The sequence below is a fragment of the Chelmon rostratus genome, chromosome 24, assembly GCF_017976325.1.
Source record: "Chelmon rostratus isolate fCheRos1 chromosome 24, fCheRos1.pri, whole genome shotgun sequence".
Taxonomy (NCBI): domain Eukaryota; kingdom Metazoa; phylum Chordata; class Actinopteri; order Chaetodontiformes; family Chaetodontidae; genus Chelmon; species Chelmon rostratus.
Genome location: NC_055681.1, coordinates 3,582,665 through 3,643,380, shown reverse-complemented (window position 1 = coordinate 3,643,380; position 60,716 = coordinate 3,582,665). Strand labels below are relative to the sequence as shown.

Here is a 60,716-nt window from a genome sequence, read left to right as displayed (position 1 = left end):
GAGAGGTCCAGAGAGTGCTGGGCTGTGTGGGCAAGGGAGGCACTGGAACAAAAAGAGAAGAGACAAACAATTAATCAAAAAGGTTCAGCAAGCTATCAAAACGTACTATACCACAGGAGACTGAGACCAACTGATACCACGGTACGCGGAAGTATACTCTGGCGTCGAGGAGTCACTCCGCAGAGGTTAAATAGGCGTCCTAATCTCCTGAAGTGAACTCAGGTGTGCCCAAACACTCCTCGACGCATCGGGGGGGAAGGGAGCCTCAGGAAAACAAAACGTAAAGTTACAGCCCACAAAACAGAACACAGGAAATGGACCTTCAAAATAACAGCACAGACAATACCAACCGCCACAGTACCCCCCCCTCAACGAACGCCTCCAGGCGTTCTACCCGGCTTGTCCGGGTGAGCGGCATAAAAGTCCCGAAGGAGAGAGTCATCCAGAATGAGTCCCCTGGAGACCCAGGAACGCTCCTCTGGACCGTAACCCTCCCAATCCACCAAGAACTGGAAACCACGGCCGCGTGGACGGACATCCAAGATCCGTGACACCGTGTAGGCGGGATGACCATCAATGAGGCGGGGGGGAGGTGGGGCGGTGGCCGGCGGGCTGAGCTCGCTGGAATGCACCGGCTTCAACAGGGAAACATGGAAGGTGGGGTGGACCTTCATAGAGTCTGGTAGCTTGAGCCTGACGGCAGACGGATTAATGATCTTCAACACCTCGAAAGGACCGACAAAACGGGGAGAGAGCTTACGTGACTCGACATCCAACGGAAGATCCCGTGACGACAACCACACCTGCTGACCCGGTCGGTACTCGGGGGCGGAGACGCGGCGAGCGTCGGCCAGCCGTCGGTTCCTCTCCGTGGAGCGGGTGAGAGCAGCTCTGGCAGACTGCCATACCTCCTTAATCCTCCGGAGGTGCTCCTTCACAGAAGGGACGGATACCGCAGTCTCCTGCTCGGGAAACAAGGGAGGTTGATAACCCAAACAGCACTGAAACGGTGACATACCTGTGGCCGAACAGGAGAGGGAGTTGTGGGCATATTCTATCCAAGGCAGGTGTGTACTCCAAGAGACGGGATGATGAGCAGCCACGCAGCGAAGAGCGGACTCCAGATGTTGGTTAGCTCGCTCTGTCTGGCCGTTACTCTGGGGATGGTAACCAGAGGACAGACTTGCCGTGGCCCCCACCGCCTTACAGAACTCCTGCCACACCTGGGAAGCGAACTGTGGACCCCGGTCCGAGACCACGTCGAGGGGAATCCCGTGAAGCTTGAACACATGAGTCACGAGTAGACTAGCAGTCTCGAGGGCAGAAGGCAGTTTAGGCAGGGGAACATAATGCACAGACTTGGAAAAGCGATCAATAATAGTTAAGATGACAGTGTTACCTTCAGATGGAGGAAGACCAGTAACAAAGTCCACGGCGATGTGAGACCATGGGCGGCTTGGGACGGGCAAGGGGTGCAGTAACCCCGCAGGGGGATGATGAGAAGCTTTTCCCCTGGCACAGACAGAGCAAGCGGCAATAAATGCACGGGTGTCGCGGTACATCCTCGGCCACCAGAAGCTCTGACGGAGGAACTGGAGGGTGCGGTGGAAACCAGGGTGACAGGTAAGTCTAGAGGAGTGAGCCCACTGGAGAACTTGCGACCGGACCGAATCCGGGACAAACTTGCGATCGGGGGGACCGGAACCAGGGTCCGGTTGTTGCTTCTGCGCCTGGAGCACGAGGGATTCGATCTCCCATGTAGCCATACCCACGATGCAAGCCGGCGGGAGGATGACATCCTGATGTTCCGAGTCCAGGGGAGGGGCATAGAGACGGGACAGGGCGTCGGGCTTAGTGTTACGGGAGCCGGGGCGATAGGAGAGGGTGAAATTGAACCGGCTCAAAAACAGAGCCCATCTGGCTTGGCGGGGATTAAGCCTCTTCGCGGTGCGTAAGTAGGCGAGGTTTTTATGATCAGTCCAGATCAAAAAGGGAACCGTAGCGCCCTCCAACCAGTGCCTCCATTCTTGAAGCGCCCAAACCACAGCCAGCAACTCTCTATTCCCGACGTCGTAATTCCGCTCGGCCTGGGATAAGCGGCGAGAAAAGAAAGCACAGGGATGCAGTTTATGAGTCTGAGGGTCTCTCTGGGAGAGGATGGCACCAGCACCGGAGTCGGAAGCGTCCACCTCGACCACGAACTGACGAGTGGGATCGGGGTGTTTGAGCACCGGGGCAGAGGTAAACAGTGCTTTAAGCTGGGCGAAAGCCTGTTGGGAATCGGGAGACCACTGGAAGGGGATTTTCACAGAAGTAAGTCTAGTGAGGGGAAGAGCTACCTTACTGTAGTCACGGATAAATCTGCGGTAGAAGTTAGCGAAGCCGAGAAACCTCTGCAACTCCTTCCGGGTGGTGGGAACGGGCCAATCCGTGACAGCTTGGATCTTGGCAGGATCGGGTCTTAGCTGACCCTTGGCGATGATATAGCCGAGGAAACCCACTGAGTCAGAGTGAAACTCGCACTTCTCCGCTTTAACAAACAATTTATTCTCAAGAAGTCTCTGAAGCACTAGTCTTACATGCTGTCTATGTTCCTCTAGATCTCGAGAGAAAATCAATATGTCATCTAAATAAACGAAAACAAACCGGTTTAACATGTCTCTGAGGACATCGTTAATGAGAGCCTGGAAGACAGCGGGGGCGTTGGTGAGACCAAAAGGCATGACTAAATATTCGAAATGACCTAACGGTGTGTTGAAAGCTGTCTTCCACTCATCACCCTCCTTTATCCGGACGAGGTGATAAGCGTTACGCAGATCAAGCTTGGAGAAGATGGTGGCGGAGCAGAGTGGTTCGAAGGAGGGGTCGATGAGAGGGAGAGCGTACCTGTTCTTAACGGTGATGTCGTTAAGTCCACGGAAGTCGATGCAGGGGCGAAGGGAGGCGTCCTTCTTCTTAACAAAAAAGAAGCCAGCCCCTAACGGAGAGGATGAGGGGCGGATGAGTCCAGAGGCTAGAGAATCCTGGATGTATGTCTCCATGGCTTCCCTCTCGGGGCGTGACAGGTTATACAGCCGACTAGAAGGGAGAGGAGCACCAGGGAGGAGGTCTATGGAGCAATCGTAGGGGCGATGAGGAGGCAGGGACAGGGCTAACTCTTTACTGAACACAGGGGCTAGGTCATGGTACTCGGGAGGCACGGAGGTAAGGACAGGGGGCGTGGGAGGTGGTGGAGAAACACGGGAAGAAAAGGGGTTGGCCGAACGAAGACAGTGGGCATGACAGAATGGGCTCCAGGTGGAGATACTAGCTGTAGTCCAGTCTATCTGGGGGTTATGTTTAAGCAACCAGGGGAGGCCCAACACCAGGGGAATCTGAGGGGAAGGAATGACGAAGAATTGGATGTCTTCTCTATGATTCCCAGAGATTATGAGCGTGACCGGGACCGTACGTTGAGTGACCTGAGCTATACGTCGGCCGTCTAAGGCGGTTACATTTCTGGGCACCGGGAGGGATTCAAGGGGGAGCTTAAGCTGGGTGGCTAGTTCGGTGTGGATGAAGCTCTCGTCTGCCCCTGAGTCAATCAGAACCCTCATGGGAAGCGACTCACGACCCCAAAGCAGACAGGAGGGCACGGTAATACGGGAGGGAGAGCTGGGATTAGGGGATGTCTGACTCACCAGTGCGCTCTCCGTCACGGGTGAGCCTGCCCTTTTGGCGTCTGAGGGCAGTTAGCGAGAAAATGACCTCCCTGGCCACAGTAGATACAGAGCCGCTGGCTGAAACGTCGCTGCCGCTCGCTGGGGTGGAGACGGGTCCGACCCAACTGCATGGGCTCCGAAGGGTGAGAGGAGGACGTGGAGGGAGCAGCGGAGTGGCCGGAGGATCCGCCACTGGCTGAAGGGGGAGCGAGGGAAGCTGGCTCGTGAACATGAGAGAGGCGAGTCTGGGCTTTCTCTCTCTGTCTTTCTCTCAAGCGGTTATCTATGCGTATGGCGAGGGAGATTAATGACTCTAAGGAATCGGGTTCATCTCTGGAAGCTAATTCGTCCTTTAACTCACTAGAAAGACTCCGTAAGAAAACACCTCGTAGCTCTAACTCCCCCCACCCGCTCTCTGAAGCTGCGATACGGAAGTCAATAGAGTAATCTGCCACTGATCTCGCTCCCTGCGCCAAGGAGAATAGGCGTTTAGCAGTTTCCTGCCCCTGTCGTGAATGATCAAAAATACGACTAAGTTCCCTCGAGAAACTGTCGAAAGACGAGAGAATGGGGGAGTGCTGTTCCCATAACGCTGTAGCCCACTGCGCTGCCCTGCCCCGTAACAAATTAACTGTATAAGCAATCTTAGCTCTATCAGAAGGATAACTAAGGGGTTGTTGATCAAATACTAGTGAACAGCGCAAGATAAACCCCCCAGCATTACCAACTTCACCTGAAAAGGGTTCGGGGGCCGGCACATACGGCTCACGCTGAGAGACAGACAGAGAGGTAGATTGGGCTGCAGCGGTTGCCGGTGGGGGTGGCGCTGGTGTGGGACTTGGGGAGGAAGGAGAGCCACGGGTGTCCGTGCGGCTGAGGTAAGCGGTGAGGTCACGGACTTGGACGCTGAGACCTTGTACTGCCTCCATTACTCCCCGCAGCATGTCCTCGTGCTGGCCGAGACGTAGTCCTTGATGGGCGAGCGCCGCTCGAAAGGGGTCCGAATCCGCTGGGTCCATGTTTGGCCAGAGTATTCTGTGACGGCGGGTGCAGAGAGAGACCCAGGAGCGGAAACGGAGAAGGTTAACAAAAGTTTATTTTGCAACAACAGGCAATAACTGAAACAATCGCTGGCAGCGTGAGGTCCAAACAAAACACGAACTCAGAGAGGTCCAGAGAGTGCTGGGCTGTGTGGGCAAGGGAGGCACTGGAACAAAAAGAGAAGAGACAAACAATTAATCAAAAAGGTTCAGCAAGCTATCAAAACGTACTATACCACAGGAGACTGAGACCAACTGATACCACGGTACGCGGAAGTATACTCTGGCGTCGAGGAGTCACTCCGCAGAGGTTAAATAGGCGTCCTAATCTCCTGAAGTGAACTCAGGTGTGCCCAAACACTCCTCGACGCATCGGGGGGGAAGGGAGCCTCAGGAAAACAAAACGTAAAGTTACAGCCCACAAAACAGAACACAGGAAATGGACCTTCAAAATAACAGCACAGACAATACCAACCGCCACATCTACTTTAAAGTCAGATGTTGAATAAAATAAAAAAATAAGTGAAAATTTAATGAAGTTCCTCTTCAATCATTTTCCTTAGGTTGTTGTTTTTTTCTGGCCACATGAGCCAACCCGACGTTCATGTTAGTCCTCTTATTTACAATTATTAACAGTTATTATTACTGTTTTTTCTTCAAACCTGCTTCTAAGTGACCAATTGCAATTATCTGATACTTGAAAACCTTGTCAACATGGTAAACAAATTAGCTTAGCATCAACATAGTCTTAACATTGTGATAATGTTAGCATGCTGACACTAACGTGTGCACATAGCCACTCGCGTAGCTCCAGACACTTTGTCCTGTTCAATAAATTAAATACATTGTGTGTCCCTCTGAGACTATTTTCTATTTTCTATATTACATATTTGTACATGTGGGGGGAACCCGGAGAACACACGACCTCCACACAGAAAGGCACCAACCAGATGTGGATTATTGAGTGAGGTGACGCTGCTAACCAGTGCACCACCACGCCCGCCTTGTTTCTTCATGTTGTGTTCCTGTCCCGTTGTTCAAAGGAACCTCTCCTCTCTGATGTGAAGTCTCCTCCTTCTTCCACTTCTTTTGTTTCCTTCAACCCAAAAAGTGCCGTGTTCGTTTCCAGATAGAAGTCTTCCTCGTTGTCTCTGAGAGCTCCTCATCAGGGGCTTCAGCCTCCTCTGTGGATTCGAGGGACGGTGTGTTGGTGCTGGTGGATGGCTTCTCCTCCGCGATTTCAGCAGCTTGAGCCTCTTTCAGGGGTGCGGTGGTGGCTTCTTGCTGGGGAGGTCGACCCTCTTCTCTCTCAGCCTCAAGCTCAATGAACAGCTCAAGGTTGAGAGAGTTTTCAGCTCCTCCAGTTCTCTCCTGACCAGTCTCTCCTTCTCCAAGACGTTTTGCTGCCAGCCGTTCATCTCCTCCGCCGTCTTTTGACGAACGGCGTGCTGCTCAGCCCTCAAGGTGTCGATCACACACTGGCATTCTGACACCGTGTCAGTGTGAGACTTGATCTCCTTCTCAAGCTCACGCTGAAGGATGTCAGCCCGCTGTCTGGCGGTGATGAGATCAGTTTGATAGCTTTGGCTGATCTCCTGGTGTTGAATCTTGGTCCTTTCCAGTTCGTCTTGGAGAAGCTTGTTCTTCTCCTTCTTCTCCTGCAGTTCAGCTGTGGACCTCTGCTGGCTGAGAGTATACACCACCTGCATCTCCTCACGGTGTTTCTGGAGGAGATTCTTCTGCTCAATCTCCTTCTCAAGCTCAGACTGAAGGCTGTCAGCCTGCTGTCTGACACTGAAGTCAGTGTACAAACTGAGGCTGACCTCTTGATGTGAAGGCCTGACTGTCCAGTTCTTCTTGGAGAGCCAGTATCTCTCACCTGTGTGGTGATCTTTGCAGCGTCCAGAGTTTCTGGATTGGTTGGATGTGCAGTGCGAGTGCTCTCTGGTCCTCAGATAGAGACGTCTGTGATGTTTCCTGAGGTCAAACGGTCGTCTGCTGATGGTGAGAGACACTTCCAAAGCCACAGATTTATACATTCATGGTCACTTTATAACTCATGTGTTTTGTTTGAGTTTTCCAGGTTTGTTTGAGGAATCTGAGCCTGATGACAATGATTCCAGTAAGTGAACCTTCAGGTGGTCTCAAGTCAGTGTTTCTAATGTTGAGACGTCCATATCAGGTTTTAATGCGGATTCTGGGTCTGTGGCAGTAATTTTCCTCTCTTCTCACAGGTGTCACTTGGATCATTGTGTGTGTGTTCGTGGTCTTCAGTGTCTGTTGTGTTGCAGTCATCATCTCAGTCCTGCTTCTACAACAACAAAAGAAAAGGTCATTTTTACCTTTAACTCAACATCTGTCCTGTTTTAATAGTTGCAGCTCACAGTTAATATTCTAATGATTGATTGAGATATTTTTGACAGACCATAAATCAATAATTGATAAATGTTTGTTCAGCACTGACTTGTCTTGTCACACAGGGACTCTGAGGACGTCATGTCTACTGGGACAACAGAAAAAGTGGACTCGTCAACAGCATCATCTGGGACAGCAAAGCATCAGCTGTTTTAAGTTCTCACTCTGCCTACAGCAACTATTTTGGTCAAAGAGTCGTTGGTCAATTTTGGACTAAGGATGCAATTGAGGGCAGATGAAGTATGTATGTTGCTGTGGTAAATGTTGGAGCCAGATTGAACAAAATGAGAGTTTTCTGGAGAAAAGCCTGAAAATACTAAAACTTTTATGTGTAACCTTTATTTTTTATGTCAGGGAAACACTTTATGAGCTCCATGTGGAATGTAGCTGCCTTTGATATGTATTTGTATTTTGTACATGCATTTTAATAAAATGTCAGTTTTCAGATCTCCATTTCTGGAGGTGAAATCAGGAAAATGTTTTGTGTATTTTCTTTAAAGCCTCACAATGTACTTGAAGGTTTTAGAGCCAGATATCAGCCTGAGACCAGGCACTGTGGTGATTTATTCACTTCCGACAGAGAGCTTCAAACCTGCGGATTGCCTGTGATAATAACTGAATGTATTCGCAGCCTTGCAGTGAACGTGCGCTGCAGATTTATAGCTGTAGTTGCAGCACATGGCCACTGGAGGTCTCTGTTTATCCAGATTTACGGATGAGCTGTTGCGATCGAGGGAAAGCAGCTGAAGTCAAACACAGGTTGGCTGTAGCTTCATGTCGGAACCACCTTCCAAAGTGTTTGTGTTTTCTCTGGTCGACCATCAATATCAGTAATAATGGTACTAGTTGTAGAGAGAATCTGTAAATCCAGGAATATCAATCCATGTAGTAATATTCTAACACGTCAGTGTGTGTCACCTGTCAGGTATAAATATTAAGTTTTATTAATGTATTATAATTTTCCTTTTGTTGAAAGATTTATTTCACCAAAATTATATTTTCTCATGTGAAAAAGCCTCACTCAGTGTCTTAAGAGGCTGGATAACGATCACTTAAATGTAAAGTCAATCCTGATTGGAGTCCCTGAGGGGACAACAGGCGTCACGCGCTGCCTAGATCGCGTTTTCAACAACTAATGAACAGTTGCTGATTAATTAACAGCTTTTTGTTGTCACATGAAAACTACAGTCATATTTATTTATTGGGACTGGTCGCGACACTGTTGGTGAACATCTTGATATGACATGATGAACTCACCCGGAAGTGTACATGACGTGCATTGAGGCGCTCACTTTTGAATTGTGGCAGGTGAATGTGCAGCGAAGATGACATCTCGTGAGTTTATACATTTAATCTGTGCATTTGGACTCTTTCATGAAGGTGAGACACAGATGATACATTAACTGTATATTCACCTGTGTAATTTATTTGTCTTGAACTGAAAGCACAGCTGTGTGACTGAAACAAATAAGATTCCGTCGCTGACTTCTTTCAGCTGTCACATGTCAGGACACTGAGGAAGAAAACCAGACGTTTTGCCTTCACGTTTACCAGATTTTTCATTCTTGAAAAGAATAAATCATGCATAAGCAGTTCACTTGAAAGATGATCAGATTGTATATGCAGTGGCATGCAAAGGATTTCATAATCTCTGTTACTGCGAACAACAAAGTGAGTAGAAGACTGAGGGTCTCTGCAAAACCTTCAGCTTCATTTGCAACCGTTGACTGTTGCAACTCGGTTTCATTATACAGCAATGGGAAACGAAGCAAATATCCCTCATTCTCTCTATGCCAAACATGGTAAATGGCGCCACCTGGTGGAAATACTAAAAAACAAGTTATAATTTTGAATTTCTGATGACTCTTGTATGAAGGTCATATTTGTGCAGGTGTGGCTGCACAGTAGAACAGAGCAGCACCTTCAGAGTCTGCTGAGTCTTCATGAAGGTCTTTTGCAGTCAAACACGGGTTTGGTTGTCTTTCTAACGACCCTCCGAGCAGTTCTCTCTGAAATGTTTCTTGGTCTTCCAGACCTAAGCTTGACCTCCGCTGTTCCTGTTAGCTGACATTTCTTAATTACATGATGAAGTGAGGAAACAGCTGCATGAAAAGGCTTTGATATGTTCTTAAAGCATTCTCCTGCTTTTTGGGCATCAAAGAGCTCAAATCTCTTGCAGAGCTCAAACCTTTGCATGGTGCTCTTTTTCTTTTTTCACTCTAAAATTTTACCAAACAACAATAAAACACTGATGTTGTTTAGAATCTTGATGAGGATGTGTCATCTTTAACTTTATGCCCTTTGGATGTCAGTCCATCTTCAAGTCACTTAAATTCATTTTTGACCAGGGTAGCCTTAAGTTTTTCAAAGTGATATTTCCACTGTGCTTCTATCTGGCCAGCAGCACACACACACACACACACATACACACAGTCAGCTGAAGGTTAACCTCTGAAACTATCTTTTCCTGCAGGTCTGACAGCTCTGATCCAGACACAGCGGACTGTGATGGCAGCTGAAGGAAAAGAAGCTCAGTTCAGCTGTCGGCTGACTCAATCTAAAGATGTTCTTCAGGTCACATGGCAGAAACTTTTACCTGATGGGGTAAAGATTCTTTGCACTTTCAACAAGTACTTTGGTCAGCGAGTGAATCCTGACTTTAGAGATAAAGTGGACTTTAAAGCTGCTGGACTGCAGAACAGCTCCATAGTGATCAGGAAGGTGACGGAGCTGGATGAAGGCTGCTATCACTGCTTGTTCAACACCTACCGTGAAGGTGCCCTCACAGGTACAACCTGCCTCCACCTCTATGGTAAGAACCTGAGCGCAGGATGAGAGACTTTTCCAGAATACTTTGAAATATTCCAGCTGATCACTTGAACCTGTTTGACATGATTCATCTGCAGCTTCATGCAAAACATGTTCACTTGTCCACTTGGTGTAATCAGTGTTAAATATGTTAAATGTTGCATGTTGTGTTTATTCTTCATTTTATGGCTCAAAATGCATCAAAATGACCAACATTTGCTCACTATGGGCCACATGTAAATGTCATTACAGTTCAAGTTCATATAGAATAAAGTATAATTTAATTCATGTGATATTTTCAATCTTTCTTCCTGGCAGAGCTGCATGAACCCATTCTACATGTGAGACAGTCAAACTCTAGTGAAGAGGCACTTGTGTCCTGCTCGGCCACAGGTCGACCTGCTCCCACTGTGACATTAAGAGTCCTGCAGAAAGACCGCCACCTCTCAGGCTACAGCTCCGTCAGCGTCACCAACAGCAACGGTACAGTCACTGTCACCACTACAGCTGTGCTGTCGGCCTCAAATGACAGCAGCACACAGGTTGGATGTGCAGTGCGAGTGCTCTCTGGTCCTCAGATAGAGACGTCTGTGATGTTTCCTGAGGTCAAACGGTCGTCTGCTGATGGTGAGAGACACTTCCAAAGCCACAGATTTATACATTCATGGTCACTTTATAACTCATGTCTTTTGTTTGTGTTTTCCAGGTTTGTTTGAGGAATCTGAGCCTGATGACGATGATTCCAGTAAGTGAACCTTCAGGTGGTCTCAAGTCAGTGTTTCCAATGTTGAGTCGTCCATATCAGGTTTTAATGAGGATTCTGGGTCCATGGCAGTAATTTTCCTCTCTTCTCACAGGTGTCACTTGGATCATTGTGTGTGTGTTCGTGGTCTTCAGTGTCTGTTGTGTTGCAGTCATCATCTCAGTCCTGCTTCTACAACAACAAAAGAAAAGGTCATTTTTACCTTTAACTCAACATCTGTCCTGTTGTAATAGCGGCGGCTCGCAGTTAATTTTCTAATGATTGATTGAGATATTTTTGACAGACCATGAATCAATAATTGATGAATATTTGCTCTGCACTCAATCCTTCAGTGTGTCGCGCAGGGACTCTGAGGACATCAGGACACCACAAAAACTGATGGAACACACTCATGAGTGAGAAGCTTTATTCACTTTCACTGGCACATGTTTTTGTCTTGTTAATTTGGACTAATGAAAGTTTTCATCTGCAGGACCAAAGCCCCTTTAATGCAGCAAGAGAGCGAGCAGGTGAGGCTGCGGGTGTCTACTGGGTCAAAACAAAGCAAGAACTCCCCAGAAGTATCATCTGGGACAGCAAAGTGTCAGCTGTTTTAACCAGTGCCAGCTGTTTGTGCCAGAGGATCACCCACAGGCCTGCAGTGACAGGGTGAGGACAGATATGGTGACATTTGTGAAGGGAGTGACACCGGCAGACTGTATAAGATCCATCTTTCAGTCACGCACAGAGAACATGTCTGTCCCAGGAAAATCCAAAAGATTCTCTTTTTTCTTTTTTAGTTAAAATATTGAAAATTTTCCTGCTGCTCTTTCTTTTTTTTTAACTAAACCAAATAGCGACAAATTTACAAGAGACTGTCTGAGTTCAAAGATTTACCAAAGCAATGTACATAAAATATTGATTCCAGATAAAAAAAAACCCTAAACTTTTGTCTGTTGTTATCTTTGATGTTATCTTTTGATTTCTATGCATTTGCAAAGAAGGAGCGCCTCTCAGACCTATTGTCAGCAGCATCAACTCTGTGACATACAACATTGCTCAGTTTGTGGCCAACATCTTAGCACCACTGGTTGGCAAAACGCCACACCACATCCAGAACTCGATGGACTTTGCAAACAAGGTCCGGGACTTGAAACTAGACCCATCCGAAACAATGGTTTCCTTCGATGTCACATCTTTGTTCACATGCATTCCAACTCAGGATGCTGTGGAAACAGTGAGACAGCAGTTGTTACAAGACAACACTTTGTAACAACTGCAGAACTACCCTTATCCCAGAACAAATATGCCAGTTACTGGAACTCTGCCTAAAAAAACACCTATTTTCAATTTAGGGGAAGGTTTTACTGGCAAAAACATGGATGTGCGATGGGCTCACCAGTATCCCCCATTGTGGCTAATCTTTACATGGAGAACATGGAAAGAACGGCTCTGAACTCTTTCAAGGGAACAACACCAAGTCATTGGTACAGATATGTGGATGACACTTGGGTAAAACTCCAAAGCCAAGAAGTGCAAGCCTTCACCGAGCACATTAACTCAGTGGACAAGAACATCAAATTCACTCGAGAGGATGTCAAGGACATGAGTTTGCCTTTTTTGGACTGTGATGTCCACATTGGAGAGAACAGGCCCCTCCATATTGGGGTTTACAGAAAACCTACTCACACAGACCAGTACCTCCTTTTTGACTCACATCACCCACTGGAACACAAACTAGGTGTTATCAGAACTCTACAACACAGAGCTGATAATGTTCCAACCAGCCAACAGGCAAGGGACAAGGAACACAAACACCTGAGGGGGGCCCTCAAAACATGTGGTTATCCCAGCTGGGCCTTTGTCAAAAGTTCAGCTGCTTCCAGAAAGAACAGGGTGACAGAGGAAGAAAAGAAGGACAGACGACATAACATCGTCATTCCATATGTGTCTGGTGTATCAGAGAAGCTCAGGCTTATTTTCAACAAACACAACATCCCGGTACATTTCAAACCTGGGAACACTCTCAGACAAAGGCTGGTACACCCCAAAGACCGGACACCTCACACTCAGAAGAACAATCTGGTGTATGCAGTCCAGTGCAGTGAGGAATGCACAGACTTGTATATTGGGGAAACCAAACAGCCACTGAGCAGACGCATGGCACAACACAGAAGGGCTAACTCTTCAGGGCTGGACTCAGCTGTTTACCTGCATCTCAAGGAGGAAGCACACTCCTTTGAGGATAAAAATGTGCATATTCTGGACAGAGAAGACAGATGGTTTGAAAGAGGAGTAAGGGAAGCCATCTATGTCAAGGTTGAAAAACCATCTCTGAACAGAGGGGGAGGTCTAAGACACCACCTGTCTCCCACATACAATGCTGTCCTTTCATCTCTCCCTAAGAGATTCAAAGATTTAGCCTCTGAAAACAAACAACAAAGCCATTCACACATAGCTCCAGGAGCCTCCCAATAACAACAATGGGACACTAACGAGGCTAACGTCTGTCGTTGACACCAAAGGGTTGCACCCCACCCTGCCTTAATGGGGGGATCGTTTGCCTCACAATAGAGTGATACCATTCTTGTTTTTTGTGGGTTGGTCTCACTCAGGGGATAAATACTTGAACCTAACACCATTGCATTGGACTAGAGCTGTCCTATCTAGTCTGGTTGCGTACGAACTGATGAAGCCTGCTCGGATGAGAAGCGAAACGTCTTCTAAGACAAACTGACGAGGTCCAGTTGCGAACGATTGAATGCCCTAAAGCTTACAATGACCTGGATGAATGAGAATATTCACAGGCACTATGCATTTGTATTTTGTACATGTTTTGATAAAATGTCAGTTTTCAACATCACCAAACTGTTCTGATGATATTTTTGCAGTAAAGTCAGGAACAAGTTCTTTTGCTTCTTTTCTTTAAGCCCTCACAGTGTCTCTGGAGGTTTTAGAAACAGATCTCACTGTGGTGATTTTCTGACTTCTTATCAAGCTCAACAAACCTTCCTTTGCTGCAGACTTAGAGCTGCAGGTGCACAGCTTGGCCACTGGGGGTCCTGCTTCCCTCAGAGTCGCAGAGGAAGCGTGGAGGCTCTTCCTCAGAGGTGTGGGGTTGAAATGCGGCAGCAGGAGCTCAACACAGTTCACTCGTCGTTAAATCAGTCAGCTATGGATTGCTGTGCTCCAGTTTCATGTTACCCGTAGCACAGGGAGCATCTCTTTGCTGCGGACTATCATCTGTCAGCAGGTGAGTTGGAGGTGTTTTTATCGGACAAACGGTTTTTAGTTGCTGAGAGTATACACCACCTGCATCTCCTCACGGTGTTTCTGGAGGAGATTCTTCTGCTCGATCTCCTTGTCAAGCTCAGACTGAAGGCTGTCAGCCTGCTGTCTGACACTGAAGTCAGTGTACAAACTGAGGCTGACCTCTTGATGTGAAGGCCTGACTGTCCAGTTCTTCTTGGAGAGCCAGTATCTCTCACCTGTGTGGTGATCTTTGCAGCGTCCAGAGTTTCTGGATTGGTTGGATGTGCAGTGCGAGTGCTCTCTGGTCCTCAGATAGAGACGTCTGTGATGTTTCCTGAGGTCAAACGGTCGTCTGCTGATGGTGAGAGACACTTCCAAAGCCACAGATTTATACATTCATGGTCACTTTATAACTCATGTGTTTTGTTTGAGTTTTCCAGGTTTGTTTGAGGTATCTGAGCCTGATGACGATGATTCCAGTAAGTGAACCTTCAGGTGGTCTCAAGTCAGTGTTTCTAATGTTGAGTCGTCCATATCAGGTTTTAATGCAGATTCTGGGTCCATGGCAGTAATTTTCCTCTCTTCTCACAGGTGTCACTTGGATCATTGTGTGTGTGTTCGTGGTCTTCAGTGTCTGTTGTGTTGCAGTCATCATCTCAGTCCTGCTTCTACAACAACAAAAGAAAAGGTCATTTTTACCTTTAACTCAACATCTGTCCTGTTTTAATAGTTGCAGCTCACAGTTAATATTCTAATGATTGATTGAGATATTTTTGACAGACCATAAATCAATAATTGATAAATGTTTGTTCAGCACTGACTTGTCTTGTCACACAGGGACTCTGAGGACGTCATGTCTACTGGGACAACAGAAAAAGTGGACTCGTCAACAGCATCATCTGGGACAGCAAAGCATCAGCTGTTTTAAGTTCTCACTCTGCCTACAGCAACTATTTTGGTCAAAGAGTCGTTGGTCAATTTTGGACTAAGGATGCAATTGAGGGCAGATGAAGTATGTATGTTGCTGTGGTAAATGTTGGAGCCAGATTGAACAAAATGAGAGTTTTCTGGAGAAAAGCCTGAAAATACTAAAACTTTTATGTGTAACCTTTATTTTTTATGTCAGGGAAACACTTTATGAGCTCCATGTGGAATGTACCTGCCTTTGATATGTATTTGTATTTTGTACATGCATTTTAATAAAATGTCAGTTTTCAGATCTCCATTTCTGGAGGTGAAATCAGGAAAATGTTTTGTGTATTTTCTTTAAAGCCTCACAATGTAATTGAAGGTTTTAGAGCCAGATATCAGCCTGAGACCAGGCACTGTGGTGATTTATTCACTTCCGACAGAGAGCTTCAAACCTGCGGATTGCCTGTGATAATAACTGAATGTATTCGCAGCCTTGCAGTGAACGTGCGCTGCAGATTTATAGCTGTGATTGCAGCACATGGCCACTGGAGGTCTCTGTTTATCCAGATTTACGGATGAGCTGTTGCGATCGAGGGAAAGCAGCTGAAGTCAAACACAGGTTGGCTGTAGCTTCATGTCGGAACCACCTTCCCAAGTGTTTGTGTTTTCTCTGGTCGACCATCAATATCAGTAATAATGGTACTAGTTGTAGAGAGAATCTGTAAATCCAGGAATATCAATCCATGTAGTAATATTCTAACACGTCAGTGTGTGTCACCTGTCAGGTATAAATATTAAGTTTTATTAATGTATTATAATTTTCCTTTTGTTGAAAGATTTATTTCACCAAAATTATATTTTCTCATGTGAAAAAGCCTCACTCAGTGTCTTAAAGGGATAGTTCGGCATTTTACACATTAATCTGTATGGCATCAACATCTACAGTCTCGTGCTCTCACACTGACTTCGCCCCCAAAGTGTCCTCTGAGCCGAGATCTGGCCACTTGTGGTCAGTGCGAAAGTAGTTCCGGTAGGTTTCCTGGGGCCAGAGAAGGCACACGTTTTTCCTCTCAAAACAGCACTCATTCGAATCAGTGATTTATTTGCATAACAAAAGACGTCAACCACAAAACGTCACACCTCGTAATCGTTTGGGTCTAACTTTATCCCAATTGCGATCAATGCGCGCAGGCGCCACTATACGTGACAGGTAGCTAAGCCAGGTGTTTCATTCACAGTTTAGCGTTTGGAAAGCTAGTTACACCATGTCTGACTACAGCAGCGACGAAGAATATGATTTCAGCACACAACCAGAAGGATATCTGTATGAACCCGAATATACGGATGCAGAACTCTATCAGATGGAGGTAGAACGGGCAGAGAGAGAGAGAGAGATGGCGAGCAGAGATGTGGAACGTGAAATCGGGGCCGCAGCTGCGAGACCTCGAGTGACTGATACAAGGTGGTGTACGTGCAACAAGTGCAGTTATGCAGTTATGCAGACCGAGGTTGAGTGCTACTGTTGCCATGAATGGGACCTCGTAATGCCTCGCATGCAGGACCTTTCCATTGACGAGGAGGCTGGCGCATCAGCAGCTGTCTGCATCGCCAATAACAACGACTTGCCTGCAATCCTGAATGCTGGTGTCCTCGAGACTTTTTTCCACATCCCGAAAATAAACTGGAAAAAGCGCCCCAAACCTGCTGGACCCGATGGCCAGTTGTCTGCAGAGTGAGTTTTTGTCTACATGCTGTTATTTTGATGCTATTGCCTTATACCCTACAGTAGGCCTACAAGTGCTCAATTGTAGCCTACACCGAGTTGTATGTATGTAAGTAGAAGTACTCTTACAAATGTTATTACAACACCAGCAGCTTGGTATTGTAGTTGTAACAACGTGATAGTATGGGTGTTGTCAATAAAATAGTAAGATAACTTCTACTTTTTACAAAGCTGCTTGCTTCTATGGCGTTATATTGTATTAGTCTGAGCCATGCAGTAGGCTAGTGCGACCTACAGTCATCACATCCAACATTGAATGAATCTAATTATAGTTTTATACATACCATGTCATGGGTGGCACTTATGAATATAAATACATAATGTAGTGCATCCCTAAAGTAATTTATGTTCATTTCATCATCATACTTGAAGCAAAATTTACTTCTGAGCATCACTGTGTCTCAATATCAGCCTACTCATGAATGCCCTTCAATCATAAAGCAAGGCCTACCTTATGCATATTATGTCAAGAGAGCTCTAAGGGTTATGTCGCCGTGGCCCAAAGTGTACTCATAAAGGACATTTTCTCTGAGATGTATAAAAACACATAAGGATACCTATTTCACAGTAGCCTGAAATGCTGGTGCATAAATAAAGATACCTTCCTGACAAACTGCTGTGTTGTCAATTAAACAAAATGTGTTTATATACAACCATAATAACTATGCAGTTTACTCAATGTTGACACACTTCATATATCTAATGTGCATAAACTTATTTTCTGTTTGCATTTCAGACAGTACAGGCTGGTCGCCTATCGCATCATAATGGAATGGGCTCTGAAAGGACAGACGCTTGGTCCTGGCAACAGAAGAGTTCTTCCCTCCTGCGTGGTGGCGCTAATAAGAAGAACATATCCATCACCAAGTGGACAATATGCTGGTTTCAAAGAGTCAAATGATGCACTGCAATTGTTTTAGAATTTTAAAAATCAAAAGCTTTACTGTGAATTTCTTTTTGACGTGCAATTTCCTAAAAATACAAAACAAATGTAAAGACACAAATGTAAATAAACAATGTAAATAAACACACTTCTATGACAATATATGTATATACAGTCTCAGTCATCTTTCTCAGTGGCAGGTGTCTCATGAAAGCGTGATTTGTGTGCTGAAACCAATTCAGCCTTGTTTGGCTTTGGTGTTGGGGCAATGTTGGCTGGTATGATGACTGGAGGATGTATGTGGAAAGCTGGGTCTCCGAGCTTCACATTGGTGTCAAGCCGTTGTTGGATGACCTTCTCCACCAAATCTTTCGGGAACTCCTGTGTTGTTGGCTCATACAGTCTTCTTGCAACCCACTGATTTGACTGCCGTGAATGGAAGACATATCTCTCTTGTCCTAGGAAAAAGGAAATGGGGGGGGGGGACACACAAGATAGGATGGTGTATGATCATTATATATGAAACTCAATATGGTAATGTGTGTCCTGTGATGCTGTGCGAATTCTCATTTATGAGCTTACAAATAGGTATCTCTAAAATAGAAAGGCAAACTAAGATGTAATTCATTTGTATAACATTTTTTACATTTCCTGGGGAAAAAAAACAGTTATATAGAGTTTTCAAAATGGTCTTGGTCTACTTTTTACTCAGATAAGTAATCAAGAAACATTATCTGTTAGCAGGCAATGTCTAGCAGCTAGACTACAGTCTGATTTCAGAAAGTGCCTGCTTCGAGTTCTCATGTCATTTTTTTGGACGGATTTCCAAATTACACGGGCAGGGTGCATCATTTGTCCCAATGTCAGAAATTCTTCTAGTAGCCTACCAAATTTTAAAATGTGACAATCTGAAAATAAAATCTGTGGAATTTTTAGCTCAAACATATGCTGGGTGCTGCCGTTATTTCTCCAGTCTAGAATCTGACAAGGGTAGCTTTATCTTCATTATGCTAGCCAACGCCGTCATGGACTTCTCGTACACGCATAGAAACCATGCACATTCCACGTAGTAATTAGTTTCTGACCATTGTAATAACAGTGTAGCCAACATATTATGTATGTGAAACATCATTGGTGACATGACACCGATAGATGAATATGTTTCACTCACTGAGATAGAATATATCTCAGTGCTTGCACTCGCATAGCCCGCGGTGCATCACCAGAAGACTATACACGGATGCTATAGAAAATATGTGGTACAATTTTGTTTACCTGGGGTGCAGGTACAGCAGTGCTCTTCAAAATACGTCTCTTTGTCTGTCCTTCTGGAAGTCGTCCTCGCTGAAGTGGTCACTGCACACGCGAAGCTTTCTCATCTTCGGTAGTTGGGTGAGCTCCACGTTCAAGCCCAGAGAAAAGTAGCCAAAGTCTCCTCAAAGCTACATTCGTCGAAGGGAATCGGTGGAATGTTTGAGGAGACCCACTCTCATCTTTGTTGGTACAGCCTGGATATGCACAAGTGCGCACCATGTCTCTATCTCGTTTTTCCAAATAAAGAATAGCCGGTGGACTTCTTCTCTCTCTCCTTCTCCTAGCTCTAAAACTAGCTCGTTTGCGTTGCGTCGTCTGCACTCTGTAAACACCATCGTACACTGACGAGAGATCAGTTGGCTCGCACACAACGGTTAGCACTGACAGCGCGCATTGATCGCAATTGGGATAAAGTTAGACCCAAACGATTACGAGGTGTGACGTTTTGTGGTTGACGTCTTTTGTTATGCAAATAAATCACTGATTCGAATGAGTGCTGTTTTGAGAGGAAAAACGTGTGCCTTCTCTGGCCCCAGGAAACCTACCGGAACTACTTTCGCACTGACCACAAGTGGCCAGATCTCGGCTCAGAGGACACTTTGGGGGCGAAGTCAGTGTGAGAGCACGAGACTGTAGATGTTGATGCCATACAGATTAATGTGTAAAATGCCGAACTATCCCTTTAAGAGGCTGGATAACGATCACTTAAATGTAAAGTCAATCCTGATTGGTCGGGATATACCATTACTGTGGCGGAGGGGACAACAGGCGTCACGCGCTGCCTCGATCGCGTTTTCAACAACTAATGAACAGTTGCTGATTAATTAACAGCTTTTTGTTGTCACATGAAAACTACAGTCATATTTATTTATTGGGACTGGTCGCGACACTGTTGGTGAACATCTTGATATGACATGATGAACTCACCCGGAAGTGTACATGACGTGCATTGAGGCGCTCACTTTTGAATTGTGGCAGGTGAATGTGCAGCGAAGATGACATCTCGTGAGTTTATACATTTAATTTGTGCTTTTGGACTCTTTCATGAAGGTGAGACACAGATGATACATTAACTGTATATTCACCTGTGTAATTTATTTGTCTTGAACTGAAAGCACAGCTGTGTGACTGAAACAAATAAGATTCCGTCGCTGACTTCTTTCAGCTGTCACATGTCAGGACACTGAGGAAGAAAACCAGACGTTTTGCCTTCACGTTTATCAGATTTTTCATTCTTGAACTAGAAAAGAATAAATCATGCATAAGCAGTTCACTTGAAAGATGATCAGATTGTATATGCAGTGGCATGCAAAGGATTTCATAATCTCTGTTACTGCGAACAACAAAGTGAGTAGAAGACTGAGGGTCTCTGCAAAACCTTCAGCTTCATTTGCAAACGTTGGCTTTGTCGGTTTCATTAGAGAGCAACAGGAAACGCAGCAAGTTTCCCTCATTCTCTCTATGCCAAACATGGTAAATGGCGCCACCTGGTGGAAAATGCTAAAAAAACAAGTTATAATTTTGATTTGAATTTCTGATGACTCTTGTATGAAGGTCATATTTGTGTAGGTGTGGCTGCACAGTAGAACAGAGCAGCACCTTCAGAGTCTGCTGAGTCTTCATGAAGGCCTTTTGCAGTCAAACACGGGACAAGCTTTGAGGAGTCACATTATTTCCAGCTTTGAAATTTGTATCACCTGTCCTTTACAAACAATGACTGAACAAGCTGGCTGAAGCAAACTAAGGTCTGACATCTTGGTAACAAAAGTTATCTGAGAGCTCAAATCTATTGCAGAGCTCAAACCTTTGCATGGTGCTCTTTTTCTTTTTTCACTCTAAAATTTTACCAAACAAAAATAAAACACTAATGTTGTTTAAAATGCTGATGAGGATGTGTCATCTTTAACTTTATGCCTTTTTGGACGTCAGTCCATCTTCAAGTCGCTTAACTGTACAAAGTAACAGAAAATTTGACCAGGGGTGCTTAAAGTTTTTCATGCAGCTATAAAAGCACACACACACACACACACAGAGTCAGCTGAAGGTTAACCTCTGAAACTGTCTTTTCCTGCAGGTCTGACAGCTCTGATCCAGACACAGCGGACTGTGATGGCAGCTGAAGGAAAAGAAGCTCAGTTCAGCTGTCAGCTGACTCAATCTAAAGATGTTCTTCAGGTCACATGGCAGAAACGTTTACCAAGCGGGGAGAAGAATCTTTGTACTTTCAACAAGTACTTTGGTCAGCGAGTGAATCCTGACTTTAGAGATAAAGTGGAGTTTGAAGCTGCTGGACTGCAGAACAGCTCCATCGTGATCAGGAAGGTGACAGAGCTGGATGAAGGCTGCTATCACTGCTTGTTCAACACCTACCCTGAAGGTGCCCTCAAAGGTACAACCTGCCTCCACCTCTATGGTAAGAACCTGAGCGCAGGATGAGAGACTTTTCCAGAATACTTTGAAATATTCCAGCTGATCACTAACTTGATTCATCTGCAGCTTCATGCAAAACATGTTCACTTGTCCACTTGGTGTGATCAGAGTTAAATATGTTAAATTGCATGTTGTGTTTATTCTTCATTTTATGGCTCAGAATCAGAAACGGCTTTGTTGACCATGTTTGTGTGCACATACAAGGAATTTGACTCTGGTTTGCACTCAATGTACTTGCAGAGGAAAAAGGAGGACAAAAAAGACACAAAAAAACAAAAGAGAGACTGAACAATAAGTCAAGTAGTGCAGAAATGTAAATCAAACAATATATACAAAGAATGATGCAGCAATAAATAATATATACAGTGTGTATATATAATATACACATAGAATATACAATGTGCATGTATTAATGTTGACAGTGGATGATGAAAGAACATGTTAAAAACTGCATTAATGGATGATAACAGCCAGTCAGTGGATGCTTGGTGTCCGAGGAACTGTTCATCGGGGTGACGGCTTGTGGGAAGACACTGTTTTTGTGTCTGTTTGTTTTGGCGTTCTGTGATCTGTAGCGCCTCCCAGAGGGCAGAAGTTGGAGCAGCTTGTGTCCAGGATGTGAGGAGCCTACACTGATGCTTCCTGCGCATTTCCTCCGTCTGGAGGTGTTTTGGTCCGGATTATTCCTGTGTCGAACTGAATCAGCAGCTGACACAGGGAGTGCCTTCTTGGGGATTGAGGCTGTGTTTGAAGACCACTTTAGACAGGTCTACTGAGAGCACACATCCCCCGGGAGCTCCAGTGCTGATGGTCCGGGTGCTGGATGCGATTTTGCCCAGCTTCCTGCCTGTCAGGAAGTTTGTTATCCACTGACAGGTGGAGAGCTGGGTGAGTTTTGAGTGGAGGATTTCTGGAATGATGGTGCTGAATGGCAAGCTGAAGTCCACATCCAGGATCCTTGCATGTGTCCATGCTGCAGGATGTAGCTCAGTCCCATGTTGACTGCGTCATCCACCAACCTGTTTGCCCAGTAGGCAAATTGCAGGGGGTTCAGGCACCGAGGCCGCCATCTGCGGCGCCATTTTGGATGTGTCAAATGCATCAAAGTGACTCACTATGGGCCACATGTAAATGTAATTGCAGTTCAAGTTAATATAGAATAAAATATCATTTAGTTAATGTGATATTTTCAATCTTTCTTCCTGGCAGAGCTGCATGAACCCATTCTACATGTGAGACAGTCAAACTCTAGTGAAGAGGCACTTGTGTCCTGCTCGGCCACAGGTCGACCTGCTCCCACAGTGATATTAAGAGTCCTGCAGAAAGACCTCCACCTCTCAGGCTACAGCTCCGTCAGCGTCACCAACAGCAACGGCACAGTCACTGTCACCGCTGCAGCTGTGCTGTCGGCCTCAAATGACAGCAGCACACAGGTTGGATGTGCAGTGCGAGTGCTCTCTGGTCCTCAGATAGAGACGTCTGTGACGTTGCCTGAGGTCAAACGGTCGTCTGCTGATGGTGAGAGACACTTCCAAAGCCACAGATTTATACATTCATGGTCACTTTATAACTCATGTGTTTTGTTTGTGTTTTCCAGGTTTGTTTGAGGAATCTGAGCCTGATGACGATTCCAGTAAGTGAACCTTCAGGTGGTCTCAAGTCAGTGTTTCCAATGTTGAGTCGTCCATATCAGGTTTTAATGAGGATTCTGGGTCCATGGCAATAATTTTCCTCTCTTCTCACAGGTGTCACTTGGATCATTGTGTGTGTGTTCGTGGTCTTCAGTGTCTGTTGTGTTGCAGTCATCATCTCAGTCCTGCTTCTACAACAACAAAAGAAAAGGTCATTTTTACCTTTAACTCAACATCTGTCCTGTTGTAATAGCGGCGGCTCGCAGTTAATTTTCTAATGATTGATTGAGATATTTTTGACAGACCATAAATCAATAATTGATGAATATTTGCTCCACACTTGTTCAATCCTTCAGTGTGTCGCGCAGGGACTCTGAGGACATCAGGACACCACAAAAACTGATGGAACACACTCATGAGTGAGACGCTTTATTCACTTTCACTGGCACATGTTTTTGTCTTGTTAATTTGGACTAATGAAAGTTTTCATCTGCAGGACCAAAACCCCTTTAATGCAGCAAGAGAGCGAGCAGGTGAGGCTGCGGGTGTCTACTGGGTCAAAACAAAGCAAGAACTCCCCAAAAGTATCATCTGGGACAGCAAAGCGTCAGCTGTTTTAACCAGTGCCAGCTGTTTGTGCCAGAGGATCACCCACAGGCCTGCAGTGACAGGGTGAGGACAGATATGGTGACATTTGTGAAGGGAGTGAAACCGGCAGACTGTATAAGATCCATCTTTCAGTCCCACACATGTCTGTCCCAGGAAGATCAAAAAGATTCTCTTTTTTTCTTTTTTAATTAAAATATTGAAAGTTTTCCTGCTGCTCTTTCTTTTTTTAACTAAACCAAATAGCGACAAACACGAATTTACAAGAGACTGTCTGAGTTCTAAGATTTACCAAAGCAATGTACATAAAATATTGATTCCAGATGTGTTCTGCTGATGTTTTTAATATTGTTCAACACTCCTTTAACCAGAGCCAGATTTGGGCAAATGAGGGTTTTGTAAAGGAAAAACTAAACTTTTGTCTGTTGTTATCTTTGATGTTATCTTTTGATTTCTATGCATTTGTATTTTGTACATGTTTTGATAAAATGTCAGTTTTCAACATCACCAAACTGTTCTGATGATATTTTTGCAGTAAAGTCAGGAAAATGTTCTTTTGCTTCTTTTCTTTAAGCCCTCACAGTATCTCTGGAGGTTTTAGAAACAGATCTCACTGTGGTGATTTATTGACTTATCAAGCACACCAAACCTTCCTTTGCTGCAGACTTATAGCTGCAGGTGCACAGCTTGGCCACTGGGGGTCCTGCTTCCCTCAGAGTCGCAGAGGAAGCGTGGAGGCTGTTCCTCAGAGGTGTGGGGTTGAAATGCGGCAGCAGGAGCTCAACACAGTTCACTCGTCGTTAAATCAGTCAGCTATGGATTGCTGTGCTCCAGTTTCATGTTACCCGTAGCACAGGGAGCATCTCTTTGCTGCGGACTATCATCTGTCAGCAGGTGAGTTGGAGGTGTTTTTATCGGACAAACGGTTTTTAGTTGCAGCATAATTAGTTAGTTAACTTGAAAGTTTTGTAGTTTGAAACTAAATCTAGGAGGAACCCGCCTGAACTTAAACTTTTTATGGTGAAACTTATTTGTGGATGTTTTACAGCTATAATTTCTGTGAGTATTTTGTTGCCTCATAAAAAAAAATTAAAATACCTGCATTGTTGACCAAAGGTAGAAAGTAAGCTTAAATCTACTTACATCTTAATGAACCTAATTTAGACCCTTATTAGAAATATTTCTAAAGTCATTTGATATTTTTCTTAGTCTTCAATTTTTCAGGATTTATTTAGAGGTGACATTGTTCCTTTTCTTTCTTGCCTTTTAGCAATATTTAGGATTTTCATGTCTTGCAAGAGACAGATTTACATCTGCAGAATTGGCTTCCCTCAAAAAGCTTTTTTCCTCCTGCTGTAAAATAACATACATGTGGGATTTTCTTTTTTTTCAGCAGTCTGCCCAAGAGATCTCACATAACATCTGTCTTCTGGGACTGAACCAGCTGTGGTGTTCAGAGCACGTCTGGATCTAAGAGCTGATTTTTAGGATTTTGGTTGCCGGCCTGCTTTTAGTCTATCACTATTAAGTGAAGAAATGCAAATCTGGGAAGTTGCATTATTCTAAATCAGCGGGAGTTTTGCATTAAAAGCTGATTGGTTTGTCGGGCCACTGTAACAGCCTGCTGTTTTTGGAGTGGAAGAGCGATTTGCCCAACAGGAGCCGGCTGCATGTTTGAAGCCAGATGGTTGGCACTGTAAAAGAGCAAATAACGGCCATAAAGCTCTGAGGTCTGGACCTGGTCTGTCTTGTGGTTTAGGTGGGTTTCTCTGTTCCAGCAAGTCCACTTCACTTGACTTGTGGAGTCTGATCAAAGGCCTGGTCCCTGCTGTTTCCACCTTTTTGTCCAGGATATGGAGTAGACTCACGCTGGCATCTTCCCGAGCTTTGACACAGTGTGATGTTTATAGCCAAGCGGCCGCTGAGCTCGGCTGCTGTGTGCACTCTTACTGCCATCACCTTGATGACTAACGGCTCATCATCAGCATCATCATCTGACCACTGTAATTACCTTCAGGTTGCATTCCAGGTATAGATTTTGAAATCTTGAGGTTGGTGCAGTGTCGATGACAAAGTGTCTGCTTGTTTTGCTGCCTGATTATTATGGGCTTACCAGGGCAGGGTGTATGCTGTGTCTTAAAACCTCCATTAGACCTCAGGTGATGTTTCTTGAGTCAGCAGCTGTTGTTGTTGAAGCTTAAACATTGTGTTACCAAGGCAACGACAAGCATCAGATGCACAAGCGTCCCAAAGCGATGGCTGCAAAGAAGCCTCGTCTGTCACATTTTTTGTGTTTTTCCTTCACGACTCAGCGAGGGGTCTGATCTCTGGTGATGCTGAGACGATGCTGTCATTGCTAATGTCATCCTCTGGCTTCATGTTTCCCGTGACAGCAGACAGCGTGCCAGTGAGATGCGGCTACAGCTGTGCTGACCGACAGCAGCTCAACGAGTCACAACACTGGACGGCTGACGGGTTCGTCTGCATCACGGCCTCTTCACTCACACTTGCTTCTTTGCTAATTGAACCTCTTCTTTTTAAGTTGATGTAGCCACAAGCCAGTTGAAGGTTTCGGTTGTGGTTAGAGCTGTTTCAGCTCGCTGTGTGTGCTGTGTTTGCAGCTGCAGCCTGGATGTGATACTGGGTCAGAGTGTGAGCTGGTAACCCCGCCTGACTGTGCGATGTGTGGACCTGCCCTGCCCCTGTGCCTGCTGCTCTGGATAGTCGGGGCGGCCGTTTCCAGGACGCAAGGTTTGTTTGCTCTGCATCCAGTTGGCTCTTTTTCATTGGTAACGAACTGCATTTACTCAAAGGTGCAGTTTGTATTATTGGATGTAGGGGGGTCTATTATGTCATATTCATAAATTTATTTCCATCAGTGTATACTCACCTGAAAAGACGTGGGTGCTCTTCCACAGAGTCCGCCATGTTGCACCGCCATGTTTCTACAGTGGCCCAGAGGGGAGAAACCAAACACAGACACAAAAGAGGGAATTTTGCATTTCTTTTTTTACTGTTTTTAGCTGTGAGGGTGAGGCGAGGGGAGTTCAGGGATGCCACTAAATCCAGACCACTGGACCTTTAAGAGCAGAACTTAACAATACTTGCCTATTTCCATTTTCTGCTGCTTTATACTTGTACTCCACTATGTTTAAGAAAGACATATTGCTTTTGCTATGCTACGTTTAACCGACAGGGATTTGATTTTGTCCAAAAAACAACACAATACAATGCACTGTTAAAGATTAAAGCAGTGGCTTCTTAGCTTTTTGGCTTGTGACCAATTCCTAAAAAGCAGCATCTATTTGTCATGTTTCAGATGTGTGTACAAGAAGTTGTGAGCAGTTCCACAAAAGAGAGACTCTTACCCTCTAAACTTCCCAGATGGTTTCATTTAGACAAGTGTAGAGATTAATAAAAAAAACCCTCCAGAATTAATACACTACAATGGTGTGTATCAGAACATCAAAATATAAAAATATATGAGACACAGGGGCCATTTTTCTCCAGAATTAGTGCTTTTACTTCTGATGCTCTCAATGTATTTTGCTGATAATACGACTTCAGTAGGATTTTGAATGAAGTACTTGGAATAGAGTATTTGTAATACTGACTCAATGACACAGTACTTCCTCCATCACTGTGCTGCAGCAGGGACGGGAAGCCTTTCAGCAGCCTTATAACTGACAGGCTGCCCGTAACTGAAAAGTAATGTGGTGTCTGTTCTCAGGTGAGGTCATAGCTCCTGCCAGTCTGAGTGCAGAGGCAGGTCGCCCCGTCCTGCTGGGCTGTAACGTCACCACGGCGACAGGCGACACCGTCCGGCAAGTGCGCTGGCACAACAGGCACAACAAGATCCTCCTGGCGTACGAACAAAGCGCCCCCGTCCGCGTCAGCCATCAGGACCCCAACGTGCAGCTCACCGCCTCCCACAACGACGCCAGCTACATCACCATCAAGCAGGTGAAGCCTGATGACGAGGGCTGCTACCGCTGCGTCTTTGACGTTTTCCCCACGGGGCCGCAAGAAGGCCAGACGTGCATCAGCATCACTGGTCAGTCTGACTTTCATTGAAATCTATGAAAAAGTACTTCCACCATCAGAGAGATTGCAGTTGTGTCAGGAATCTTACTCGCGTTAATCGTGGCCAACAACTTTATTCATGTTTTAGATCGTTAAGGGTATTTTAATAAGAATAATAATAATGTTCCAAGATGAAAAATCATTTTTCATGTTTGTTTTAGGGCTGTGGCTCCTCGCTTCTGTTATTTTAAACTATAATCTTAAATAAGCATTTTTCAGTGCTGCAGCTCACACCTGACATTTGAACTTTTGTCCATTTTTCCACAAAGACAAAGTCTTTTTTCTATCTAGAGCCCTCATGAGACAGGAAGTAGAAGGTTAAGGTCTGAACTCGCAGACCTGCAGAGGAGAAAGCCCACCCAGCCAGCTCGCCTTGGCACCTCCTGTTGTTAAACATGTGCATACACATTTTTACTACTCCCAGACACAAGCAGCAGGCCTGTAAAGTTTTCTGTCAGCAGAAATAACCCACACACAGCAAACATACGGTCACATAATGGCACAGTGTGTCGTCTTCATTTTCTTGATGTAGAATATCAATAACAGCAGCATGTCTTTTGTCCCAGGCAAAGTGCGCCTGGAGGGCAACAAGACGGCCGTGAGCGGGCAGCCGTCCACCCTGTCCTGCTGGTACAGCCTCCCCGAGAGGGTGCACCAGGTGCTGTGGAGGAAGACGGCCGAGCAGGGCGACACCACCGCCGTGGCCTCCTACGCCAAGCGCGGCCACCAGAGCGTAGCCGAGCAGTTCGCGGGTCGGGTTAGCCTGAGCCGCAGCCTGGGCGACACCCAGCTGACCATCCGGCCGGTCAGGACGGAGGACGAGGCCTGCTACACCTGCGAGTTCCACACGTACCCAGACGGCACCAGGAGCGCCACTGCCTGCCTCTCCGTGTACGGTGAGTTCCTCGCCTGTTTGCTGTACATCAGCAGATTTAAAAAACACTCCTCCAACAATGCAACTCCATCAAGTCTCTCCCTGTGTGGTGGATGACTCCTCAGAAGCCAGTACAGTACAGTACAGGACTGCACCTTCTCTCTGTAGGAGACACACCTCAGTGATGCCATCAGACTGAATTATCATGTTTGATCAAGCTGATTTGGAAATGGAGACTTATGACTAATGTCAGGCATTTCCACACATTGTTCTGAGCGAGTCAGCGCTGAGACGTTTCCGTTCAGTCCACCACTCCTGACCGACAATTACAAAAGAAATAAAAGATAAGACGGACGCTACCAGGGTGTTAAATGATGGTTAAGGCCTCTGAGCTTCACCGAACTGATGACGATCATGATCTGGCATCTAAAAGACAACAGCAGACGCATTACCAAAGATTTCCAGGTGGAGCTTTGTCACAAATTATTAGAATTTTATTACTTAATGTTGAATTCTATGGGAAACCAGAGCATTTATAGCATGTTGTATTGACTGTTGACAGATTGGCCTTTATTACAAATACACAAAAGTAAAAAGAGAATACACACAGAGCAGCACAAAAGGCAATATTAGACTGATATATTTGTATTTTTTTTATTTATAGGGAGCACACACAAGGATAATAATAATCCATAACATTCCTCTGCTACCTGGACCTTTACGGCACCATGTGCTTTCACACTGTGCAACATGTTGTCGGCTGAGAGGAAATGTGAGTGTGTGTGTGTGTGTATCCAAGACACAGTACAGGAAAGGGAAGCGGTGTGTATCAACAAACCACAGGCAACCCTGAGGTGAGAGTTATTCCAGTCATTAAACTACTGTTCTGACCCTCGCCAATGCTGAAAGCTGCCATGCTGTGTGAGGGGCGCGTAAATCCACAGTGTTCAAAAGACGAAAGCGTCACCTCTGTTGGACATCATGAGCGAATGTTCCAGGAGCGTGAGTGGCTGTTTATCTTCCTCCGTGTGTGTGTTTCTGAAGTGACGATGTTGACCGAGGAAGGGGTGCCACTGAGGGGAAAGGGGTGATTAATTTGGGAGAAAGCCGAGGAGATGAGTGGCTCACTGTTTCCCTAGACACAAGGCCTCCAGTGTGTGTGTGTGTGTGTGCGTGTGTGTGTGTGTGTGCTCTGCTAAACAAGCTTTGTCCTAAACTGACGGAACCAGAGATCCAGACAAACAAGCACAACCACACAGTTAGTAAAAGCTGCTTCGCCTCTGTTTTCTGTCGGCCTGTCCGAGGACAACTCGTGCCATTGTGTCCTCGGGGCAGATTGACAGGCGATGTGCTCTGGCTCTCCATCTCCATTATGAAGGCAGGGGAACAAATCTGTGGTCGCTCAGAACACAAAGTGTCAGGAAGCAGAACCAGTATATGTTGAAAACGACCCAAACTAAACGACAGGAAATGACCCAAACGTAAAAACGACTCTCGCTTACACTTAAAACTTAAAACAAGACTCATCAGAAAACCAATCTTTCTTTCTCCAGTTTTACCCAAACCAGAGGTGAGCCATGTGACCTCCTCCTCGGGAGTCACTGAAGCAAACTGCACCGCCCAGTCCCGGCCCACGGCCGAGATCACGTGGAACATCGGCGGGGACAACCGAACGCTCGGCCCGCCCATTTCATCCGCCTACGACCAGGGCGACGGCACGACGATAGTGACGAGCACGCTGTTCTTCCAATCGGGGCTGCTCAGTGACCTGTCCGTCAAGTGCATCGTACACCACCCGGGTCTGAAGAAGCCCCTGACAGTGTCCCTCAACACAAACGGTGAGGAGCGAGTCGACCCTCCTCTAATGGGCTTTTATCAGGTTGAAAGTTGTCAGGATTTTATGATTGGCCAGTTGTTTCTAAAATAAATCAAGTGGGAATTACTGCAGTTAGGAATCTAGTCCACAAACACAATACGACCGTATCACAAAGGCCCTGATCACTCTCTCTGGGTAATTAGTTGAAGCTGCATGGAGCTGTGCTGGGAATTAATGTGAGGAACAGTGGGAAAAGGCTTCCCAAATAGGTCACTTTCAATAAAAAGGTGAGTAAAATAAACTTCTCAGATGGTTTAATCTGAACTGTTTGTGCCTTAAAGATGTAAAAGTATGCAATATTTTAAAGAAAGTTTTGGAGAAAAGTCCAAAAAACAGCCAAACGTTTCTTCTTTCCTGCCCCATTAATCATCTCATGACCCCTCATATTTATCTTGTGACCCTTAAGAGGGGTTTGACTCACACGGTTCGAATGAGCTCCACCTCAACCAGCCACAGTTTTGAATGCAGGCGTTAGAGGGAGATCAAGCAGAGGCTGTGCACACTCACACAGTCCTGCAGGAAGGTCTAATCAGTGGAAACACCTGGCGGGTGAACATACGTACTTTCATCTGCTGAACTAATGCTCCCAAACTCTGATAGCTCCACAGCGGCTGGCAGTCGAGGATATATTGAGCAGGTGTGTGTAGAACAACATTCACCAGCAATCATCCAGGTGAACTTCACAGTGAATTGTTTGTGATTTTTGAGCCTTTTCTGTCTCATTTTTCTCAAACGCCTTGCATCACCTCGGATACATGGGTAACATTTCATCAATATGACTAACATCATGTGTAATCACTTCAGTAAATAATACATCGCAGGTACGAGTGTAAATATAAGATTATGTTGATTGTCAAGGGGAAGATTAGCTGCACAATCAGGCCAGAGGCAAAGCTACCTACGGTACCAGTACTGTCTCAAAATATTGTCAAAAATGTGTAAAAACAATTTTGGCTTCCTGTCCTTGTGTGCTGAGGTGCAGTCCAGAGAAGGCTTTTGTTTTCCACATGTGTGTAGTCTCAGCTATTTTCATCAGGGGCAATTGTGGCTGCTTTGATGGGGTCCTGAATCCTGTAATGTTGCAGCGTACGAGAAGGATTATTTCCCTCGCACCACATCATCTAACATGTTTAGTCCAGATGTCATAAACCTACACATAGTAATTTTAAAACGTAAACAGTGGAGTGAGTTTAAGTGTGTGTTTGTGTGCCGTAGTGGGTCCAGCCATGGTCATCCTGCTCTCAGTGTGCGGTGTGGCGGCGGTCCTCCTCCTGTGTCTGTGTGTGTGTCTCTGCAAGTGCTTCATCTGCACCGACGGTGAGTCCCACGTCTGCAGCTTCGCAGCCCACAAGAGCACCACGTTCACTCCTTGAAGCCGCGCTCACTCATCTGACATGACTTCGCAAGACGCATTTTCGGTTTTTGATGAGGTGCCGTTTAATTACAATTTGATTTAATCCACATAAAACAGAAAACAGCACTGGTAAAAGACCAGTGTTTGCAGCAGCTGTGTGCAACGGGGTCATGCCTATGCTCTCGTGGTTTTCCAAAGGCATTCTGGGAAGTGCAAGGGGTGGTTGCAAAAGAGTAAATTAGAGCATGTCATCAAAAATACTGCAGCTCCTGTTATGAGAGTATCTGTTAGTGGGTTTCCCCTCGCCAATTTCAATGGCCCAGTAGCTCAGGAAAACGTGGGTGAAGAAAGTGAATGAGAAGCACTTTGAGCAATTCCTGAGAAATTCCTGAAGTTGATCCTAAAGGCCTCAGAGTTCAGCAGAAAACTGAGGTTTTTCTGGGCGGCTCTCAGGAGCGACTGTGTAACTGCGTGAATGTGAAGCAGAGCTATAGAAAAGAGCGACAACAAACAGGCTGAGCTTTTCAACATAATACAGGCTTCTCTATGGGGCTCTCTTCATTGCAGGATCGCTCTCGTAGGAGAAAAACATGCAGCTGATATGCAGTGCATTGTTTATCTTGTGGCCTGCTGTGCTTGCCAAGTCTTGAGTGCCTGTTGTCATTGGAGTGATTATAATGTTCACATTTCTTCTGGTTAGAGAAAACATCCGAGGATTTTATGAGCCCTGACAACAAACCTCAGAGGAATTGACTTCTAGAGTATGTTTGTTTCTGTTAAAGTTTGTACTTAAAGCTGCTGTAGTTTAAGATTTTTATATTGACAGCAGATCACATGATGTGTTTACATGATAGGGGTCGATTATAGTGACAACCGCACAGAGAATTATCACCCAGCTCTGCACCCTCAGCTCTCTGGAGCATTTCAGTGACTTTCAGCTCATTGTTTTGGTTTTTCCGGACCACAGCTTCATTGTTTTGGTTCACTCCGACCGCTCTCATCAGCATCATTTCTAGGCGCAAAGCTATAAAAAACTGTACGCTACCAAACAAGACAAATTACAACATAGTGGCTCATTGAACAGCTAAAGAGCCAGACATTTCCCCCTGGAGCTGGTGGAGACCAAAACAGAGCTAAAAGGAAAGAAAATATTATAACGACAGGTGGACACAAATACGACGCCAAATGAATGCTAATGTTGCTCCATATCTTCTGACTGTGTATCAACTGATAACGCTGTATCTCACTGCTAATCAAACCGTGTTTCTGCTGCCCCCAAGTGGCCAAAAAAATGAGCTATTGCAGGTATAAAGAAGCTTAAGTCTGACTGCCAACCACAAAGACTGACAACTACCATGTATGTATGTTTTGCATGAAATAAGTTAATGTCCAAGAAGTCGTAATCCCAAAAACATTGCCAAAAATTGAGAACATGTGTGATTAAAAAGTTTGACCTGGTACTGTAAACCTTGAAGAAAATAACATATAAGAAGAAACCACAGTAAGTGGTTGAAATCAATCAAACCAGCCATCTCGTTAACTGCTGATTCAAACATTCTTAATTGGCATAATGGCAACTGATTACAGTCGGCTACTTCCAACAGTAGCAGACACTCAATGGCAGCCCAGCAGCCGACTGGAGTCTGGGTGTGTCAGGTTTAAGAAAGTCAGAAAAGTGCAGTCGAAACCAAAATTGACTCATTGGCAATAATGGTCCATTGAGGCCAAAAAGGCTTTTCAAAACCCGAAAAAAGATTATTCTCTGTTGTAACTATATGTTCTGGAGACATAAAGGAGACTTGCGAAATTCGGCTGTTTCAGCCGTTTGCAGTGTGGAAGAAATCTCAGAGGAAGAGAACATGGCGAAGGTGCACAAGTGAACAAACCATGAAATGCCTCACGTCTCTCTGACAGCACACCATGAAGGTCAGCTCACAGCCACTTTCCACACAGGGGTGGCAGGGTGGATGCTTAGTCACGGGTCATCAACACTCCCTTGACTCCTGTTAACACCTTTCCCTCAATCCCCGCCGGGTGTCACGGAAACGGCGTGCTGCCAGCGCAGTGTGGCATGTGTGGAGAGCTGCCCACTTCCCCTTTATCGCAAATTTTCTGCCCACCGAGGAGAGACAGGGAAAACCAAACAGGCTGCGGCAATGACAGGAGCCTTGGCTGACGTCGGCGCTCTCATCGGTCAAACAAAAGTCGCGGCCGTAGAGGAAGGAAAACAAAAGTGGGAGCTGATTTCTCAAGGTCAGGACGGTCTCAGGGCTGCTCTCGATTTAGCCTGTGTCACAAGAGCCAACCAGAGTTGGAGCAGAAACCCTGATGAATATAGCGTACATTTAATATTTTGCCATACCTGCGTGGACCCTTAAAAGCTGTCCAAACAGTCAAATTCATCTAGAGCAAAGCATTTCCTAAGCAGACCTCAATCAGAAGTTTAATGACTTTCCTCCCTCTCCACCTCCTCTTTGTATGTTTGTGCGATAACAAAGCAGAGGGCATCCACGCCCACTTTCCTGATGTCTTGAAGACGGAAACCCACTGACACATCGCCTCGATTCCTACATTCCTCGTCATTTCACCAAAACCAACATTGGCTCCCATGGGTGGCACACAACAAAGCCCTCAATCACGCAGTAGATTTAAGAGCGTTTGTGTTTTTCTCACATCCATAACTCATAAGATGGGTTAGGGACGGTCCTCACAGTCCTAATTGCTATATCTGCATGTGATTGATGGTGTTGTGTTGAACCGGGTCTTGCTCAAGTATCTGTGGCCAAAATTCAGTCATGACTTATCTTGGATAGATTGCAGCTGGGTCACTGCAAAAATAGATTTCACTAGCTTGAGACATTCCAAGTTTCCTCATTTTCCAACTTCGTGGATCCTGAGCAGAATAACAAGTGGCTGCACTGATTGTCTTGAGTTAGCAGCCAGAAGAAAAGACCCCCTTTCTCTGTCTAATCCCTCAGACCCCGGGGGAAGACAGACATGAGGGGCCTTGAGGAGGGAGCAGAGACGAGGGGGAACAGAAGTTGAAAGCCTGCCCAGCTGATAACAACACCCCTTCTCACACTCGACTGTACAGACACACACGTACTGTAATTCCTCGTCATGGCCCGGCTGAGATGTGCCAGAGAACACAGGCTTTTACTGTGATGTGATGCAGATCGCTGTTTAAGGGAAGAGAGCTGTGCTGCAGCTCTGATGCAACCGTCTCAAAGCCTTATTTGGAGCTGATTCATTTTGTCGGAGCTTCCAGAGGCCATTTTGTGAATATTGTCACACGCATCAGACTTTTCACACCTTTAATTTCACAGGATGTGTGTGTTCAAATGTGTCATGACCAATATGAGCATCAAATTTAACACTAACCCCAACTTCCAGGAACCGTCCTTGTTAATGTGGCTAATCCTGCGCAACTACTTTATACCAAAAAGTCAACCAAACCAGTCAATCAAACTTTTTTAAAGTCTCTGGAAAGACAAAAAGTGATGCGATCAAAAAGTCGTCTGGCAGCATAATCAAAAAACAACGATCATCACATTTTGATTTAAAGGTTGCGTAATCGTGATTGGTACATGAAAGTATGCAGCGTCACCCTTCTCCAGCTGAGCCTGGAGAAGGGTGACGCCAACTTCAAATAAGTAAGAAGACAGAGGAAAAGCCATAAATACCGGAACTATGTTTTGGCAGATTGTTTTGTGGTCTTGTAGGACTCATGTTCTGTAAAGCCCAAACTATCTGCATGGCTGAGATGCCGCTAGATGTGACTGTATATTTGGGTCAATCGACACTTCTTCTCTGAATGAGGACAAAGCTGCAGATCGTTTAGTTTCCAGCAGCTGTCTGAAAGTAAAACTCTATGTTGACAAATATTTAAAGTGCGTCCGAGGTGTTCAGCTGCAAAGAAACCCACCACGGATGGCCCGAAAAGTTGTGATGTCTGCGGCGGCAGTTGAACCGCGATCTGGCCACAGAGGCTTCGGTGGTTCCTTCTGAATCAGTGGGCGTCACTCGGCCTCGGCCTGCTTCAATCGCGGCTGGGAAGCAGGCCGAGGCCTGAGGCTCTTCCAGTAAAATTCTGCAGGTCTATTTGTGTCCGTGTTTCCGTGATTTTCTTTTTTGGCGTGGCCGGGTGGAGATGTACAGACTATAAGGTACGGTGGTGGCACAGCTACAAGGACAGGAAGTTATCCACAGATAAGCCTTTCATTCGTGTGAGTAAATGTTTTCAGTAGCACCACAGGAAGTGCAGGGGAGTGACCATGCTGGCCTGTGAGGACCAGACTGAGGCTTGCACTGACTGCCCCTTAGAGATTAAAAAAAGAAGACAGCAGCAGCACACCAAGCTGTTAACATGGTGAAGGTGCTGCATACCACACTGCAAAAAATCTTTAACCTTTTTTAGCCATTTTTCTCTTTTTGAAACATGTTTTGGCCTCTGCAGAGTCCATTGATTCTCTGTCCAGCACAGCTGAGTTAACTCGTCGCTCTTGCTCTAATTGGCTTTTAGGCTGTTGATTCAGCTCTCTCTACGCGAGCCACCTCTAAATAACTCACGTTGCTGCCACATGTACATTGAGGTGTGGCAGGGACTTCGTTCTGGCTTTGGAATTCCTGCATGTGGTCTGCATGGATGTCAGTGGGCGTTCTGGGGACTCTGTGTGTGCATGCAGACGTGTACGTGCCTGCCGTGTTTACTTTTGCATTCTTGCGTGGGATTGATATCAAGTAATTGCACCCCCGGCCCGTGACGTTGTGACATTTTTGCCTTGGGGAGCTCACTCTTCACTGGGTGCTCCTGTTGAGACTGTTTTCCTTACATTCTGTGTGCACCAACTTCCAACTCATGCACGTTGCATGCAAGTTGCAGCTGTAATCTAAATGGTCATCAATTAAAAGAAATTATCTTTGGCCACATGAGTTGATGACATGCATCAATCATCAGTCCACATTTTGAACATGTGAAGTATCAGATGAAATTTAGATGGTGCTGATGTTCACGTTCTCATCACTGAAAAGGGAAAAAACACTGAAAAACAAAACGGCGCTCGAGCTCCTGTGAAATCTCAGGTGTGTGCTGTCAGGAAAAGGCCGACAGGACACGCAAACTGCTCAGGAAGGATCCGCGTGACGAATGAATGGGAAAATGAAACGCTGTGGAAAGTTTCTTGGGACAAAGCTGACCTCCTAACTGTGTGCGTCCCTCTCTCTGTCTGTCCAGACTGATTTGGAGCCCGGCGTCACCGCTGCTTTGATGAAGGTCCAGCGGAGCTCTGAGCCTGACCTAGCTGCTCAGCACCGTGCCCTCCAGCTCAGCGTGCAGAGGACGGGAACAGAGCTTTCACAGAACTGAGCCAACGCTGCTGGTTCTGCTCCCACGAGCTGTGAAGACATGTAGACACAAATTTTTCTCGTCATTTACTGCGAAGTAAACAGAACTAAAACCACGTTATTTAATGCTAGGCCTTACACTTACAGTAGAAAAGTTGCTTTGATAAAAACCAGGAGGTATGGAGGTCCAGTGGTCGGGCTGAAGTGATGCTCTGTATCTGAAAAAGGTTGTGGCTGTTGTGTGTGTGTGTGTGTGTGTGAGAAGGAGAGATGAGGTCAATTCTCAGATGTTAAACAGTGTGGTAAATTATACATATATATGTATATATTTTAATTTAGGCTGCTATATCTAGCCTGAGTAGAGTTTGCTCTACATGACTACAGATGTACCCGCTGCTGCACCGTCAGACTTCAGCTGCAGCTTCTTTCCTCAGGCTGTGAGACTCCTCCACTCATCCTCCGCCCTCCACCATAAATAATAGTTTTTCTTGTGTAGCATAAAGAAACCACTACCTGCATTTCATTGTGCAATCTTGTGTCATAAGATAAATGAACCTTATTCAGAAAATCTACTAAATCAACTAATCTAAAGTTAAACAGATCGATAAATCAGTTATCAGTGGGGAATAGATTAGTTCCCATTCAACAACAGCACAAACGTTACCTAAGAAATGCTTAACTATATTCTAGAATAGTGTCACCAGATTAACTGAAACTCTGATTGGGCGGTATGTATGTTTTCCCATCTGAGTCCAGTACACTTCAAACCACAGACAAAAGCACAAACACAGAACTCACCAAAACTGTCCTGACCTCGGCGCAATGTTTTTTCTTCACGTAGGCCTCTGTCGCTCACAGCTGATTGAGAAAATAGTTTTTCAGGGCCTTCAAGGAGGCCGAAAATCAGCTGTTCTTCGCCACTGCGGCCTGATTGCTGTGGACCTCCGAATGGACACCACATCACGTCATCCGTGGTCGTCGAACAGAGAGAAAGGATGATTAAAAGGATGCCGAGCCAATTTCGAACTAGACTTGCAAATTACAGTAAATCAAACAGAAGCAGGGGGACTGAGGCTAAAATGTGACTTTTAGTGAACCAGCCCCGTTGTGACTCAGGCTGAAAGGATGGTTTGAGTGGGGAAAGAATGAAAGGTTTGTCATATATAGCTGCTGTGTTGTGCGGGACAGGGAGGGGTGGTCGACCTGTAACCTTCATGTGTTCGGTGGTTAACATCGGCCAACAGATTCCTGTGTGGACGAACCCTGCAGCTGTGAGTCACTGTTTGTGCGTGCCAGTGTTGTGTATTTCTGCGTGTGTGTGTGTGTGTTTGCATTGTTGTACAGTATGTGAACTGTAGGGAGCACCAGCCTTAGCAGAGTTTAGCTTTTTATTTGGGAAAATATTAATGTAGGCCTGCGTGGGCTGTGTACAGTAAGGTTTAATTTTGTAGAAAAACTCATTTATCAGGAAAAAACATATTTTCTATTAACAATTAAACTTTACAGTAAAGTTATCTGTATATACAGACGATTATAAGGTCTAAATGTTAATAAATGCCGACATTGAAGTAAAAAACACTTAGCTCAGTTGTCTCTTGCTGTTTTAGCTCTTTCAATTTAATAATCATGTCTTCAGTGTCAGTGTTTTGAACAGTATTCACCTTTTTACTACCTGTAAGAGAATTAGTTTCCTGTACTGGTGCTGAAGTTAGAAGTGGATCAGAAATAAAACCTGAGACTATACCTGCTGCTTCCTCACTGCTTATTTTTACTGTGTGCATCCTGGAGACATTGAGTCAGGATATCGGATGTTTTCTCACAAATAATACCTGAAGTTTGTGGCTCAGCTCTCCAGACTGGCGTGGTTTCTTTTGGCACTGTTATGATGTATGAAGACTGTGGGTGGTACAGTAACCTCACCAGAAAGTTACACAATAGGAAACTCATTTCCTCCACAGCCCACTCCAGTGACTTTACTATTTCACTCTCAGACCCTGCGAGTGGCATAACTTCGCCTTGGTGGCTTTTTTTAAATGATCTATGACTAACCAATGCAAATATTTAAAGCTCAAAATAGCCTGAAATGAGCACTGTTGCTGCTTCAGGTGTTATTGCAGTGAGTGAGTAGAGAGTCATGGATAAACTGAGTTTCACAAGAAGATAATCATTTTAAAAAAACGCGCTGAAAAATAGTAGTTGGCATGACATTGAAGCGTGTCATTAATTCCACCAAGTCTGCATGATGTAGCTGCTTTTAATGTTCCTTAAAACGGTTTTAGCAACAAGTTAGTCTCATGATGTCAGTGATTGCCAACCAGAGGTGCTTCTGCTGTTACCAAGAGGTAAGATAGTGGGGTCGTGTCAAAGCAAAAACAAAAAAAGAGAAAAAAACATATCCAAACAATTAATTTTCTGTAACTGGCCACTAATTAAGAGAGCATGAAGACTGTTGTAGTTAGCAAGGATGTCTGAACTGGTTAGCTAAAAGTAATGAATTAACATTTTAAATGGATTAGTTATCTAAAACAAATGGATAAACACTTGAAATAGGCCCGTTAGCAAAAAGAAATGGATAAACACTTGAACTGGTTTGCCTAAAAGTAATGGATAAACACATGAAATATGCTAATTAGCTAAAGGAAACGGATAAACACTTTAACTGGTTGAGCTAAAAGTCATGGATAAACATTTTGACTGGACTAGTTATCTGAAAGAAATGGATAAACTTCTGAAATAGGCTAGTTTGCTAAAGTAATGTAATAGGTCCTGTAATAGTTAGCTGAGAGTAATGGATTACACTTCAGCTAAAAGTATAACATGTTTTAAATAGCGAGTCAAAGGTAATGGATAAACCAAATAGTGAGCTGAAAGTAATTAGTTAATAGTTCAAACAGATAACTAAAAGTAATAAATAAAAATGGGGGTTTTGTTAACTAAATGGTGAAAAAGCTAAAGCTAATTTCTTAAACATCACCTTTACAGATAAAGCATTTGATCTACTCCCCGAAAGTAACTTTACTTAAACCTAAAAACATAAAGAAATTGTTTTTTCATTGAGAATGGTAACCTAATTCTTTGTCTCAGAAACTGATCAGGTGTCCTGACTCTTTATCCTGTTTTAGAAATAAACTCTTCAGTCTGAATAGAACCATTACAACATTTTTTCCCCAACATCTTTCATGTAAATAAATCCTTTTTTTCCCCGCACAGTTTCCACAAACCTCACAAAGACAGGAAAAGGTAAGTTGTTCCTTTGTTACTTGGGGGCACTGTGACATTTGACAGATTGACTGTGATTGTTATTACACTATTGTAATTAAAGCAAATAATTTGGCAATTAATAAAAACATTGAGGCTTATCTGGAGGAAACAGTGTACCAACTTGGAGTGGACTTCATAATAAAATCACCAGTGTGTTATTGTTTGGTCCCTCTGTGGCTTTTAATGTTTATGGAGTCAAACTGGTAGGAAATAATGATTCCAATAATGACTTACTTTCCTTTTAAAAGATTTTTAAGGGCTTTGTTGGTCTGTCTACAACCTCCTATCAGCAATGTAATAACACAATGTCATCTGACAGTTACTTTAAATTGAGATTCCCGAGTTTTGCTTTTGCACCACTAGATGGCAACCTTGTTAAAGTTTCCTGCAAGTGAGAGTGAACAAGCTTTTCCCTTGTTTGTGCACAATTTTTCCAATTCCATTATGTTCCCAAATAACAGGGAAGAACCCAGCCTGAATATGAGTGATGCCAACATCTAATATCTGCTTAAACCAGCCCTGTGCACAAAGTGTTTGTACTTCCTGGTTTGTAACTCTATAAGGGGCAATGACTCTCTCGACCTGTATGTAACACATGGTGGATGGTGGGCGATACTGTGTGTTGGGTGGGGTACATCTATGTTTGTGCAAGTGTGTGTGAAAGGGTGTGTGTTTGTGAGTGCCTTTGCCAGGTTGTGCACACAATGCAGTAATGTACGTCAGCTTTTAGCACTTTCAAAACCACAGAGGTAACACATCCCACAGGCCACACTGCTCCACGTGCTTCATGCAGCCCCTGCTCTGTACAGACAGCGCCCCACTATCACTGCTTCGCTCTCCACTCATTCTACAAACCAGTCTTGAATTGTGCTTTTGACCATTTAAACAGCTGCCAACGACTTTCCTGCAGCACAGACAGTCAGTGAATAAGATGCTGAACAGCTGCTCAGTTTGATTTACTGTTAATTCTAAATAGAAATATAATATCGTTGCATGCTAGATATCAAGTGTAGGATGTATGGCAGACAAAGCATTTGATCCACTCCCTGAAAGTAACATCTTGGATGTGGTTTCTGTTGTAGAAATGAAATGCTTTATGACCTTTACAACCAAATTTCACTCAAGGAGACGAGTGGAGATTTTTGGTTCAGTTATTGTTGTTTTTTTGGCTGGTTTCAGTCTGAACTGATAGGTGTCATTTCCTGCATTCACAGTGAGAGAGAGTTGATCCGGTGATGAGTTAAAATAGACAAAAAGGAGGTTTTCCCCTCTCTGTCTGGCCTAAACAGGTGCTTTAACAACCTTATTTTAAAGGTGACTCATACTGATACTGGCTTTACACTAATTTATCAGTTTCAGTGAAGTCCTACATGTGTCGAAATCTCTGAATGGAAAATGTTGAGGTGATGCAACTCACCCTGCAACAGCATTAGCATGAAATAAATAACTGAGCTACATTTTCTTTTTCAACATAATTTAATACCGTAACATACCATAACTAGCTGTGTAGCTTATTTGTAGCTTGGTTGTTATATCTGCTGATACCCAACCGTGCTAGCATGATAGATCAGCCAGTCCAACGCGTTGGTCCACGCTGAAATAACTCAAAATTTTGCACAGACATTCGTGATCAAATACCTGCAAAAGTGATGGCATTGCCATCGTCCTCACCTGCAGTTTGAGTTTAGTTCTAATAAACCAATGTTAGCATGCATTTAGCTCAAAGCACTGCTTTGCCCCACACAGCCACGAGCATAGCTGTCGACTCTCAGCCTTGTTGTTTCTTAGTTTGACCATGTGGTCAGTCAACCATCGCTGTTGTTTTAGGCTTCACTAATATTCCGTAAGCTACCACTGAACTTTTTTTCATTGCTTGGTTGTCATTTATCTATGTAAGCACATTTTTGGTAAATCTTAAAGATGTATGTCTAAAGACAAATCTGAGTTTGAGTCTCATGATGAGTAGAGGGGTGAGATAATGATTTTTATTCTTCACTGTAACACAACTTTCAGCTTTTGTTTTTACGTATAGTATGTTTATGTGACATGTGGTTTAATTCTGCTTCCTGTTCAGCAGACGACAGTCTGTCTGCTCCCAAATGCGCAGCAGATACTGTACTCTACTTTGTAGAGGTGCAAACACAAACACACACACACACACACAAATAGAGATAAACGATCGCATTTACAAAAGGTGTCTGCACCGGATGTGTGCACAAAGATTGTTACCTGTACAGAAAGTTAAACTATTTAACCTGTAAACGTGTTACATGCTGCTCACACACATACACACACACACACACGCAGCCTTGGAAGAAAAGCGGTTTCGCACCTGAGAAATTTCACTTCTGCATTCTTACAGCTTGATTTACAGGAATCAAACGTTCACCATTAGTCACAAGGGTTATCACATGATTGAGAAAAAACATATTTTGTCATGGTAAAAAATGATTTAATTACAAACCCAAATCAATAATCCCCAAAGCGTATGAACACAATATAATAACAATAACATAATACATAATGAAACATAATAATAATAAATAATAAAACTGAGCATTGGTAACACTAATTATTAAAAATGGGAATAAATCAGGCATAAGGTGCAGGCTCTTTCATCTTGAAATGAATACTTTGAAATGTTTTGACATTAATCATCACACTAATGGCTTGAGATTTAACACAGCTGATTCATTTCAAGGCATAGAGATAGGGGCTACTGATCATTTTCATAGATATGAAAGACAGGCAAGGCATGATCGGAGGGCTGTGGGCTCGGATCTGGTGTTTCTCTGGATCTTCTTGCACAATGGACACCTTGGATTGACATCAGGAGACGTCAGTTACTGTTTTTCGAATCACTACAGTGAACGTGTGCTGTGTCACATATTTATTCTGATCGTGTTGTTGCATTTTTATTGTTGTTTTTTTTTACTGTTTGTTTGTTTGCTGAACAATTACTGTATGTATAATACTCACCTTTACATGCAGATTTTGATGTAACGTGCATAATTATCACTATGATGACAAACACCACGATTCCAATGACACGGTAAAGATTTGGCCTAGGAGAGTCCTGAAAGTGTCCTGATAATGGAATTTCGGCGGAATCTGCAAGATAAAAGAGGACATTGAACTCAGCATCAGTATATCTTAATTAGTTTAGTTAAATTAATGTAAAAACATGAAAGAAGTTTTTTGTGGCATACAACACACGTGATTGAAGTTTTCTTACAGTCGTGCTCAGTGTCCGTGGTGAGTTCCTCATTACCTGAAAAACATTCATGTTGTTTATCTGCCACGTAAAAGGTGACATGTCTTCAGTCTGATTATTTAGAAAATGCAGTGAGAAAGAGTTTGCTGCGTCTGTGCAGTCCACAAACAGTCCTGATGTGCAGAAAGGATCACTCACCGTAGACAGAGACGTTGATGCTGTGACTCACAGTGACATCACTGTGACACCGATACACACCTGAGTCGCTCATGAGAATGTTTTGGAAAATCAAATGTGATATCCCATCAGAATGGTTTAACTGTTTCCACTCTGTTTTAATGTGGCTGCCACTGCTGACATCAGCAGGGACAGCAGTTTTATCAAGTTTAAACCAGGACACTGTTGGTGTTGAGTTGATGCAGAAATGAACTGGGCAGTCAATCACAAGGCGCTGCCCGAGGAGAGCTTTACGATGTGTGTTGCGCCGCACTCGAATTTCTGTTTCGCAGTTTGAATCTTCACCTGCAGAAACAAGGTGACAAAACATTCAAATTAGAAATGATTGAAAGTTCATCCTCACTTGATAGCAAACATGATACCAGCTGATGATGATAGAATATAAAAGCAGTGAAAAGTTATTGAAACCTCAAAATTGGCCAGTATGAATGGTACAGAATTAGATCACAGGAAAAGTTGTCTGGGTTTTTCGTACTGCAGCTGTGACCATCAAACTGAAAATTCAGGTCAGGAAGTCACTGTTTTTGCTACCTGAATCAAACTCTGCCAAACTAAATGTGTTTAAGTTGGCTTTGCTGCATGAGAGATTTTGGGTTGGAGCCATGGTTGGAACAACACGTCCTCAAACCTAAACAAATGAACAGGTCGATGGCCATTGACTCCCAAAACAACATGATGTTCCCCAGCTAACATACAATATGAACTTTGGAGAGTAACAGCGACAGGCGTACCAGAGCTTCAACATCATGAAGTTAATGTGAAACAGGAACAGTTTTCTTAGCTTCAGGCACCAAAACTGCTTGGTTAGGTTTAGGAAAAGATCGTGGTTAATGTTAAAGACGTTCCTCTTACATAACTTAAGTATGTTACATAAGTAAGAATAAGTTCACTGACTTTCGGTTTGGCACGGGACAAGCGGCCTACTGTGTTAGAGGCTGAATTTAAAGCAAAAGAGCTGCTGCGATGTCTCTGATAGTGACTCCACTTAATCTTATGTAGTGCAAGATCAAATAATCACACTGCCGTTGTGCCATGCAATATGTTTTTTCCTAGTGCAAAGGAATCTGCATTTTCAGAAAAAATGCAGCAGAAAACGACTGAAGAAAATGCTAATTCTATGTCATTTCTACTCTACGTTTAATAATTCTATAAAAGATGTGACTAATATTTTCCATCACCTATCAATACATACTCTACTGCTTCAGAACTAAAATCTAAGCCCGCTCTCTCAGTTTAACAGCCCTCTATGTTTAACCCTCCTCCGTTCTCTTTAGGTTGTCACAGAGCCAGGCTCTACATTTATGACATCGTCGCTTACATGTTTTCCTTTTTCTGTCTTTTTCAATTGATTCCAGCTAAATTCACATTAAATCTCGTTTATTTACGTGTTGAGATTTAACGCTGCTGTGTTGAGTCGTTGAGTGATTTATCTCATTCGTGATCGTGAATACATTACTTATCGACAGAGAAACAAAGACCAGAAGCGAGACCTCCTCAGACTGAGCACAAGCAATGTAGATAGAATATCAGAAACTTACTATCAGCACCCGGAATGAGGAGGAGTGCCGCAAAGTTGGACACAAGAAGAACAATCAGGCAGAAGTTAAGTCTCATGGTGGAACCAGCTTTCCAGTTCTGTAAAGTACAGCTATTCCTGCAGGTCTGCTCTCTAGATCGTAGTCAATGACATGTGGTTTACTTTACTTCCTGTTTTTGACTACTATGGTCTATGTTGTATGCATACCCCAATTACATTGCACGTATCATATCACATTTTTGGCATGTACACACACACAAACAGTGTATTTGAGTAAACATTTTTGTTTCCATGGTATTAGATCGTTTTACAGTACAAACGGTACAAAAGCGAGTCAGCAATGATGGGATCATATAATCTTAATTTAAATCAAACAGTTATGGATGCACATTCTGTTATTTGATTGCACAAGATAATAAGATTATTATTACATTCTGTGTTTCACAGCCAACAAAGCACAATCAATAATTCAAAAAGGGTGTGAAACATTAAATTACAAAAGCTCAGCATCGTCAGTCATATAGTGAGGAGATTAGTCAGCACTTGATATTGTACTACACAGGTTGCAAGCTCATGAAACCATTACTGTTATCAGACGTGACGGCACTCAAAAGAGTACATTCAAGTCATGGATGTGCAACACCCTAAAGTCAGAGTTTTAACTCGTGGTGAGTGCATGACACAAAACGTTCACACCAAGGTCACAAACAAATCCTTATTAGTTGTAGACAAAATTCTCTAAAAACACATTTTGTTTGGTTTGCATTCAGCCTCGGCATGCTGCAGATTTACACGTTCTGAGGACTTGGTCGTCCAATTTCAGCCCTTTTCCCACTTGTATCTTAGAGGAGGAGGCTGGTGTCCTTCTGTATTTCTTTTAAGGTCAACAAATCCAATGCACATGATGATATCATAAACTTTAACTTAAGCAGAGGTCAAATAAACTTGAATGAAAACACCCGCGCAGGTGCCTTTAAAGTATTGACCAGCTCTTATTATAGAGCTTATATTTTTGCACCAATCTTTAGAGTTGCAGGCAGATGGGGTGGGATGTCTGTGCTGTGGCATCTGCAGATGTAAAGAAAACACTGTTCACATCAGTTTTCTGTGTGGCGCCCCTTGCTGTGAGAGGGGAAGTGTATCCGCTTTAAATTGCCCTCCTGAGCTCCTCTGGGATGAACTAGTTTGAAATGTTCTTCTAGTGTCTAGTGGCCTGGAATACGGATCGCTGCGTACTCTGAACTCTCCTCCCTCGGGATCCGCGGCCGAGCAGCGGCCCCCGCTGGAGGCTGATGGTTGAGGGCAGCGTACACAACAGAGCTCCCCTCTTCCTGCGCTGTGTTCCTCTGTCTCCCTCTGTTCTCTTTTGTCTTGCTGTAAAGGTGCTGATTGTCTCTCGGTAATGGCAGCTCACTGGGTTGTGGGGGCGGTGTCTTTCTGCGGGTTGATTTCCGAGATGGCGGCGCAGAGGGGCTTCCTCTTGGTGGAGCTTGGAGGCTGGTGCGTGGGAGGGGTTGCTCGACCATGGGGATGGCTATATACTGCTAACAACCAAAAAAGTATATTGTAAGTGTATGTTTGAAGAAAGAATGGCAGGAGGTGGATGTTTGAAGTGGATCCTTGTCTTACCTGATTATCACTTTGGATCTCTTTCTTCGGTTTCCCTGCACAACGACATTTTGGTGTCATACTTATCAAATACTTGCCAGCATTTTGTCTTAGAAAGAGAGAATTCCCCTTTAATGAATAAACAAATCGGAACATCTCACCTTTACACCCTTGCATTGATAAGACAGATATAATGATCACTATGATGACGGATGCCAGGATCCCAGCTGCAGTGTACACGTACGTCCACAGGTTTGTTGGGGGATCAGAACCTGGATTTGTGTTGCCTGTGAGAAAAAGGGGGTTTGACTCAACATGAATGTGTTTATGTCTTTATAGCTAAGTCAGATAGTTTAGTAGTAAGATCTTACCTGTCTCATTCCTCTGTGTACCGTTGGCAGGCTCCTCATGATCTATAAAGCAGTACAGAGTCATACGTCTTCATGATACAAAGACATGGTTTATTTTTCCAGATGAAACCAGAATGTAGCGCTGCGTTTCTTCATGTATTATTCAGCAGCAGTTAGGAGTGTGAGTTGCACAGTGGTAACATGGGTTTCTTGGGTCAATCATAAAAAAACAGTCACACTCACCGAAGACAGAGACGTTGATGTTGTGACTCACAATGAGATCACTGCGACACTGATACACACCTGAGTCGCTCATGAGAATGTTTTGGAAAATCAAATGTGATATCCCATCAGAATGGTTTAATTGTTTCCACTCTGTTCTAATGTGGCTGCCACTGCTGACATCAACAGGGACAGTAGTTTTCTCATTTTTAAACCAGGACACTGTTGGTGTTGAGTTGTTGCAGAAATGAACTGGGCAGTCAATCACAAGGCGCTGCCCGAGGAGAGCTGCATGATGTGTGTTGCGCCGCACCTTAATTGCTGTTTCACAGTTTGAATCTTGACCTGCAGAAGGACAATGACAACAAACACATACAGAACAGGTTAATTCATTCTTACTTGATAGACATTTGAGCTCGAAAATGCTCACTGAGCTAAAAGCTTTTTAAGACCTTTTAAATACGATATATAATGCAATTTAATACCTGTTTGGGTATCACCAGCCCTAAAAAACTGATGATATCGTGTTTTTTCAACACTTTGCAGCAGCAGGTAACAATAATTCTGAATGATATAATTAAGTTGGACCTGGACTCAGATGAGCAGCAGAAAAATGGATGAACGGAAGAAACAGTTTAATATGATTTGATGAAGTTTATTTATCATTTGTTTAGTGACATGGGAAGGAGGAAGCACCATCACAACTCAAGATCTAAAGACCAGTTGTCATATCCAAGAAGTTATGTTATGTTTTTGTCCTGTGTTCATGTGGTCTTGTGACTTCCTGTTTTATTATGAAACCTAACTCTCCTCTCGTTTCAGGCCCTTGACTTCCTGGTGTCCTTCCCGCCTGTCTGATTGTCTACCCCGCCCTGATTGTTTCCACCTGTTCCCCATTACCTCATGTGTATATATAGTCTGCATTTCCCTTTGTCCCGTGCCAGTTTGTCTTGTCCAGTCTGAACCATTCCATGCCACATCTTGTTACCAGGTTTTGCATTTCTTTGTTACTTTGTCTAGTTAAATACCATAGTCTTGCCTCGCTTTATTTTGATACTTTGCCTTGCCTTTTCCTGTCACAGTCATTTTCCTCGTAAGAGTGATTTTTGTTGTCCTCCTTGAGAGCGATCTTTAGTTATTAGAGTATTTTGTGTCTTCCTCTGTAAAGAGTGCTTTATTTTGTTACTTTGTCATTAAAGATTGTTTGTTTTGCACTTTGTCTCCTGAGTCGTGCATTTGGGTTCAAGTCCTAGTTCAGTAGTGACACCAGTACATAAATGCAAGACTTCATACAGCTTGAGTGAAAACATAAAAACTAAACACACTGAAAAAGTGACTCTGTGACATCTGATTTCATGTGGAGTGGAAACTCAATTTGCATGAGAAGGAACTGAGAGTGAACTCCACCAAAAGTTTAGTGTCTCAAGGGGAACTTCAAAACCAAGAATCTGACTTTCACCTGTCACAGCCCATAATGTCTGCTCAGTACGAAAACAGCAGCACTGCTGTCAGTTGAACATTCGGTACGTGTTCCACTGTTCATGAGTGCCTGATGGGGTGAGTGTTCAAAAGTATTTGCAAGTGCTGCATTAAGTTAAAGGACAATTCTGGTATTTTTAAACCTGGGCCCTATTTTAACATGTTTTGGTGTCTAAGTGACTAATACGTACAAAGAGTTTTGGAATTGGCCCTGTATTGGTCCAGATGACCTCAACCAGCAGCCACAAAACAGGCTGCAATTCTAATTCTTGTTATTCTAAGTGTTTGACAACATTATGGAAAGCAGAGAAAAACTTTTCATTGAAGAGAAAGATCCTTATTTTTTTTTTTTTTTTTTGCTTTATCCAAAGCCACCAGACTCCTTTGACAAAAACAGAAATTTGCCCACAATAACAAACAAACTGGATGGAGGCAGCCGTAGACGAGCAACTCCAGTGTTCTGCATGCAAGCTAAAATGACTGTTTTTGTCAAAGGAGTCTGGTGGCTTTGAAGAGAGCGATGACCGATGACACCTTCAGTTCTCTGTTAGAAATGGCTCTCTGGAAAGGTCTACCTCTGAAGGGATCCTTTCCAGAATGTTGTCAGAGACTCAGAATAACAGTCTGAGCCTGTCAGTGGTAAAAATAAGCACATTTAGTGGACGGACTTTGACGGGCTCAGTTGCCCCTGAGGATCACGTTGTAGCCACTTCAAAGGGACAAGGAACATTGAGTGGGTAGACGATCGATTAGGCTAATGAGTACAATCTTATTTTTAAAAATATTTCTGCATCTTTTAGAGTCATATAAAATCTCCGTTTCCATTTTCCAGCTCCCACACATGTGAAACACACCCTCCTGCTGCGGAAGAAATTAACTGAATTTTTTAGCATCTGAAACAGACGTCGTGCAGTTTTTACTTTTTACTGAGTTCTGCAGTTTTTCACGGTGACATTTACATGCTTTTAAAGAGAAGTACATGAGGAATACATAATCACATTTAACATATAATTAGTGATATCCGTTGTGAATTTTACACCAAACTGAGCCACTTGGGAGATGACAAAACCAAATTCATCCTTTTAAAAACTGTGCGAGCTACCTGTGTGCTTTACATTTTAAATCTAAATCCTTTGTTATTATTATTATTACTATCAAACCTCTAACATGTACACAGCACTATGAAGTCCATGACCCTTCCAGAAACGAGGCTACTAGAGAATTTGGATTGTGGTTACTCATAAACTTAAAGAAGCTGAGTAGTCAGTCAAAAAGCCTGATTTTACACATTACAGACCAACAGAGGGAAAAAGGTAACACAACGCAAACACTGAGAAAGCACAATATGCAAAAAATAATAACTTACTGTCAGCGTTTAAGGTGAGAAGCAGCACCGTCAGGACGCACACATGCAGGATGGTCCAGCAGTGGTTCGGCCTCATGATGGGAACGCTCAGAAAACCTGCCGTCATCTTCCAGTCACAGCCAATCCAAGCGGGAAATGTTCCTCCGAGCACATTGTTATTTGGTTAAAAAACAAACAAACATGAGTTCTGCATCTGAGGATGGAGATATGTAATCTACATACTGCTTCCTCTTTCTGTTCTCTGTTCACTCCGTACCAACATCTGCCTCTTTCCCCTTTAAAGTAGGGTTGCTGAGAGCAGTGGAGGGAAGTGAAGGTCGGTGGGTGGTCTTGCTTCTGCACGACTTGCAGATCCAATGAAGTCAAACATCTCAGATTAGGGGGTTCCCGCAGTTTCGGGTGCAGACCCTGCTATGATAGAGCGGCTACGAAGACCTCATGATTTACGACAGTCTCTCTCACTTGCAGAACTTTTCATTTCCGAGTCTTGTTTCAGTCTTTGCACCTTGACATCAGCTTCATCACTTCTTGGTTGACTTCCTCTAACCTCTCCTTTCCTTTCATCTTCACCATCTGCGACTCCTGCAAACTTGTGCGGCCTTGTGCACAGCAGTGTGTTGACATTTGTGTGTGTGTGTGTGTGTTTCCTTTCAGGCGACACCATCAGCCTGTGGACTGCTGATCTGTCAGTGATTTAGCCTCATTCAGGTATGGAAGCACCGCTCCGCCAACTGTGCACATGAAGTTATATTTGTCACAGAGAGAAGTATTTCGCCTGTGAAGACAGTTGTGCAGTGTCTTCTGTGGCTCTAGAGGGAGCTCTCGAAGTTCTGAAAGAATAATCATGAATGAATTGTGAAGAGATACAACTGAGTTGCATTAAGGGAAACATTGGATCCAGTGTTTTGGAGGCTTGACTTAAAGGTACAAGGTGTAAGGTATGGCCACCTGTTGAAAGTCACTCCAAACAAAAAAGGAGCAGCACATCACCAGAGTAACCACTTTGCTGTAGCAGCTGTAGCTAATAACCAGTTATCTTAATTAGCCATGCAGCTAATGGCCCTATTAGCTGACCTATTGAATTCTGAAGGTGTATGTTGTATTTTTCTGTGCAATAAGCAAAAAGATTTAAGAATATTTACTTTCTTGACATTTTGTGAGTTTATTTTGTTCATGTATTTGACTGAAAAAGCGACTTGCCGCTCACATACACCTTCCAGCCAAAACTATGGAGATGAGGCTGAACTATATAAGCACAGTGAAGGGGAAGTAGCAAAATGGAAAAACACTCCGATAAAAGTGTTGCATTCAAAATTGCAAATAAATACAAGTATCAGCATTAGGAATCTGTTGGCCCACTTCAGTGTCCAGTGTGAAAGCAGTAATTCTTAAACTTTTAAGGAGTCGTAATACTCCAGTATAATACTAGTACTCGTACTTGATGTACTTAGTTACTTTTATGAAACACATCAGGGCAGATGATTAAAGTGTAAAAGTGAAAACAAAACCGAGTATCTGTAGCGATATATGTATCGATGAGACAAGCAGAGTTATTTAAAGTAAGCAGAAAATCAGTGTTAATGAGGAATAAATCTGACACTTCTGTCGCAACAGCGCGAGTATGTGGCGTTCAGAGTCAGTGCAAGTTGTCGGGTGGTAACGACTGCGCAAGCGCACTCCCTTTACGTGATGACGTACATTAGAACGTCTCCGACGAGTCGAAAATGGCGGAGTACCTGGCATCCATTTTCGGCACAGAGAAAGACAAGTAAGTTTTATTTAATATGTGTTGTATTTCGCGTCTAAAGTATGGGTTTTATACAAAGCCTACTCGCAGTGGTTCTTCTTCGTCACCAGCGGGGCTCAGTTTGTAGCCGCACCTCTGCTGAATGTCTTATTCAAGCTTACATTAGCAACCCGAAGCTAACGCTCAGCTAACGCATTGAATGAAACTCAGGGAGGCACCTTAGCTTACCTGCAGGTACTGTATGTTGTTGGTTTGCTTCAAAGTGTGTCGTTTTGCAAAATGCCGATTAGTTTGTTCGTACAAACGCATTGGAAGATTACTTTGTGGGTAGCTAGGTAACATATATCCTGGTTAATTATTAAGCTTGTTAGCAGAGTAATTGCCTGGTCAGGCGGGTTGTTTTGTTCCGTTTCACCGGTGTAGTGCAGCAAAAGACTCCCTACGCTTTCGTGACAAATAAAGTGTTTGTAGGTTGCAATAATTCATAATCGCGATATGTTTATTGTGCAGTTATTACATTAATTTGACAATTTTTCGTAGTAAGATTATTGTAGCCGTTCGTCGCATATCAAAGTGGTTAAGAAAGACAGGCAGAGGCATTTGCCTCCTTTTCATTCATTCAACTAAGTGGAAATACAATAAGATTTATCACATCACTAGTTCCAAACAATATCTCTATCATGTTAACAGTATGTTAATAAATTGCCCTAATCGAACACTTGCTTGAAATAGTTCAATAGGTGCGTAAATAGGTGTTTCAAGAATAAGTCTCCCGATAATCTTTGTGTTTGTACTGTAAAAAAATCCCACGAGAAGACTAAAACTAACAGTGAGTTGTTAGTTGTCTGTGTATCCAATGCATGATCCAACAGTCCAATTGTTTAAAAACGATCAAAAAACCACATGAGTGAGCCACGGTGTTAGCCATGCTCCTGGATTGTGATGGACATGGGAACTGTATTATCCTTTTATTTATTTAATTGAGTCAATCCCACTTGCACTGTCCTGGTGCCCCAAATACTCACTCGTGGACAAAATCTGTTGTTGAAAATAGTCCCCAGAAATACATCATTTAATTTCAGCTTTAATAACGTTTTCTAAACACAGCCATGTGCAACCGTTTGAGGAAATTTCATGGAAAATGAACAACATATTTTTTACCTGTCAGGAGCAAATGGAAGCTTGGAAAGTATTAGACGGACTGACACATTGTTGTAGTGCAGCAACTGATTACTTTCACTGTTAATTAGTCTGTTGATTTATTCTTGATTAATCACTTAGTTGTTTGTTCTATAAAATGTTTACTGTCAAAGAAAGGCTCGAATCTGAGAAATCTGATTTTTTTTTATTACTTAAGCAGATTTAATCAGTTATTAAAATATTGGCATTTAATATGATAATTGATCATTAATTGATAATCTACATTATTGTTTTTTTGTTTGTTTTTTTGGCCTTTTCGTGGAATTTGTTGACAGTTTCAAAGATTTCCATTATTGCCAGTCTTAGCCTGCGCCAAATCCTTTGAAACAGAAATAAACCGTGAGTGTGATGACTAATTTCTCTTTTCCAGGGTCAATTGTTCCTTCTATTTTAAAATTGGAGCTTGCAGACATGGAGACCGCTGCTCGAGATTGCACAACAAACCAACCTTCAGCCAGGTAAGGCTTTTGTAATGGCTTACACGTGCACGCTTGACATATCACTGCTAATTGTAAACTAAATGCATTAATTTAGCATAGTACCTATTTATTTTTATTTTTTTTAATGCTAACTTTTGCATGAGTACTTTGTGTAGACACTGATCTCCTGAATCTATTCCAACCCTGTGTGAATACTTGGTCGAACAGTTGTATTTTAGAGCTAATGCTAAAGTTGTAAACTTCTCTAATATCACAGTTTGTTCTTTTTCCAATGAAATTATGACTTTTTAACAGTCTTTGTTTGGTGGCTGAGGGTGGTTTACAGAGGTAACTCTGAAAGAGAATCATCTTATGTGTACAAATGGGAAAAGAATGGCACACAAATGCTGACTTGCTGCAACCCAGACTGGTTTACACTTTAGGTGGATGTCAAGGGGTGATATAGTTAAGTCTAACCCAGGTCTGGACTACGAGTAAATAATCATAACAGTTATCGCTTTCTTTTCAGCTTCAGATGTGCCTGCATGACTATGAAAAATGTGTAAACAAGCTAAATAGCAGACAACGACAATCCTTCCTGACCACACATACTTTTGTTCTTTCCCCGGCAGACCATCTTGATCCAAAACATCTACCGCAATCCCCAGAACAGTGCACAGACAGCTGACGCTTCTCGCTGTAAGTTGAAAATGTGTCAGCGACCTCCCTCTCTGTTTGCGTAAAGTGGCGCTCACATTTAGCAACAGAGGCACAGTACTGCTTCAGCCCTGCTAGCTGGAGACCCAGTTGGGACCCCGTTATCTCTCAAGTATCCCAAACCAAATATTCAGTTTGTCAACAACCAACAAAAAGCACAAACAGCTGCTTCTGATGCTGTTTTGCAACCTTGTGTAGCTGAGTTGTCACATGACTCACTGTGCAGTCAGTACGTATCTGAACAGTGGTGCCAAAACACAAACAAAACAAACCGTACTGACAGACTGTGCTGATTATGGTGGAATACTTTGAACTGTGTGTTGTTCAGTCTAGTAGAGTTGAAGCAGTACCTGTCATACAGGTAAGTGTGTTGTGCATATTTGAGTGATACAGGCAGTGAATTTTAAAGCATTGCATCAACTCTGCCATTGATAGAAGAGAGATTTTGTGTCACTTTAGCATCACATGTGTTGATACACACTGTTGATCCGGTCAGAAGTCTTTTATCAGCACCCTCATTGGGACAAGAGGCTTGATCTAAAATGACCTCTTCTGTTAGAAACAATATTGGAATATTATTGGCACCTGTGGACAAATCAATTGTTGTTTTAGTCTTGGTTATAATTTGACTAATCTTATAATGACTCTTTTGTGCAAATGTGGTTTCATGCATCTGCACACCACAGTTTACGACAATTTGGAGTCCTTAACGTTTTTGGAAACCGCTTAAGGTCATTCATTTCCACTCAGCACTTATTTACAGAAACAACTCTGAAGACATTTATTCATTGTGACTAGAAACGTACAGTTGTGTTTTTGCAAGGCTGTGTGTCCGGGTGCAAAACAATCAGTGAATGGACAAAAGTCGACGTCCTACAACTTTTCAGCTTGTATAAAAACGCATGACTTCTGGACCAACCAAGCTAAACTAAACGAATATATTTCTGCCATAGTCTCAAATATAAAATGGGAATTCAAATAGGAAAAACTCAAAGCGGGGGGAGGCAGCAAATATCTCAATACGTGACAAACTTTGTAAAATGATCTGTAAAATCTAAAGCAGTGAGGGGTGCAGGAAATGAGCTTCACCTCCATTGAATGACAGAGTGGCCGTTTCCGAGGTCTTGAATGCAGCTTTAATCGTCACATAATAAGCTGGAGCTCAGGAGATGTAATAACTAAAGATTTACTGGCAGACAAGTTTCTAATCACATTTTTTTTCCTTCCCCAGCTCTTTATTTTGGTTGATTTATGTCACAGAAGTTTACGTTTTGTATTTCAGACCATTTCCCTCTTGAACATTTACCTTCATAACCTTCAAAACTCTGCCCAGTCTGCTGATGGTTTACACTGTAAGTCCTCCCTTCATCTGCAGGACCTTCCAGCACCGACTGCACTGAATTTACTGTATCACACCTCCCCACATAAATTTGGCTGAGTGTAGGAACATGTCCTCTGGGGTTGTCTAACACATCACATCATTTCCTGGAGATAGAAAAACAGGCCACATGCTGTTTTGCATATTTCTGTGTCCTAACTCAACCTACCTGAGTCAGTGACGTACCAGATCAGTTGGTATCAGATCCTTCATTTTGCTGATGTGAAACAGATGTGATAGACCTGAAAGCTACAATTAACTTACTGTTTCTGTGTTCTTTGCTTGAGACACTTTTCACACCGAGCCCACAATTTATATTCTTCTGGCTCACTCATACTAGCCGGGGGTTGTCAGGCAGAAGTTGAAGAGTTAACTTGAAAGCATCATGACACGGCTTCCTGAACATCATGTCCGTGAAGTTACACAAACAGTTTTGCAAAGCAGGCAAAAAAAAAAAAAAAAAAAAAAAACACTGGCAAATAATTAAAAAGTAAAGTTAAACCCCACAAACCAGGAGAAGGCTGAGAGGGGTGAGCTCTGGCTTCACCTTGCTTCTGTGAAATAGGTTGAAGTGCCTGTTTAAGCTGAAAGGCATGAAAGAGAGAAGACTGTTTCCAGTAACAAATGACACACAGAATCTTTACCTTTTGATCCATGTTTACAGGGTGTAGCTATTATCGCAAGTGGTTTCATGTAATGTTGCTACTGTTAGATAGTTAAAAGCTAAAGGTTTTCCACAGTCCATTTGATGACTGTCTTCTACCACCAGTGTCCATGTGGCTTTGCCTTGACTCTGTCCTTGTTGACATTTTGTAGGCGCCGTCAGCGATGTGGAAATGCAGGAGCACTATGATGAGTTCTTTGAGGTGAGTGACCCTCTGTGCCAATGTCTCATCTTTATACCGCATGCGCATGACGTGACGCCTCACCTGTGTTATCTTCCATTTGACATTGCCAAGATTTATACAGTTTGTGGTGAAGCAAGAATCATTTACGAGCCAATATTGACACAGCAGCAGTGGCAGTCATTTAAAAAAGAAAGAAAGTTGCCATTTTCTTCATTTTATTTCCTCTTTTACTTAATTGTGACCTTGGCTATGCTGAATATGAGGCTAAGATGGTTCTAGGTAATAATCCGGATACACATCTGAAGCTCTACGTGCTCTTGTTGAGATAAGATGGTAGCAGTTTGTTAACATTTCTCAGCTGCTTTTGAAAATCAAAGGAATGTAATGAAACACTCTGCAAACCTTCAATACCCAACTCATGTCTAATCATTACCACCAGTGTATAATCGAACTCTCACTCTGAAGAGAAAAAATGTTTTAGAGGGGGGAGTGGGGAGGCAAAAAATATCCTCACAATAGTTTAATTGTGTTATATGTGTGAACCACAGAATTATTATTCCCATCTCCTCATCGGCACTAAATCAACACCATCCAAAACAACAACTCCTCTATCTCCCCCTCCCCACAGGTTAAGAGTCTGGGTGTCATCCTCGACAGCACTCTGTCTTTCAAATCGCACATCAATAATGTTATCCGGTCTACTTACTTCCACCTACGCAACATTAATCGCCTTCGCCCCTCCTTACCTGTCAGCTCTCCTCCACGTCCACACCCCCTCTCGCTCCCTCAGATCTTCCTCTACTATTAACTTGTCTGTCCTCTCCGCCCGTCTCACCACAATGGGGAGCAGAGCATTCAGCCGCTCCGCTCCCCGGCTCTGGAACTCATTACCACCCGAAATTAAAAACATTGATTCATTTTCCCGTTTTAAATCCACACTCAAAACTCACCTGTTCAGACTCGCTGATCCCACATGAGGTCAAATGGTCAGTCTGATTTTACACTAATTTGTTCTATCACTTGTTTATTTTATTTCGTTGTATTTTATCGTATTGTTGTTTGATATTTCTTGTGATCTAAAGTGTCCTTGAGTGTCCTGAAAGGCGCTTTTAACAAATAAAATGTATTATTATTATTATCTTACATCTAAACATGACCTCCAACCAGGAAACTAGCTAACCAGTTTCACGAGAGAGAAGAACCTGCTGGACAGCTTTTCCTTTCTTATTTCCCCACACAGGAGGTCTTCACAGAGATGGAGGAGAAGTATGGCGAGGTGGAGGAGATGAACGTGTGCGATAACTTGGGCGACCACCTTGTCGGCAATGTCTACGTTAAGGTTGGTGGTGGATCGAGATGTGTTTACGAGAGAGGTGGCGCCGATACAAATGGGATCATGAAGACGCAGCTCATGAAGGGGCTTCAAAACAGAGCCATGTTCCACAACTTCACGTCAAACACTGACACATTTATTTCTAAGTTAACGTTTTTCCTCTTGCTTGGCCCATTTGATCGTTTAATCATTTGTCATCATTAATGCATTGTTATTAATTCAAATTTGTTCATTTTCATCAGATTAGTCGTTATTAGTTATCCTCAGCCATCCTTAGTAATCATACTCACGTGCATCCTCTGTGTGTAGTTTCGCCGTGAGGAGGATGCAGAGAAAGCAGTCATGGACCTGAACAACCGCTGGTTCAACGGCCAACCCATTCACGCAGAGCTCTCCCCCGTCACTGACTTCAGAGAAGCTTGCTGCCGCCAGTATGAAATGGGGTGAGTAGCACCTGCTCAACTGAAGAATACCCATTAATGTATAAGAATGAAGTGTGCTGGTTTAAATTGAAGAAATCCTTGTCAACACAACGAATTCCTTGAAAATGTGTAATGCAACAGTACTGTGTTCCAGAAAATATTGAAATGAGTATCTGGAAATTTTAAGTTGGTCCAGGGCTGAGCTGTTTAGTGAGACCCTTCTCCTAATTTTAGCCCCAGAATCCAAGCAGAGGACTTCTGATTTTGCACATGGTCTCTGTGACAAGCAGGCGTTGGGTAGTTTTGCAACATTTTCAATAACGGGGTCTGAATATATGAGTGTGAGCTGTTGGACAATCCAAGATAAAACTAAACTGCAGCAAAGGCCGGATTACCAGCTGGGAAAGGACGGCAACTGGGGCTGTAGCACTGGAGGGGCCTCAAGCTCCAGGCTCACTGCATGTTAACCGGTTCACGCTAATTTAATTGAAATCTTATTTGGGTATGTGCCATTGAAGCACAGTATCAACTGTCATGATAAGGACTTTAAGGTGGTTTAGGTCTTTAGTCTCCCACCTCAAACTTTGTCTTTATATGTTGCATGATTCCTTATTTATTGCACAGCACAGTACACCACAAGCGAGCACAGAAAACCTGTATACACTGCAGAAAACCTGTATACACTGCAGAGAAGGTTGAACATGGGGTACATTTTTCCCCAGAGGACCTTGAGCAGGTACATCATGCCATGCCAACAGCAAGATAAACCTTCAGTTTCCTCTGCATCCAGTTTACTCGTGTCCTTCAGAAAAGCACTGAAAGTATACCAGCTGCATGTGCGCTGTGTGAATTATCACCTTTTCTTTTAAATGCAAAAACAAACTGTCCTTGCACAGTGGGAGGAAATTTCTGATCCCCTCCTTTGTGAACCTCTCATCTCGGTGTTTTTCCATTGGCTCGCGTGTTGTTTGCTCTCCCAGTGATAGGACGAACTTCCTGGGGGTAGGAGGGGTAGAGGGGGAATACAGATCAGATGTTCTACTTGATGGGCTGGCATGCTCCTCTGCATGTGTTTACAAAGAGCCTGGCACTTCTCCACTAAATGCAAGTCCAGCAATTTTTAACCCGTTATGTATACTGTCTTCCTGCAGTGAGTGCACCAGAGGTGGCTTCTGCAACTTCATGCACCTGAAACCCATATCACGGGAACTTCGAAGGGAGTTGTACGGCCGCCGCAGGAAAAGGTATTGAAATCTTAAAAGGGAAGCATTAATGTTCAAAGATCAGTTAGAATTTGTAAATTAATCTTTTTTTGTCTCCGCCAGGCACCGCTCCCGCTCGCGCTCCCGGGAACGACGCTCCCGCTCCAGGGACCGACGGCGGGACCGCGAGAGGCGGAGGTCGAGGGACCGAGAGCGCTCTGGGAGATTCTGAAGGAAGCCAAGACTGACCCAATGTCCTACCAAATCCCTCCCCTTTCACCCCAGCAGTGATGACAAAGTTATTTTCTTTTTTGGTGAATTGTTCGAAGTGTTTTTCTTTTATTCCCTTTTTTTAAGACGAGCTTGTGTCGCTTTCTCAATAAAACAGATTTGTAACTCTGCACTGGCACCACTTGCTTTTATGAACATCATCTTACTTATGTAAGGAAAGTGCTGACTATTTGTGGAAAACAGTTTTAGTTAATTGGTGAGGCCTTATGGCAAGAAGTTGCACAGGTTTATAGTTGAGGAGTGAAAGATTTGAAGGCATATCTTTCTTTCTTTATGAGTGCTTTAAATATTTCTGAAGCAGGCTCATATCTAATGTTGTAGTCTGCCAAACTTAAGATCTATCAGTATTAATGTCTAATTGTTCCTGGAAGTTTTTTATTGTTGAAATTTCTAATGACTCACCAGCTACTTTATTATACTGATGATAAAAATAGTGGGGAGCTATTTTTCTGATGACCAACAATCCATTTTTAGTCCTGTCACACCTCTTTATTGCTCTTAAACGTAGGATAATCTTTAACTTTAAGTCATATATGCCTAAATGATTGCCATGCCATTAATAAAAGAGCTTTGATTCACTTGTAGCCTCATTCAAAGAAGCAGAATCTTGAGATTTAAATGGAAGATCAGGAATCCAGTTCATAATAGGTGGATGCATATATATTTCTGCAGAAGTATTTTATGCTTGTAAAACATACTGTTTTAATTTTTCTTCTTATTGGGCTGTGAATGATGCAATTTAACTAAATCTGGATCAGCCAATCGTCTGGCCCTTTCCTCTACTTCCTGTTCTGTTTTCTAAAGTCGCACTGATGACACATTTTTTGTGCTCGGTATT

General features: G+C 43.6%; 6 protein-coding genes and 1 long non-coding RNA gene across 15 annotated transcripts; 5 read left to right on the top strand and 2 right to left on the bottom strand.

Annotated features, from left to right (window-relative positions):
* The first annotated feature begins 5,124 nt into the window (after positions 1-5,124).
* LOC121627538 lies at positions 5,125-7,623 on the top strand. The gene is made up of 3 exons (XR_006008044.1): positions 5,125-6,863; positions 6,976-7,072; positions 7,222-7,623. It is a non-coding gene; the product is annotated as an uncharacterized LOC121627538 (long non-coding RNA).
* Positions 7,624-8,437: 814 nt separating this feature from the next.
* Positions 8,438-15,098, top strand: LOC121627537 (OX-2 membrane glycoprotein-like). 2 transcript variants are annotated; one of them, XM_041966486.1, is made up of 7 exons: positions 8,438-8,536; positions 9,630-9,968; positions 10,283-10,591; positions 10,671-10,709; positions 10,822-10,918; positions 11,060-11,122; positions 11,200-11,467. In XM_041966486.1, the coding sequence occupies exons 1-7, from the start codon at positions 8,482-8,484 to the stop codon at positions 11,321-11,323; spliced, it is 1,026 nt and encodes a 341-aa protein (XP_041822420.1). In that variant the 5' UTR covers positions 8,438-8,481; the 3' UTR covers positions 11,324-11,467. The 2 variants fall into 2 exon arrangements, with proteins under 2 accessions (XP_041822420.1, XP_041822421.1); XM_041966487.1 differs by lacking the exons at positions 11,060-11,122; positions 11,200-11,467 and adding an exon at positions 14,796-15,098.
* A 4,730-nt stretch (positions 15,099-19,828) lies between these two features.
* On the top strand, positions 19,829-24,033 carry LOC121627460 (OX-2 membrane glycoprotein-like). 3 transcript variants are annotated; one of them, XM_041966386.1, is made up of 7 exons: positions 19,829-19,900; positions 20,925-21,263; positions 22,490-22,798; positions 22,878-22,913; positions 23,026-23,122; positions 23,268-23,330; positions 23,430-24,033. In XM_041966386.1, the coding sequence occupies exons 1-7, from the start codon at positions 19,846-19,848 to the stop codon at positions 23,446-23,448; spliced, it is 918 nt and encodes a 305-aa protein (XP_041822320.1). In that variant the 5' UTR covers positions 19,829-19,845; the 3' UTR covers positions 23,449-24,033. The 3 variants fall into 3 exon arrangements, with proteins under 3 accessions (XP_041822320.1, XP_041822317.1, XP_041822318.1); XM_041966383.1 differs by having other exon boundaries at positions 23,408-24,033; XM_041966384.1 differs by having other exon boundaries at positions 19,835-19,855; positions 23,408-24,033.
* Positions 24,034-24,265: 232 nt separating this feature from the next.
* Positions 24,266-38,784, top strand: LOC121627570 (OX-2 membrane glycoprotein-like). Of its 5 annotated transcripts, XM_041966526.1 has the most exons (9): positions 24,272-24,411; positions 25,368-25,546; positions 25,911-25,992; positions 26,139-26,268; positions 27,248-27,571; positions 28,167-28,496; positions 30,028-30,312; positions 31,566-31,667; positions 36,938-38,784. In XM_041966526.1, the coding sequence occupies exons 4-9, from the start codon at positions 26,199-26,201 to the stop codon at positions 36,940-36,942; spliced, it is 1,116 nt and encodes a 371-aa protein (XP_041822460.1). In that variant the 5' UTR covers positions 24,272-24,411; positions 25,368-25,546; positions 25,911-25,992; positions 26,139-26,198; the 3' UTR covers positions 36,943-38,784. The 5 variants fall into 5 exon arrangements, with proteins under 5 accessions (XP_041822456.1, XP_041822460.1, XP_041822458.1 ...); XM_041966522.1 differs by lacking the exon at positions 25,368-25,546 and having other exon boundaries at positions 24,266-24,411; XM_041966524.1 differs by lacking the exon at positions 25,368-25,546 and having other exon boundaries at positions 24,300-24,411; positions 25,914-25,992.
* Positions 38,785-42,286: 3,502 nt separating this feature from the next.
* Positions 42,287-45,423, bottom strand: LOC121627203. Its single transcript, XM_041965959.1, has 5 exons — positions 45,298-45,423; positions 43,721-44,044; positions 43,544-43,579; positions 43,288-43,419; positions 42,287-43,125 (listed from the first exon to the last, which is right to left on the bottom strand). The coding sequence occupies exons 1-5, from the start codon at positions 45,371-45,373 to the stop codon at positions 43,025-43,027; spliced, it is 669 nt and encodes a 222-aa protein (XP_041821893.1). The 5' UTR covers positions 45,374-45,423; the 3' UTR covers positions 42,287-43,024.
* A 45-nt stretch (positions 45,424-45,468) lies between these two features.
* LOC121627201 (B- and T-lymphocyte attenuator-like) lies at positions 45,469-50,806 on the bottom strand. 2 transcript variants are annotated; one of them, XM_041965957.1, is made up of 6 exons: positions 50,322-50,806; positions 47,498-47,821; positions 47,276-47,317; positions 47,066-47,191; positions 46,926-46,960; positions 45,469-46,837 (listed from the first exon to the last, which is right to left on the bottom strand). In XM_041965957.1, the coding sequence occupies exons 1-6, from the start codon at positions 50,425-50,427 to the stop codon at positions 46,502-46,504; spliced, it is 969 nt and encodes a 322-aa protein (XP_041821891.1). In that variant the 5' UTR covers positions 50,428-50,806; the 3' UTR covers positions 45,469-46,501. The 2 variants fall into 2 exon arrangements, with proteins under 2 accessions (XP_041821891.1, XP_041821890.1); XM_041965956.1 differs by having other exon boundaries at positions 45,469-46,840; positions 50,322-50,805.
* A 1,159-nt stretch (positions 50,807-51,965) lies between these two features.
* Positions 51,966-59,988, top strand: LOC121627202 (splicing factor U2AF 35 kDa subunit-like). Its single transcript, XM_041965958.1, has 8 exons — positions 51,966-52,089; positions 53,639-53,726; positions 54,320-54,386; positions 56,599-56,648; positions 57,871-57,969; positions 58,273-58,406; positions 59,537-59,629; positions 59,711-59,988. Exons 1-8 carry the CDS (start codon positions 52,046-52,048, stop codon positions 59,817-59,819), a joined length of 684 nt encoding a protein of 227 aa, XP_041821892.1. The 5' UTR covers positions 51,966-52,045; the 3' UTR covers positions 59,820-59,988.
* Positions 59,989-60,716: the final 728 nt, after the last annotated feature.

Excerpts from the sequence above, each read along its gene's own strand:
- LOC121627203 (XM_041965959.1), bottom strand. The coding sequence starts at position 45,373 with ATGAGACTTAACTTCTGCCTGATTGTTCTTCTTGTGTCCAACTTTGCG. Across the intron at positions 43,420-43,543 it reads CACGGACACTGAGCACGACT|ATTCCGCCGAAATTCCATTA; the intron begins GTAAGAAAACTT and ends TTTATCTTGCAG. Across the intron at positions 43,126-43,287 it reads ATCAAAATCTGCATGTAAAG|GTGTCCATTGTGCAAGAAGA; the intron begins GTGAGTATTATA and ends TGTCAATCCAAG.
- LOC121627570 (XM_041966522.1), top strand. The coding sequence starts at position 26,199 with ATGTGTGGACCTGCCCTGCCCCTGTGCCTGCTGCTCTGGATAGTCGGG. Across the intron at positions 26,269-27,247 it reads GGCCGTTTCCAGGACGCAAG|GTGAGGTCATAGCTCCTGCC; the intron begins GTTTGTTTGCTC and ends GTCTGTTCTCAG. Across the intron at positions 27,572-28,166 it reads GACGTGCATCAGCATCACTG|GCAAAGTGCGCCTGGAGGGC; the intron begins GTCAGTCTGACT and ends CTTTTGTCCCAG.
- LOC121627202 (XM_041965958.1), top strand. The coding sequence starts at position 52,046 with ATGGCGGAGTACCTGGCATCCATTTTCGGCACAGAGAAAGACAA. Across the intron at positions 52,090-53,638 it reads TTCGGCACAGAGAAAGACAA|GGTCAATTGTTCCTTCTATT; the intron begins GTAAGTTTTATT and ends TCTCTTTTCCAG. Across the intron at positions 54,387-56,598 it reads GACAGCTGACGCTTCTCGCT|GCGCCGTCAGCGATGTGGAA; the intron begins GTAAGTTGAAAA and ends GACATTTTGTAG.
- LOC121627201 (XM_041965956.1), bottom strand. The coding sequence starts at position 50,427 with ATGACGGCAGGTTTTCTGAGCGTTCCCATCATGAGGCCGAACCACTGC. Across the intron at positions 47,822-50,321 it reads TCTCACCTTAAACGCTGACA|GTCAAGATTCAAACTGTGAA; the intron begins GTAAGTTATTAT and ends GTCCTTCTGCAG. Across the intron at positions 47,318-47,497 it reads CATCAACGTCTCTGTCTTCG|ATCATGAGGAGCCTGCCAAC; the intron begins GTGAGTGTGACT and ends ACTGCTTTATAG.
- LOC121627537 (XM_041966486.1), top strand. The coding sequence starts at position 8,482 with ATGACATCTCGTGAGTTTATACATTTAATCTGTGCATTTGGACTCTTT. Across the intron at positions 10,919-11,059 it reads CTACAACAACAAAAGAAAAG|TGTGTCGCGCAGGGACTCTG; the intron begins GTCATTTTTACC and ends TCAATCCTTCAG. Across the intron at positions 11,123-11,199 it reads CTGATGGAACACACTCATGA|GACCAAAGCCCCTTTAATGC; the intron begins GTGAGAAGCTTT and ends TTTCATCTGCAG.
- LOC121627460 (XM_041966383.1), top strand. The coding sequence starts at position 19,846 with ATGACATCTCGTGAGTTTATACATTTAATTTGTGCTTTTGGACTCTTT. Across the intron at positions 22,799-22,877 it reads CAAACGGTCGTCTGCTGATG|GTTTGTTTGAGGAATCTGAG; the intron begins GTGAGAGACACT and ends TGTGTTTTCCAG. Across the intron at positions 22,914-23,025 it reads TGAGCCTGATGACGATTCCA|GTGTCACTTGGATCATTGTG; the intron begins GTAAGTGAACCT and ends CTCTTCTCACAG.